This window comes from Danio aesculapii, chromosome 6 (genome assembly GCF_903798145.1).
Source record: "Danio aesculapii chromosome 6, fDanAes4.1, whole genome shotgun sequence".
In the NCBI taxonomy this organism is placed as follows: Eukaryota; Metazoa; Chordata; class Actinopteri; order Cypriniformes; family Danionidae; genus Danio; species Danio aesculapii.
This window is the reverse complement of record NC_079440.1, coordinates 52,276,783-52,337,730: the sequence shown is the minus strand read 5'-3', so window position 1 is coordinate 52,337,730 and position 60,948 is coordinate 52,276,783. Positions and strand designations below refer to the sequence as shown.

The window sequence follows — 60,948 nt, the reverse complement described above, 5'->3', positions numbered from 1 at the left end:
TAAACTACAAACATGGCGGACGCGCAAGACCAACCGTCAAGTAGAGAGGCTTCAGTAAAGATGTTTGTATGACTGTTAATTAATATCTAGCCCACTGGAACATGTCTTAATCGTGTTGTCTGTATTATATTTCATCTGCAACAACAATACTGAACTTATATAAAGACGTGTTTGGACATTAATGTCTGAATGCAGAATTATCCAAACACCTGAGGAGATTTCTATGCATTTAAGAATTGTGAATGGGAGATTAACCTGCTGCTGCTGCTGCTTCTCCAATAAGCTAGAAAATTAAATATGAAAGAAATGTGGATGATGTGTGGATGATTGACAGGGCTCTTAACTAAGCAACACAATGATCTGTTAACGAGGAAGTAGTATGTCCCAAAAGCTTGCATACTCTTCTGTTACACACCCAAAAGTGTGTACTTTTGCTTCACAAAAAAAGTACATACTTTTAGGGTGTAGTATAAGTATGCGAATTGGAACGCAGCATGTGTTTTTGTCCTGTTACTGTCATTCTGTTGCATCGTGGATACTTCTGTCATGAAAACAAATTTCTCGCATGTAAACACTCATGTCAATAAAGCTCTTTCTGATTCAACAGACCAAAAATATTGTGCACTCTGAGTTCATATATGGCTAAGTTATGTTGTGCTTGGCAATGATGATACAGTCATAAATCTCTCATACGCTCATGTTGCTTTAAGTGAGCATGACAACAGCTAATCTTTGCTTGGCCTCATGGTTGAGACAAATTTAGATAATGATGAGGCAGTTAATTAGTCAGCCAGTGGTATGTTAATCTTTCTATCAGCAGAGAGCCAGTTGATATCTCAATCTCTGTACTGGAGATGCATTCCTCAGCTGATACTAGATGTGTTTTACCGTTTCCTCAACACACAACAATCATGGTTTGGTAGCTGCTCTGAGATCAGACGGTGTGCACTGAAGTGTTGAGAGCGAGATGCTCAGCGTATCAAGTCACACTCATGTCACAAACTGAGAGAGAGAGTTGCTAATCTGCTCCAACTCTTGGCAACAAGTCTTATCTCTAACACTAGACAGCAAATGTTGGATGGAGAGAGCCAAAGAAGCACAAAAGAAGAGGTCGAGCTAGCAAACATGCCACGGGGGTTTGTATTTTTCCAGGCGTTTGCTCACAGATCTACAGAGATTAATGATAAAGTCAATGAGCTGGGGTTTTGCTGTTTTGCGCGTGTTCTCACTTGGGGAATGTCTTCCAGCCAAAAGCGAGGAAACTCCAGCATGACGAGAAATATGTTTTGAGTAGACCTTTCAAAAACATTTCCATTTTTCCACTCCGCTAATCCCACACTATTACAGAAATCCTTTGTTCTTGCAGAAACCACGTCCATCTCCACTAATGCCTCGAGATAATCTTCTTAATAATAATAATGTGCTATAATAACTTGTAACAATAATGAAAACATATGCTAGGAAAGACCTTCATAGGTTTTATTAAAAATGTCAGCTAATTCTTTGTAAATAGGAAATTAGACATTCTGGTCAACATTAATTAGATGTTACTATCAGTGTTGGGTAAGTTACTTCAAAATAGTGATTAATTACTAATTATCTCATTAAAATTGTATTTAAATGACATTTTTAATTACAATGTTTAAAAAACTCATTCATTCTTTCATTTTCCTTCTGCTTAGTCTGTTTCAGAGGTTGTCATTCCAGCATACAGGGTTCTTACACCTATTTTAACTTCAAATTCCAGCCTTTTAAGCACTTTCAAGGTGCATTTGTATGCTTTTCCAGCACCTAACAACCATGGTAAACTACATTTATATATGCTGTATGTACTTTTTTATATATAAATCCATTCTGCTATTTTAAAAAACACAATATAGCATTTCAACTTAAATCGTTGGATACTTTGGAGCATGGATTTATTGAGATAAACCACAAAAATGTTAAATAAATAAATAAATAAATAAATCAGATGTGCCATTATTTGTGACTTTAGGTGGTTTCTAAAACAAAATCTGTCAGTGTTCTTTACATTCTCTCGTACCCAGACCTTTACATTTTTGCGGCTGTAGCTCCTTATTCATTTCAAGGAAGGCATTGACTAAGTGATTGACAGCTGATATTAACCAATCAATTCGCGTTCAAGAGCAGTGGGCCAATCAGAAGAGCTTTAAGGCGGGGCAGGCATTGCGGGCTTTGTTTACTGCAGCAAGTTGACATGTCAACTGTTTTAAACTATTTCTGAGCGCTGCATTTGGCATTTTTAGTGCAAATATGCATTCTGCGTGAATGTCTCCTAAATACGCGCATGCCGTGCACATTTTGCAATAAAAACTGGTCGCACGGCAACAATTTTATGTACTCCCAAAAATATTTTGAGCTTGCATAAATAAAAATGCAGGCGCAAATGCAACCAAAACGATTTCAAATTCAAGCAGGTTCAAGCACTTTGTCCAAAATCCAAGCACTTTTTTAACCTTGAAAACACTATATTAAAATTCAAGCATTTTCCAGGATTTCCAGCACCCGTACGAACCCTGAGCATATGTATTACGCAGCCGATGCCCTTTCAGCCACAACCCGGTATTGGGAAAGATACATACACACTCATTCACACACACACACACACACACACACTCATACACTACGGCCAATTTCATTCATTCACTCGGCTTAGTCCTTCGGCTTAGTCCCTTTATTCATAAGAGGCCGCCACAGCGGAATGAACCGCCAACTTTTCCAGCATATGTTTTACACAGCGGATGCCCTTTCAGTGACAACCCCAGTATTGGGAAACATCCATACACTCTCATTCACACACATACACTATGGCCAACTTAGATTATTCAATTCACCTATACTGCATGTCTTTGGACTGTCGGGGAAACTGGAGTACCCGGAGGAAACGCACTCAAACACAGAGAGAACATGCAAACTCCACACAGAAATGCCAACTGACCCAGCCGGGACTCGAACCAACAACCTTCTTGCTGTGAGGCGATAGCTTTACTCACTGTGCCACCGCACCACCCTACCTCAGTTCATCAATAAGTTATTTAAATACTTGACTAAACTCTAAAAATGCAAAGTATAAATGCACTACATATAAATCTCAATCTATCACAATAGAATCTTTAATTCTTTAAATTGGAGCCAAACAGGACATTTTAGCTTTATTATAAAATGTAACACTTTAGGAATAAGAAATATTATATGTATCAAAACACAAGACATTTCAAAGCAATGACACAATCATTGATGCATATACTGACATGAATTTTGCTTCTCAAGCATGTTCAGTCTACTTGATCAATGAATTACTCTGCTTCTCTTAACTGATTGATCCAGAACTGTTGAATTTATATACAGTATTTAAGCAAGTACATGATAAGTAACTGTAATTAAATGACCTAAAAATGAAAAGTAATCCCTTACTTTACTTTTTATGTGAAAAGGTAATCTAATTATAGTACTTTGTAGCTAAATACATCCAACACTGGTTCCTAATTGACCAATAAAGTTAATATAAAGTTACTTTAAGTTAATATAAAATTCTACATAGTTTTATATATATTTTGACATATAAAATAAATATATAAAATATAAATAGCCTGAAAAAAAAGAATATTACTATTTATACTATTATTTATTATTAAAATTTACTTGAAAAACAAACTAAAAATATTAAAGAAAATAAAATGTTTTTGAAGTGTTTAAAATTCAGTCGAAAGCTTTTAATTTAAATTTAATAACAATTTTAAATTCAATTTTTAATACTAAATTTGAAATCACATTTTAATCAAATGTTATTTATATTTATATATGTAAAGAATTATGACAGTCAAGACAATTGAAAATATATTTATTTAGCTTTAACTTATTTTAATAACTCAATAAGGTTTCAAATAATGTTTTTAAGTTATGCAAAATTTTACTTGATTGATGTGAGTTGAGGTGAGTAGAAAAGTTTACTTGGTTCAGCTTAAAAAAATAGTGTTGCCTTTCATTTGCTTAAAAGTTGTCATTTCGAATGTTTTAAATCTCTAATATTGGACAATAAGCAATGTGGTATCCTGAAATATTATATATTCCTAATAAAATAAATCATGTTTTCTGAAGTGATTATATTTACATTAAATAACACCTAGATGTTACAAACAACTGCATAATAACCCTCTAAAAAGACTCAACACTGCAGTATTACAAACACTACTTTGGTCTTGTCTTTCAGGTTGGATCTGGGTCTGCATTAGAGGCCAGAGAGGTCTGCGTGGGGGGAATTCGTGAAATGTCTCAGCATCATTATTTGTTATTTATTCCAGTTTCTGGATCATTTGAAAGCTGCAGCTGTTGTCAGACTACAACCTTTGGAAGGATAAGCGAAGCCCTGCTGGCAGCACTAAAGTAATGACTCTCTGTGTGTGTGTGTGTGTGCGTGTCCAAATGCCTGTTACTTTGCATGTTTGTGCATACAAATGTTTATTTTTGTGCCTCACACACACACAAGGTCAGAGGTCATTTGGCTAATGCATCTTCCATGTGGCATCAGACCGGGAATTGAAATATTCCAGGCTGTGTCTGTGAGGAATTCTGGATGAAAGAATGGCAGCATTGCCGGGATGCTTCCCGAGTCGCTGTGCTCGGACTTGTTTGTGCTCTGATTATGCAAAAACAGATTTGCAGATAAACATCAGTGCTGATAGAGAAAGCGCCGTATCAGAAAGGCAAAGGCAAAATCTCCGCCGCCCCAGACCACCACTGAGGGAATCCGAAGCAGGAGGTCCACAAACCCACAAGGCAACTTCTGCCGCCTAGAAATAGACACTATTAAACGTAAATAGACAGAGCGGCAAAGCTGTTGATGCAAGAATTTCAATTAGCAACCAAAGAGCAAACAGGCTAAAGCTAAACGTTTTTAACCACAGTCACAGCTTGTTTGAATGTATATAAAAAACTCAACCGCAGGTTTAATGCATGGATATTTACGAGTCATTAAGCAGACTATATATATAGACTAAATGTCCAGTACGTGTTTTTACGGTGAGTTCTTGTGTAGGGTTGCCAGCTTTAGTTTCTTTCAGGAAAATAAAGATCTTTCTCACTGCAGTTTTGAAAAAAAAAAACATAGTCACTGCCAGTGTTGGGGGTAACAAGTAATGCGAGTGATGTAATAATAGCATTAAACACATTACTTTTAAAAATTAAGTAATATTATTTGAGTTACTTTTTTGAAAATGTAATGTGAGTTACTTTTTAGTTTAATTAATGAGGATTTAAAAATTAAACTGCTGAATTAAAATTAGTCACAATGGATTTCGCAGTCATGTTCATTACTTTGAATGCATTGAAGAAAAGGAAAATGGGATTATAGTCTCAATGGACAGTGATTTTAGTAGCAAACACATTGCTTTAAACTCAATAATCTGTATATCCGGCATTTATAGCTCTGGGGTCAGCCAGTTCTCAGATATCATTATCCTAAAATATACTTTTTTGATGTGTTTGTAAATGTAGGTGTGGGTTATACAGTGTGTTGTTAATTGCAGAACTTTCAAGTTTTGAAAGAGTTTAAGCCTCAGCCTGGTAATAAAAAGTAGCTCAAAAGTAACGTAACACATTACTTACAATAAAAAGAAACTAACGCATCTAGTTTTGTGGAGCAACTCAATATTGTTATGCATTACTTTCAAAAGTAACTTTCCCCAACACTGGTCACTGCTTGAATTAAGTTCTGACACACATTTGATCACTTTACAAATGTGTTAACTGCTTATGTTTTAATAAAATAAAAGAATAACAGCCTAATATTATATCAATTATAATAGCCTGAAATACTTAACTTACTGCATACACTAAAGAACTGTTCATGTAAATAAAATGAAGATGGAAAGAGCAGTGTTGTAACTATATAAATGTCTTTTAGTAACTAACGAAAGTAAATAAATAAACACATAAATAAATGTAATGTGTGTGTGTTTATATAGCGCATTCATCGTGTATGGCCATACACCCAAAGTGCTTTACAATCATGAGGGGGTCTCTCCACACCACCCCCAGTGTGCAACATCCACTTGGATGATGTGACGACAGCCACAGGACAATGGCGCCAGTGCGCTCACCACACACCAGCTATAGATGGAGTGGAGAGACAGTGATAGAGACAATTCAGTGGATGGGGATGATTGGGAGACCATGATGGGTAAGGGCTGATGGGATTTTTAATGACCAAAGAGACTCAGGACCTCAGTTTAATTCTCATCCGAAAAACAAAGACAAATAAGAGATGACAAGCTTTTAATCTGAATGAATAATAACTGAATCCAAAATAAATATCAATTGACTAAATCTGAATTGGGTGGCACGGTGGCGCAGTGGTTAGCACTGTCTCCTCACAACAAGAAGGTCGCTGGTTCGAGTCCCAGCTGGGCCAGTTGGCATTTCTGTGTGGAGTTTGCATGTTCTCTCCGTGTTTGTGTGGGTTTCCTTCGGATGCTCCGGTTTCCCCCACAGTCCAAAAACATGCGCTATAGGTGAAACATATGCTGGAAAAGTTGGCGGTTCATTCTGTTTGGGCGACCCCTGATGAATAAAGGGACTAAGCTGAAGGAAAATGAATGAATCTGAATTCAAAATAAAAATTAAAAAGGTTAAAAAGAGAAAAAATAGATATTATATGTTAAATAGTTAATAGGTGCAAATTATTTAATAGATACTATAACAAAATAATTAATCAATAATAATATAATAGCAAATAAATTCATTCATTCATTTTCTTCAGCTTAGTCACTTTATTCATCTGGGGTCGCCACAGCGGAATGAACCGCCAACTATTCCAGCATATGTTTTACACAGCGGATGCCCTTCCAGCTGCAACCCAGTACTGGGAACAATCCATACACTCTCATTCACACACATACACTACGGCCAATTTAGTTTATTCAATTCACCTTTCGCGCATGTGTTTGGACTGTGGGGTAAACAGGAGCACCCGGAGGGAACCCACGCAAACACGGGGAGAACATTCAAACTCCACACAGAAATGCCTACTGGCCCAGCTGGGACTCGAACCAGTGACCTTCTTGCTGTGAGGCTAACCACTGAGCCACCGTGTAGTATTAGCAAATAAATTATAAAATCAAACAAAAACAACACTTGAAAGGTTACAAGATCTTTTATTTTTGAGGGGGGAGGTTTTCGTTGGCTAGTTCTCACACATCTTTTGTTCTCACACATTTTTTGTTTGTTTGCTTCACTAAACACAAACTAGTTTTCAGTATATTTTGCAATTGTAGTAATGCACTTTGTCAATCATGATTCATTTACTCCACGTGCAAAAGCATCAAATATCAGGCCGATTACCAAGATAAAATAAGAAGCATTTGGTCATGTGACCTCAAGTTGATGACTCCCACGAGACAACCCATTGCAAAATGAAACAGATTTTGTTAGGCAACACATTTGACTCTTCATCTAGTGCAAATATGACTTTTAACACACTGCCTTTTTGTGTAAACCTCGGAATAAACACAGTATCGGAAAAAAACCCACTGTATATAAGGGACATCTGGCAACCCTATCAGCGTGCCTATGTAAGTTTGTTTGACTGTGCATCTGCAGTCACCCAGATGCCCGATAGCAAGCAGGGATGCGAATGTGTGATGATTAGAGCGTGGATCTTATCATATGCACAGGGGCATGATTTTGCTTTTCTGTCCCGCCGCCAGACCCCCTTCTCTCCCACCTGGACCTCCTGCAGTTTGGACGCCCGCCATGTGTAAGCCTTCACTGGTTTGGTTTCTCTGGTTTAAACGGAGGAAGTGAAGAGCGGAGGGAAAAATACTCTCTTTCATATCTTAAAGCACCAAGAGAGAATTACGCACACACACTAAAGCCACATCTCCACATGATCAAACAGATGACTGATTGCACAGGCCTCGGGGGGGAACGAGAAAAAGGGGGGAATCAAGAATGAAATGGGTGGTGGTTTTCCAAAAGAGGCTTTGCACCTCAATGACATCGAATCTGTACGCAAGAGTGTGTGACAAAGAAGGCAGTGAGACAGAAAGGTTTTGATTAGAGAGATGTTTGTGGTTTTGGGTGCATGGGTGTGTTGGGTTTTGAAGCTGTCGCCATTATATGGAGAGCAACATGAAGGGAAAAGAGAGCAAAAAGTGAGGGAATATGTTCATGTGTGTGTGTGTGTTGAAACTCATCAGGTCCTGTAGGGGGCGCTGTAATCTTGTCTTGGGAATATGATGTAACACTTTTCTTCTTCTTAGTTATGAGCTAAAAAAATGGCTGCGTTACATTATGGAGGGCTCATCCCTATGCACTAATCCCTTCAAAGGGTTTACCCCAAGAATGAAAGCTGTAATGGGATGAAGTAAGTAGGGGACCAAATTTTTTTCTTTGGAACATACTTTTGCATTATTCTTTGTCACAAATTGCTCAAAAGGGCCTTTAAAGTGACCAATTTGAGTTTGGAGGGATCCATAATTGTAAAAAGTTGTAATCCATAATTGTATAAGTAAGACTATAAAATGCCAATTGAAGTTGGATTTATTCAGTTTTAAATACAGTCGACAACACATTGTTTCTGATGTAATGAATGGTCATGTTATTTGGTGCCACTGGTGTTAACAAACGAAACTAAAACAAAAAATAATAATGATAGTCTTTAAATCGGTTTGTCCAACCCAGGCTCATTCTGAATATGTACCCCTATATACATTTCTGGAGAGCGCCAAATACGTCACAGGAGGTACTTTTTTGCAGTTTTTGTTTTCATGAATCCCCTAGAGGTCGCTGTGTATGCTTTTGGAGATCTCAAATTTCTCTGGCGAGTGCTATTCGCACATGCAGTTCTTGTGCAAATCCACTAGAGGCCGTTGTCGACTGACTGTCCAACTGAGCGATCAACCCACCCACCCCCTTCTCTACACCCAATCGACAGTGTTTTAAAAAGCACCGATTGACCAGCTACATTTCGGGGGCCTGAAACTTGACCAGCGCCCACTCACTTCCCTAAACCCAACCGACAGTGTTTTCAAAAGCAATCCAGAAATAGAAAAGCCCTCACAGCAGACTGATTTTACCATGTTTTCAGATTTTACCACATTCTTAACCTGTTATTTACGTGTTTGTTTAATTTTTTGGCTTTTGTTTTTATTTTACCTGCTTTCTGAAAACATTCTTCACTGGACACGAACCTCATTGTCACGGTCAACTCCACTCTGTGTCTCAAATCCTCCGATGTACACGACAACCCACTGGACAAACTGGTAACTGTGGGAAAGCCGTCCACATGTAGGTAAGCAGTCAGCTGGTGAGCATAAAAAGAAATGGTTTCATACCCCCCGTAGGGTTTGTTTTAAAGACGTAATGCAGCCATACTTACCTCTGGCTTCATTATTCACGATCTCCAGAAATGTATATAGGGCTACGTTTTCAGAATGAGCCTATCCTGGGTTTGTCAATTACAATAATTGGTAAACAAACAGGCCTGCCCAAAATTCAAGCATTTGGTTGAGTAAATGATGCTTCCTTAATGTTTATATGACGATGATTTATTAAATGGACATTTTTTATTTTATTTTGTATTTTTAGGAAGTTTTGTATATGTAATATAACCTTACATCTGTGAAAACAACTAAAACTGCTGTATATTGCATGCCAGGCCAGTAGTTGGCAATGTTGCTTTTTAAAGAAACACCTACACATGTACACAAATACAGTAGCACTAGTATTTAAATACTTGTGCATGCCTATAGACAATGGCTGCGTCCAAAATCGCCTACAACTCTGTAAGTACTTCAATTGAATTTTTGAATTTAAATGTACTACATGGCCATTAGAAAAGTACGTTAATACAGTATGAATGTGAGTAGTATGAATGGAACTCGGACATACTACATCTGCTATTTTGTCATGATCATGTGACCTACCCGCATCAGAAGCGTTGATTCACTCCCGTTCATGAATTCTCTCACGGTGAATCATGAGATAGCGTAGCGTCCATCCAATGCGCACTTCAGAATCTCGCTGGAAGTAGTGAGTCATGCAGGTACTTTTCGCCTACTGTTTTTCGAATTCTATGAATCTGGACATATTACTCAGCTCGCATACTGATTTTAGTGTACTATATAGTGTGGAAGTATGCGATTTCAGATGCAGCTAATCACATTTTTTTACTTTAAATGGTAGATTTTTCAAAAGCTTTCACTTTGAAACCTTATCAACCTCTTTTTGATTTTCAGGCCCCTGAAATATAGTTGTTATGTAAAATAATGGCTAAAAACTAATAAAACTGTTGAGGTTGTGCTTAAAAACTGTGCCGTATGCATATCTGTGTGTTTTAAAAACACCATAGGTTTTTAATATGATCTGGCATAATAAGCTAGAACAGAAAAACATATTTGATCAAATTTAACTATTCAGATTTGTTTGAGCTAAACACTGAAATAACAATAAACTGTGAGTTCATGCCATCTCTCATTACAAGCCAAACCACAGTGATCTTGATGGAACATGAACTGTACTGACCGTTACCTTCAGTTCTGAAAATTCAGCTGTTATTTCCTCAAATAAACTCTTCAAGAGTGAAGCAGTGAGTTTGTTCAGCTTGCCTGGCAATTAGACACTGGATTTTATCATCGCACCAAACCACAAGTGGTGAAACTCAGCAACATGGTCTGGCGTTCCTCAGGGTTACGTCTGTAGTCCAACTCTGTTCTCACTCATCACTTCTCAACTGCAACAAACACATTGCTAAATGAATGACTGATCGACGCAACAGTCACAAACAGTACTCAGGCTGCAGCCAAAAAATGATATCACAGAGGTTTAACGAGAATTCAGATTCAAAATATGGAGTTAATGAGATTTTGCATGCCAACATATGAAAAAAAAAGGGTTTGTGGCTTACAGATGCACATAAAAAGCTCTCATGAGAAAACGTAACTATTTACGTTTTGTCAGTTTAGTGGATAATTTGTACGAGTTCAGTCGTATGATTTTAAAAAGGAAGCGTGGCACCCAACCCGACCTCTAAACCCATCCGTCACTGGGGGATATGCAAATCTAAACTAAATCAAAAAGTGACGAATTACCGTGAGATTGTGTTGAAAACTACCATGCATTTCTGTATCTAAACACATAAGATAACACTTGAATTTGGTGAATCTAAATCACGGAGGTCCTTAACTTTACAATCCATACGAGCCGCAGCATTGAAATATGAAGAGCACCCTTTCAAAACGTTCTCCCAACACATTAAACATCATAAATGTCTGACTAAACTACTACTAAGAAACCTCACAAGCATTAATTGCATATAATTTCTTTTTATTGGAGACATTTCCTGTCATAATTCAAATACAAATTCAGTCGCACGAAAATGTACGATTTTAAAAAGGAGACGTGGCACGCAACCTCACCCCTAAACCCATCCGTCATTGGGGGATAAGCAAATTGTACTAAATTGTACAAATGAGATTGTTCAAGTTCATACGAATTAGCCACTAAATAAAAAAGTTACGAATTTCCATCAGATTGTGTTAAAACTACCATGCATTTCTATATCTAAATATATAATATAACGCTTGAATTTGTAAAATATAAATCACGCAGGTCATTAACTTTACAATCCATACTAGTCGCAGCCCTGAAATATGAAGCACCATATCAAAACGTTCTCCCAACACATTAAACACCATAAATGTCTGACTACACTACTTAGAAATAGGCTTGTGCCGGTATTTGGTAATGCGATAAATCACGGTAATGAATATGCACGATATTGTTATCGCGGGCACTTCAAAATACCGTGAAAAATAATAGATCTGAATTTATATTCTTAGAACGCGCCTTAGCTTATTTTCCATCAACCGCTTGAAGAAACACTGCCTATATGCATCCCCACATGTAGAAGCACTGTGTGCACGCAGTGCGTGCCGCCGCTGCCACGCACTATAATCCTCACACGAAGAAGAAGCATGGCGGAAGGAGGAACGCTGCCGACAATTTATCCCCCTTCAAAAAGGGTAAAGTCAGAGGTTTGGAAATATTTTGGGTTCCAAAAAAATGCAGAGGGATTGCTGATCGAAGACGGTTTCCCTTTGCACATTCACTTTGATATAATTGCTCAAGTTTACTTTTATATTGTGTATTGTTTTATTTATATTATTTGTATTTAAATGTTTGAAGTACTTTTAGTTAATTAAAAAGTTATTAAAGTGACTAAGTTGACGAAACTGAAGTTTTTTGTGTTTTTTTTTACCTGTTTCTCTAGTAAAATTACAATATCGTGATAATACCGTATACCGTGATAAAAGCTCAATCAATTAATCGCAGCATGAAAATGTGATACCGGCACATGCCTACTTAGAAACCTCACGAGCATTAAATCCATTTAATTCTTTATATTGGAGACATTTCCGGTCATAATTCGAATACAAATTCAGTCGTACGATTTTAAAAGGAGGCGTGGCACGCAACCCCACCCCTAAACCCAACCCTCATTGGGGGATAAGCAAATCGTATTAAACTGTATGAATGAAATTGTTCAAATTCATACGAATTAGCCACCAAACCAAAAGTTATGAATTGCTGTGAAATTGTGTTGAAACAACCATGCATTTCTGTATCCAAACATATAAGAATTTGTAGAATCTAAACCATGCAGATCATTAAATTTCAATCCATACTAGTCGTAGCATAGAAATATGAAGCAACGTTTCACAACGTTCTCCCAACACATTAAACATCATAAATGTCTGGCTAAACTACTACTTAGAAACCTCACAAGCATTAAATCCATTTAATTTCTTCATATAGGACATTTTTTGTAATTTAGAGCTGATGTTTTAATGCTATCTGGAGTCATATGTCATATATTAACCGATTTATTTCGGCTGTTATCTCTACTTTAAACCGGCAAAGTCGAGTTCGAATGTCAACATACATAAAATGGCAAATAAAAAAAACTTTATTCAAGGATGGCAAAGCGCCATTGCTTTTTAACACCTACTAAGCACATATTGCATGTTTGTATGAGGTAAATGGAGAAAGGATTTAAAGAATTACAAAGTTTATGCAGAAAACCGTGTGCTTACTTTGCATCTGTCAAACTGTGTTTATATATGCGTGCGTGTGTATTTGATTAACACATTGATGTTGAATCTAATGTTGTGGGCAGGTTTCCCAACTTGCTGGCTTTGATTGTGCCCTTTTGCACCTTACCCAGAGTGCTCCCCAGAGGGTTAATGCTGGGAGGTTACAAGTTCCCTCCTCTTTTCTCTCTCTCTCTCTCTTTCCCTCCCTCTCACAAGACTCTCACTCCTCTCAGCTGAGTAACCCAAAGACAGACTCTAACAAGCTCCACACAGGTTTAACATCCCCACAGAGAGCACACAATCAACAAGGGACGGACTTTCAAGCACCATCAAGAAAGGAGATCTTGGAAAGTCAGTCAAGGAGTTTTACCGTGAATGGGAAACTTCATGCTTGAAGATGAAACTGATCAAAAGTGGATTACACTGATCTGCACAAGTGGTAAAATCTCATCTGGAATGCTCTCATTGATGTGACCGTCCTGGAGAATATAGAGGAGATTTTTTTTTTGAATCCTAGATATATTTTTAAAGTGATCTGGAAAGTCCCTGATCATGGCTGGGGAGAGACTTATTCACCTGCTGAGGACAATCTGGATGGTATTTCTCATGCAAGGTAAATTGTTGTGTTGTATTTTAACCTTCTCTTTCTCTTTCTAAATAAAGCAAATGGTTTTCAAATTCTTCAGAGTGCTTCGGAAGATAGTAAGCAAATAACTATGTATACTTCATTAAAGAACTTTTGCTTTTTTAATCATAACGATTCCCATCAGTACCAAATGGTTTTACATTGTGATGCCACTAAATAAGCTTTCCACGTCATACAAAGAGCTTTTCATCCTCTGGTTCTTCAGAAAACAATCTGGTGCTTTAAAGCGGAGGTTTTCAATAATGGTCCTGGTCATTTTGACTGTCTCTCTTATCTGACACACCCAATTCAGCTCTTGGAGCCTCCAATAATGAGGTGATGATATAAATCAGGTGAGGTTAAATAAGTGCGACATTCAAAAATGTGCAAAAAAAAGTAAATCAATTTAAATATTCTGCTATGAAGCACCTATAATGGAACAAAACTATCTTGACTAATCTCGAAAAGACTTTCTTCAGCTGATCCTGAAGAAACTTTAAACTTTGCTATCGTTTTTTTAGCAGCTACATTTATCCAAACTCACAAAATCAGTGTTATAAAATCCATAACATACTTATTTTTGAGTCTAAATGAATGACTCTCGCGTATTATATCAATAAAATTGCAAATAATTACAAAAATGTATAAGTATATTGTTGAAGTATACAGTGCTTAGCATATATAAGTACACCCTCACAAATCTATATTTTAAATTAATATTTTCTATAGGAAGCTATGCAATATTATATTTGTGCATATACATTAGATTTGTCAGTACTGAAGCCAAATCTGGAGCTTATCCAACAAAATAACTTACGATAACGGTCCAAAAACTAGAACACCCAAATTTATATGCTATAGAAAATATTAAATACAAATTTTAAAAAGAGGAAAAAATCAAGAGAAGCAAAAAAAAAAGGAAAACTTTAGTTGAAATTTTGTAGGTTATTTTTTTGCAATATTTAGCTTGAATTTAATTGGATTATCTTTCAATTTCTAAATATCTTTGGTGACTAAAATATTATTTTAATAAATATATCTGTTTAATAAATCTGCTTTGTTTAAATGCACCAAAATACATTGCCTATATTCACTGAGAAATGGATAAAATATAAATTTTCAAAATGGAGTGTGCTCAATTATGCTGAGCGCTGTAGCTTCAGAGCTTGTTTGTGTGTTAAAGTATAAGAGCTGCCAAGCAACAACACCTTCATTATCAAGACCAACATGTCTGAACATTTTCGTATGTATCAAGAAGGGTTTTCATACAGCGTTCCCCCCACCACTTCTGAATTTTACAAGTGTAATTTAGGATCTAAAGGAAGACACACATCTCTCAAGATCAGGTTCGGTTACAGTTTTGTGGTTTATTAAATAATTCCAGCTTTAATGAATCTTAATATACCCCATGCTACAACTAAACATTGCTTGAATTGCCAATAGTTTATGGAGGTACTCAAAAAAGGTTTTCTGCCTTTTGATTTTATTTAGTTTTTTAATTTAATTGTTTTTTTTCTGGTGTGACAAGTAATACAAACACACTATTACAAATGATCAGTGGCAGGGCTACTAAATGAAAAGCCAGGATGTATGCAGTGGTTACTATGGACAAAAGTACAATATTATAAAGAAATCCTGGTGAGTAATTTTAAACTGACATCGTCAAATAAGACCAAAAGTCTATTTAAAATATAGGCTGTTTCTTGCAGTTGATATCATTACTGATGCTTGTAGGGTATTTGCGCAAGACATGCTGCCTGTTTAAGACATGCAACTGGGCATAAATGTCTGGAAAAAACTCTGTTTGCAATAAAGTGTTCATTACAGATTACAGTGCAGATTCAGAATTATTAGCCCCGCTTTGAATATTTTTATATATCTCCAAATGATGTTTAACAGAGCAAGGACATTTTCGGCTAGAATAAAAGCAGTTATTAATTTTTTTTAAAACATTTTACGGTCAGTATTATTAGCCCACTTTAAGCTATATATTTTTACAATGACTTGCCTAATTACCCTAACCTGCCTAGTTAACCTAGTTAAGCCTTTAAATGTCCCTTTAAGCTGAATAGAAGTGTCTTGAAAAATATCTAGTCAAATATTATTTACTGTCATCATGGCAAAGATCAAATAAATCAGTTATTAGAGATGAGTTATTAAAACTATTATGTTTAGAAATGTGTTGAAAAAAAAGTCTCTCCGTTAAACAGAAATTAGGGAAAAAAATAAACAGGAGGGGCTAAAAATTTAGGGGGTTTAATAATTCTGATTGCAACTGTATATTATGACAAGGTTTCTGCAGGTTGCATCAAGTCAAATGTAAGACTTTAAAAGACCCATTTAAGACTATTAAGAATGACATTTTAGACTTACACAGGGTTAAACACTAAGGATTTTTTAATGACCCGGTATAATCATTATATAATCATATAATTGCCTTTAGTTATCTTTCCCTGATTATGGAATTTAATGGGGAATTTGTTGTAATAATGTCTAACTGCTGTTGAAAATACAAAATCTCTTTGCAATAAAAAACTTAAATGTAAAAAATTAAGGTTTTGTTGAGATGAATTGTTAGTGATTGTATGGATGTTGGCCTGACTAAGTGGCTTTTACTTGGACAAAAGCAAAATTAAGACCTGTTTAAAAGGATTTAAGACCTACAACACAACATTTCAGTAAATTTAAAACTTTTTAAGGCCTAAAATTTAGTTTTTTAAATTTAGACTTTTTGACACCCTGAATATTCAATTTGAATGAACTACATTTTGACAAACTTATTTTTTTCAATACAATTTAATAACTTTTTAGCCATTTTGTTGCATTTCTTTACAATTGTTCATTTTTAAATGTTTTTATTTTTCATACATTTTTGTTTAGTGTTTAGTTTTAGTTGATTTTGTACAAAAAACAAAACTTGACTTAAGTTGATTGAACATAAAACAATTAAGTTGTCCCAAAAAACTCAAGAATTTTGATGTTTCAGCTCATTTTAAATAAGTTGCAAAAAATAATTTTTGTGTTGTATTGAAAAATTCAGTACTTTAGCAGCACCGTTTATCATTTATTTTTACTTGTGTTGGTGAAAAAAAGATTATGTCTCCTTTAAAGCACCACACAGATGGTTTCCCAAAGAAATGAAGAATAAAAGTCACTTCAAAGACTTTAAGTGACTTTAAAGGTTGGACGTTTTACTTTTAAGACTGCGCGAGTAACAGAACTTTGGCTTGTTTTGTAGGAAAATGAGTGTAAGTCAGTCAGGTAAGGTTTAAAGAGATCCTAATATAAATGGGGAAAAACTTTGGCTGGACATGGTGATCTTATTCTCACCTTTCCCCACGCACCGCTCTTTTCACCTGTCAGTCTCCTCCACGGGCCCCGGACCACTGTTTTTGTTCCAGGCTCTTTTTAAAGTTAGCAGGGGTGCAGAAGAGGCCATTGTTTCCTGTGAAAGCAGATCACAGGGGTGGAACTAATGCCACCATTAAAATAATGATTAGAGTAGCAGGCCAGAGGCATTAATGACCCCTTCTGTTCCTGTGCCATTTAGTGGCTGTTTTTCTTCTACGCTCTCGTTCCTTTCAGTCAGGGACGGTTAGGGTGATGAAGAAAGCAATAGGCTTCTGTTCTCACTATCAGGCAGAGAGAAAGACTGGCGTAATTACACCCGCCCATCGGGTGACTCATGGCAGTTACCCATGACCTCAGGGGTCAGTATGTGTGCGTCTACGTGCAGCCTGTACTTTCTCTTTTCTTAAAAAACATGCTCTTCTTCTATCAAACGGCTTCATTAGATCTGCGAAAATGATAAATGGCTTGCCAGTAGGCTTGAATATTCAAAACCGATATTAAATACAATGCTATCCACATAAAAAATACTATAGCAGTTATTAAATGTACAGTGCATCCGGAAAGTATTCATAGCGCTTCACTTTTTCCACATTTTTTTTATGTTAAAGCCTTATTCCAAAATGGATTAAATTAATTTATTTCCATTAAATTCTACACACAATAGCCCATATTGACAATGTGAAAAAAGAGTTTTTGAAATTGTTGCAAATTTATTAACAATAAAAAAGCAGAAAAATCACATGTCTATAAGTATTCACAGCCTTTGCTCAATACTTTGTTGATGCACCTTTGGCAGCAATTAGAGCCTCAAGTCTTTTTGAATATGATGCCACAAGCTTGGCACACCTGTCTTTGGGAATTTTTGCCCAATTAGGATTTAGTTCTGGGCTCTGGCTGGGCCACTCAAGGACATTCACCGAGTTGTTGTGAAGCCACTCCATTGATATTTTGGCGGTGTGGTTTGGGTAATTGTCCTGCTGGAACATGAACCGTCGCCCCAGTCTGAGGTCAAGAGCACTCTGAAGCAGGTTTTCATTCAGGACGTCTCTGTACATTGCTGCATTCATCTTTCCCTCTATCCTGACTAGCATCCTGTCATATCCTATCTAATACTATAATATTGAATAAAATTTCACCAGATGACTTGAATAGCCCTATTTGGAAAGAATTCAGAACTTTACATTGATTTACAGGATTTTGTGCATCTGCATGAAATATTACAAACAACTTACAAGTAAAGATAACTACACCAGAGCAAAGATATCAATGAAAAACATGATTGTGATTCATGTTTTCATAATTTATTTTTTTTAAATAAACTTTTAACTTTTTTAAAAAACTTTTAACTTTTAAAAGTTTGAAAAAGTGACTTTGATTAACATTTTTAATAGTTTAGAGTGATATATTGTCTGGTTTGTTGTATATATGCTACAAAAACTTTGTTATAAACTGCCAATACATGTTCTGTTATTGTACAGACTTGTTTACCTCTATATACATTATTTTATTTCAATAAAAGTCACTTTGTTAAACTGTAGAGTTGAATTTTCAACATCAAAAGTCGACAGAGCAGAGATCAACATACCATAATGCAATTCACAAGCGTAAATAAACGGAAAACACTTGTGAATGCCAAAAAAGTAGTATAATAGTGTTGTATTTCCTTCACTTTATAATGAACTGCCAGCGTTAATTATTAATTAAAAATATTGTAGTGTACTTTAGTATTTACCATAGTAAACTGTGGTGTATTGTAGTATAATATACTCTGTAGTTGTAGAAAACTTGGTATATCGGGTAATTTGTTTGTTTGATTGATGTTGTATTAGCAACTTAAGAATTACCACAAAATATTAATTTAAGCCGTTTACTATAGTATGGTTCAAAAACATTATATAGTATTTACTAACAATCATTCATACATTAATTTTCCTTCGGCTTAGTCTCTATTTCAGAGGTCGCCACAGCGGAATGAACCGCCAACTATTCCAGCATATTTTAAGCAGTTGATGCCTTTCCAGCCGCAACTCAGTATTGGGAAACACTCATACACACTCATTTACACACACAGACAATTTAGCTTACCCAATTCACCAAAGTGCATGTCTTTGGACTGTGGGGGAAACCGGAGCACCCAAAGAAAACCCAAGCCATCACGGGGAGAACATGCAAACTCCACACAGAAATGCCAACTGGCCAGAGACTTTCTTGCTGTGAGGCGAACGTGCTAACCTCTGAGCAACTGTTCCGCCCTTTACTAACAATCACTATAGCATTTTTTATGTGGATGTATTGTAGTTGGCTCTAACTCTTAACTCTACACTGATTTAACATGGAAAATTATTTAACAAAACCCTTAACATCGATAAAGCATGAATGCTTTCCAATATTGGCAGAATAATTTTTCCAGCTATTCGGTACTGTGTGTTCCTGCTGTCCATTCCACCATTAAAAAATATGTCTGCTTTGTGATGCATGAGTAATATTCATAAGCCAAGGCTGTCAGCTGTTTACAGATAAAAGGAGGCCCAGCGCTTGTCAGAGAGACTCCAACAGATGCACAACTATTCAGAACAATCAGTCAGAGACAGGAGTGAAAGATCAGGCCAGTTGTTAATCGACTGTCATGTCACCTGATGTGGTATGAGGTTAGCAAGTGGTTATTTTAGAGCTGGTTGACATGCAAAATGGCCAAAATATTAATTCATTCATTCATTTTTGGCTTAGTCCCTTTATTAATCAGGGGTTACCACAACGGAATGAACCGCCAACTTATCCAGCATTTGTTTTACACAGCGGATGCCCTTTCAACTGTAACCCACAACAGGGAAACATCCATACGCACTCATTCACACACATACACTACGGACAATTTAGCTTACCCAATTCACCTATGGTGGCATGTCTTTGGGACTTGTATCGGAAACCGGAGCACCTGGAGGAAACCCACGTTAACGCGGGGGAGAACATGCAAACTCCAAACAGAAATGCCAACTGACCAAGCCGAGGCTCGAACCAGTGACCTTCTTGCTGTGAGGCGATCATGCTACCCACTGTGCAACCGTGACACCCTTAAAATATTTATTTTATTCTATATTTAATATAAATCTATACTTTTTGTATGATAAATGACTTTAGCTGTTTGTTCAAACTGCTTATTTAAAATGAGTTGAAAGCACAATCCTTAAGGTTTTTTGGGGGGACAACTTAATTGTTTTATGTTCAATCCACTTAAATTTGAAAAAACAATTAAGTTAATTTAATCGATTTGTGCTGAGACAACATGAAGAATTCCTTCTTGTTGTCCAAACACAAATTGATTAAGTTAACTTAATTGTTTTTGCAAATTTAGGTAAATTTAGGTGAACATAAGACTCAAGAACTGCGTTGCTTCAGCTTATTTTAAATAAGTTTAAATACGTTTTTTGAGTAGGGCGACGCAGTGGCGCAGTAGGTAGTGCTGTCGCCTCACAGCAAGAAGGTTGCTGGCTCGAGCCTCGGCTGGGTCAGTTGGCGTTTCTGTGTGGAGTTTGCATGTTCTCCCTGCATTCGCGTGGGTTTCCTCCGGGTGCTCCGGTTTCCCCCACAGTCACAAGACATGCAGTACAGGTGAATTGGGTAGGCTAAATTGTCTGTAGTGTATGTGTGTGTGAATAAGTGTGTATGTGTTTCCCAGTGATGGGTTGCAGCTGGAAGGGCATCCGCTGCATAAAACAAATGCTGGATAAGTTGGCGGTTCATTCCGCTGTGGCGACCCCAGTTTAATAAAGGGACTAAGCCGAAAAGAAAATGAATAAAGTTTTTTTTGAGTGCACAGTACAAAATGTTGGGTTGTTGTAACCCAGTGTTGGGTCAAATGTAGACAAAACTTTGGTTGGGTTTAAGCCATTTTGTTGCATTTCTTTGTAATTTTGTATTTTAAATTGTTTTATTTTTCATATATTTTTGTTTTCAGCTTTTGTTCATTTTGTACATGAAACAAAACTTGACAAATTTAAGTGGATTGAACATAAAAATCAAAGAAATAAGCTTAAACCATAAGAATTAATCACAAAAAGTGTGTTGTTTCAGAGAGTGTGATAACATTACCATTAAAAAACGTATTAAACTATACATTTATCCAGCAGGAATGCATAGTCATTAAAAAGTTTTTTTTTTTTTATCTAATAAAAGATTTCTGTTTTTAAACAGATGCTTTTCTTTTGACCATTTCAGTGCTGAAAAATCATGAAAAAGAAGAATTAATATTAAAACGCACATTGTCTGCCTAAGCTTCAGGTATGGGAAGAGTTACTGCAATTAAACCCTTAACTCAAATCCCAAATTTCTAAAATCTATGGGTGCATTTTAAGCTTGGATGATTGTTCTCTTACTAAAATTAAAAAATCTTGGGTTAATGAATTGGGACTGTTTAGAGGAAGAACGGTGGCTTGGTGCACTGCAGAGAATACGTTCTAGTACAATATGTGTTCGCCTTAGCCTGATACAATTTAAAGTATTTCATCGAATCCATTTCTCAAAAATCAGGCTGAAACGTTTCCCAATATTGATGACAGATGTGACAGATGTCATGCACCACAGTGTAATTAAGGTCATATGTTCTTTATGTGCCCTAAGTTACAGAATTACTGGATTAATTATTTTACAATTATGTCTAAAATGTTGCAGGTAAATATAGACCCATCCCCTGAGGTTGCCATTTTTGGGATTCCAAAGATTTGGTCCCAGTTCAATTCTAAACAACTTGATATTTTGGCCTTTACCTCAGTATTAGCTAGGCGTCTACTTCACTGAAAATCAAATAAGCCTCCAACTACATCCCAATAGCTTGTGGATACCATGCATTTTCTAAAGTTGGAAAAGGTTAGATGCTCTGGGAAAACTAATTTCTTTAAAGTGGAAAATGTTTATAACTTTAACTATCTTAACATCTTGCCTTCCATTTAATTAATGCACTCTCTTTCCTTTTTAATTTATTTATTTCGAAGTAATTTAATTGTTTGTTTTTAACTATTATTATCTTCATTCATTCATTTTCTTTTTGACTTAGCCCCTTTATTAATCTGGGGTCGCCACAGCGGAATGAACCGCCAACTTATCAAGCACATGTTTTGTGCAGCAGATGCCCTTCCAGCTGCAACTCATCACCGGGAAACATCCATACACTCTCATTCACACACATACATGTACATGGACAATTTTAGCTTACCCAATTCACCTATATCACATGTCTTTAGACTTGTGGGGGAAACCGGAGCACTCGTTGGAAACCCACGTTAACACGGGGAGAACATGCAGACTCCACACAGAAACGCCAACTGACCCAGCCGAGGCTCGAAACAGTGACCTTCTTGCTGTGAGGCGACAGCACAACCCACTGCGCCACCGCATCGCCCTATTATTATCTTATAGCGTTTAATTGTAAACATTTACTTTCAATGTTGACAATGTTTTTGAACATTGGATTGTGATTGTTGAATGTCTGCATTCAGTTGGTTGTAATTTCTGTACACTTTTATTACTCTTGTTTCCATTTTTCCCCTTATTATTATTATTATCATTATTGTATTTTTAGTTTTTTTTCTTAGTATTATTTTTCTTTTTTTGTAAAAAACAACCAACCAACCAACCAAACAAACAAACAACAATAAAGATAATGATATGTAACTATTTGTACTGAAATAGTTTTTGTTTTTTCACAATAAAAATGTAACATAAAAAGCATTGAAAAACATTGTCTTCTAGAAATATTAATTTAATTTAATATTTAACAAGAAATGTGTCTTGAGGATCAAACAAAATGAAGCAATAATGCTAAAAATGTGAGTTTGCATCAAAGAAATAAATTGCATTTTAAAATATATCCAAATAATAATAAGAAACTCAAGAGTCCTGCTGGTTAGTCAGTATCAGAGTTACAGAGTTAACCTTAGGGGCAACCGTTAGTTTGGAGAAGAATCTTTCTCCTAATCCTTTATCTAAATAAAAACAACTGCTGGATTAGGCGGGTTTAGTGTTCATGAAAAGTCAACAACGTGTAAGGAAGTTGAACGATGAGATAGATTCTGGGGGGAAAAAACTTTAAATCACACACATTCACCTCTGAACCGCTTTGTTCACAAATCTTATTCACACATCAATAGACAAACATACATCCTTCTACTGCTTTCACAAACATAGGCACAAACGTTCACACACACCTTTGTTGCCTCTAGCGCTCATATGCATGCACACACACGCTGGCTTTACTCCCTGTAGGAAACTTTACCTTTCTGTAACTGTACTTCATCAGACAAAAAGAGTGTGACAGAGAGAGAGAGAGAGAGAGAGAGAGAGAGAGAGAGAGAGAGAGAGAGAGAGAGAGAGAGAGAAAGAGAGAGAGAGGGAGGAAGCAAGGAATCTGAGCTCTATCCAAAGTAAATGAGGTGTAAATACGAGTTTTTACATCAAAGCAGGGGTGTGTGGGAGAGAGAGACTCACAAAGACTGCTAAATTTTGAAAGCAGCCATTTCATTTATGTGGCAGTATATAGCAGTACAGAGATGATGATGATGATGGTGTCAGATAGTGATATTATGGTGCTTTGATATATACACTACCTGACAAAAGTCTTGTCGCCTATCCAAGTTTTAGGAACAACAAATAATATCTTGACTTGTAGTTGATCATTTGGTATCAGAAGTGGCTTATGTGGAAGGCAAAGGCCTCTAGATTACACTTATTTTACCATATTAAAAGATGATCATGGCTTGATTTTTAATTATTTAATTAGGACAGTAAGGTCTGACTTTGCTTAGACAAAAGTCTTGTCACTTAACAGAAATAATGTACAGTATAGAATATAAAGTCATACTGCAGTGGAAACAGAATTAATATTGTGTATGACTCCCATGAGCTTGGAGGACTGCATCCATACATCTCTGCAATAACTCAAATAACTTATTAATAAAGTCATCTGGAATGGCAAAGAAAACGTTCTTGCAGGACTCCCAGAGTTCATCAAGATTCTTTGGATTCATCTCATCTTACCCCAGACATGCTCAATAATATTCATGTCTGGTGACTAGGCTGGCCAATCCTGGAGAACTTTGACCTTCTTTGCTTTTAGGAACTTTGATGTGGAGGCAGAAGTAAGGAGCGCTATCCTGCTGAAGAATTTGCCCTCTCCTGTGGTTTGTAATGTAATGGGCAGCACAAATGTCTTGACACCTCAGGCTGTTGATGTTGCCATCCACTCTGCAGATCTCTCGCACGCCCCCATACTGAATGTAACCCCAAACCATGATTTTTCCTTCACCAAACTTGACTGATTGGGATGCAGTTCAACAGATGATTCACTGGAAAAATCTACCTTCAGCCACTTCAGCCATCCAAATGATCAACTAGAAGCCAAGTTATTATTTGTTGCTCTTAAAACTGAGATATAGTGTCTCTGGATCATTGTTTTTAAATCACTAAATGAAATAAGTTAGTTTAAAAGTTACTTTGAGTTAACGTAAAAGAGCTATGGTAACTCAAAAACTGATTATGTTAAGCAGAACTCAAACCGAATGAGTTATGAATGAATTAGTTCTCATTTTCTGTTAACTTAACGTTAATACTATAAACAATACCAAAATATCTGAGTAGCTATATAGTTATCTCATACCGTTTAGATGAAGATTTCAGTCCAAAGACATGCGGTATAGGTAAATATAATAAACTAAATTGGCTGTAGTGTATGTGTGTGTGTGAATAATTGTGTATGGATACTTTATATATATATATATAATATATGCTGGAATGGCATCCACTGTGTAAAACATATGCAGGATAAGTTGGCGGTTCATTCAGCTATGGCGACCCCTGATGAATAAATGGACTGAGCCGAAGGAAAATGAATGAATGAATACTCTGAAAGTTTGACGATGTCAACATAAATAATGTATGTATATATGACTCAATACACATATATAAGTTTCCATTAGTTTCAAAACTTAAATAGTTTGCTGCAATTGGTTTCCTCAAACAAACTGAGTTAACTTATCAGGTTTTACAGTGTACAATATACACTGTATATGTACATACAAGATATGTCTCCTATACAGCAACTTTGGCAACTGTCATTCATGATGCCTTCCTCATATTTTCTTTATCAAGGAAATACCTCATTCATTCATTCATTTTCTTTTCGGCTTAGTCCCTTTATTAATCTGGGGTTGCCACAGCGGAATAAACCGCTAACTTATTCAGCATATGTTCTACGCAGTGGATGCCCTTCCAGCCGCAACTCATCACTGGGAAACACCCATACACATTAATTCACACACATACACTATGGACAATTTAGCTTACCCAATTCACCTTTAGTGCATGTCTTTGGACTTTTGGGGGGAAACCGGAGCACCCGGAGGAAACCTATACGAACACGGAGAGAACATGCAAACTCCACACAGAAATGCCAACTGACTCAGCCGAGGCTCGAACCAGCGACCTTCTTGCTGTGAGGCGACAGCACTATACTGCGCCACCATGTCGCCCAAGGAAATACCTAAAAAATGTAAAAAACGCAAAAAAACGTATGTATGTGCGAACACTTGATATTGGTATCACATGTAATTGGCATGTTATGGAATTTAACTATGGCAAATAAGTGAGAGCTGGCTACACCTAACATAAGCCTAATAGGGTATATGCAGAGCAAGTGTTTCTTCCCATACTGATAAACTTCTGGTGAACGGTTAATGTGACTTTTTTCCATTTTATAAGGTTCCTTTTAAAGCATTGATGTTGTAATGCCATTAAAATACAATCAGTTAAATAGACTTTGGCATTCATTTAGTTGCTCAAGCGTAAAACAAGTCAAGAAGCCGTTTACTCGCAAGCTCCCGTTAGAATCGGCAGGCTAGCACAGAAGCTCCATTGAATATACTGGGGTAAAATAAATGTTAAAGACATGGCGGGGGAAAATGTAATTTAATGCAGTGCTTCTTGCACAATCTGAGACTCACTTTATATCGGATATCACTCAGCCAGTGGAGATCCCTGATTTTTAAAGAAAACAGACCTTAAATGCTCCGATTTTGCAATGGCATACAGTTCACCGGAAACGTTTAACCCAGGTTACTGACAAATTAAAAGTCCTTTAGCATACTTCTGTATATACCCTATTTGTGAATCTCATTGAAATATTTCTTGATCACATTTGACCCCTAAATCAAAAATAATGCAAAGAAGGTAGCTCCCGTAGTAAATGTTTTAATCAAAAAGCGCAATGCAGTAATTTAAAATGATTCTCAATGGTCATAGCATGTAGATGAGTAAAAGTATTTCTATAGTTACCCACACGGAAAGAACCTACATAAACATATATGTTTTAATATAGGTTTTGATATAGGATTTTAATATTTGTGACATATATAAAATTGGCTATTTTTTGTTATTACATATATGTACAGTTATTATTAGTTACATATTATTAGTTATTACATACATGTATACATATAATATTGGAAAACAGCCAATTTTATATATGTCACATATATTACAAATCTATATTAAAACCTATATTAAAACATATATGTTTATATAGGTTCTTTCCGTGTGGGTTGTGTTGTGCTACCCCAACACTGGTTATTACATTTTAAAAAGGAAAATAAGAAGCACTTTCACTGCTGCTCAGGAGTTTTGCATCCAGTTGTACAACTGCACTTGAATAAATACCACAGTACATGTGTAAATAATAAAACTTTCAAAATTTGACCTAAAGTGAATTTAAACTAAACTAATTTTATTTCTACTGTCAAGTCAAGTTTATACCAACTAAATTAACTAAAAACTTAACTAAAAAAGAAAAAATAAATGACCAAGAACACAATAATGTTGCTAAAAAGTCTAATAAAAACAGAAAACATACATAAATTTGTTTCAAATGATAAAAAAAAACTAAAATACTGTTTAAATGGTGGTGAAAAGTACTATTTGTAATACAAATTAAAATGAATGAATGGAAAAATATGTACAATCTATTAAATTCAGAGCTTTTTGTCCTCTGAAATTACTTGTTTTCAATGTTTTAAATGAATGAATGATCAAAACCGGACTTGTGTCACTCATAGCCTCATGTTCATTCACATCCTATTAAACAGCCAACAAATGGCAGGAGGAACAGCGGTGGAGAGGAAGGGGATATTTTAGTTCTGGCCACTTTTCAGTAATGACGCATTAGGGCTGAGAGAGAAGCTGTCCAAATTGAAATGACAAATAAAAACAAATACATGAAACCAGTCAGAGGTACTTTTGCTAGCCTCGCTTCTTCTATAAATCAATGTCTCCAGTGTGTGTGTGTGTGTGTCTAGGGGTGTTGAATGGTAGGAATATTAGGACAGGTAGTTTACTTTGGCTCACACTAAAGGGAATTGCCTATAAGCAAAGAGACCACACACATTCTACCACAGCGCCCTCTGCTGACAAATATCATGTACTGCGGGTTTGACTCACTGAGACTCGGTCAGTGGAATAGAAGGAACGAGATTATTTATCAGCTTTAGGATTTTACAATGAATTCCTCACAAAATATGTAAACACGCGTCTCTACAGTGAAAACCGAGGAGTCTCAAAAACAATTAAAACGATGTTTACAAGTAGAATCAGTAACTCCATGAAAAATGATCCAAAGACAGCAGATTTTAATAATAATAATAATAATAATAATAATGAAGAAACGTAGTTAGTTTTTTCGATATTAGCAGAAGCAACCGTTGACAAAAGGGAGCTTGGGAGTCTTATGCTAAAGCTAATGAATTTGCTTACTTTTGTTTTGGTTATTAAAATGTTGGAAAATGTAATATTTGCTGGTTATGTAGCTAATAACTGTTATACAGCTGGTGTGGTTACAAAAGTCCTGCGCAAATCACAAACTAAATAACGACATTTATATTATTATTTTAGTAAAATAGTGATATCCCTGCAGAAAAAAACAGCTTAGGCTGGTTGGCTGGTTTTAGCTGTGACCAGCCTGGTTTTACAGGGGTTTCCAGCCATTTCCAGCCTGTTCTTAGCTGGTCAGGCTGGAAAATGACCAGCTAAAACCAGCTTGACCAGCCTGGTTGAAGCTGGACATAGCTGGTTTTGGCTGGGCTCCCAGCCTTGCTAGGCTGGTTTTAGCTGGTCATCTCCCAGCCTGACCAGCTAAAAACAGGCTGGTTGACCAGCTAAAACCAGCCAACGAGCCAATGCTGATTTTTCAGCAAATATAGCTTATCAAACATAGCTTAATATCGTATATAACATACAAATTTAGTTTTAAATAAGGTTAGTGAGTATGTGGTGTGAAAAGACAGAAAGGATTAGAATTCAAGCAATATGGGCAACTACACTATAAAAATATATATATGTTCAATCAGTCATGACAGCATATGTTGTAACTTATTAAACCTAATTAATCATGTTCTAACTTAATTTTATAAGTTATGCAAGCTTTTTAAGTCAGTTTAGCATAATATAAGCTTAATGGACTCATAATGGTAATTTTATTCAGCTTAAAAATGTATGGCAACCAGGATTTTGACAGTGTAGGCTACTTAGACTGAAAGATGACACAAATGAACATGAAACATGCTTGCATTGCATTCAAGATAAACATGTAAAAAAGCCTCAGCTTGATTAGAGCAGATTAACTGTCAAAAAGACCTGTAAACAGGCAGCTGAGAAGCACATGCTAATTCTACCAAACACCCTCACATTATTATGATCTGCAACAAGTCTGCTTTCACACTGGCTCCACATTGAGTGAAAAACTCTCAGAGTCTGGATTCCTTTCAAAGAGTATGAGGAAATAATTCCCTTCTTTAGGGAGCAAACAACTAAAGCCCCAGCATGACATGCTCAATAAATGCTCTGTAATCAGACTTTTTTAGTGCCATGGTTAACAAATGGGAATAAATGCTTTTGGTTTTCTGAAAGCAGATAGGCGGTTACTTTGTTAAACATTCCATCTAACTAATTAATAAACTACTAGGTAAACATGAGGTAGATATATTTATTAAAAACCTACCTTTTAAGGGTAGTAAATTTAAAATAACTCACTTTTTATGGTAGCTGTTATGTGATTTTTAAATGTGATTTCAAATATAACTTTAATATAACGTTTTTTTATGGATATATCCTTGTATGTATCGATTAACTATAGTTTTAATATGTATGTAAAGCACATTGAGATGCTACTTTTAAAGGTGCTATATAACAAAGTTTGGGGCGACGCAGTGATCCAGTGGGTAGTGCTGTCACCTCACAGCAAAAAGGTTGCTGCTTCGAGCCCCAGCTGAGTCAGTTGGTATTTCTGTGTGGAGTTTGCGTGTTCTCCCCGTGTTTGTGTGGGTTTCCATGCTCCGGTTTCCCCCCAGTCCAAAGACATGTGCTGTAGGTGAATTGGGTAAGCTCAGTTGTCCGTAGTGTAAGTGTGTATGTCCCAGTCCTCCAAAAACTAGATTTTACAAAACATCAATATGGTGAGGCTAAATATCAACTTTGATATAAATAAATTTAGTATTGTCGGTACCAATAGCCTAGTGGTTAAATGTGCCGACATATAGTGCTCAGGACGACCTCAGTTCGATTCCTGGCTCGAGGTCCTATGCCCATCCTTCCCCTCTCTCTGCTCCCAATGCTTTCCTGCCTGTCTTCTATACTATCCTATCACAATAAAAGGTAAAAAAACCCTAAAAATTATTATTATAAAAAAAAGTTTATTATTATTATTTACAGACTTTATATTTTACCATTAATTAAAAAAGCTGGTTAAACTTTGTATTCTCACTAAGTAAAGTTTATTTATAAACTAAATTCGAGAGAATCACGTGCTTATGATTGCAATGCACCAATCAGACGATTCCTAAGCTACTATAAATATCCTAGGTTACGTATCACAGCCATCTTCGTTTTGAAGAATGCCCCCTTCCACCCCTACTCCTCCTCCTTCCTAAATGGGTGGCATGGTGGCCCAGTGCTCAGCACTGTTGCCTCACAGCAAGAATGTCTCTGGTTCTAGTCTTTCCCAAGCCAGCCAACGTTTCTGTGCGGGTTTACACGTTCTCCTCGTGCTCACGTGGGTTTCCCCCGGGTCCCCCGGTTTCCTCCCACCATTCAAAAACATGCAACTTAAGTTTGACTAATCCAAATCAACACCATAGACATGATCATACCAAGTTATCTCATTCAAAGAGCAATTACTATCTGCTCTTCAGCCACTATAACAGGGGAGTTCTCGAGATCTACCTGAGCTCAAACTCCACTCTCGCTTTGCAATGGGAGGGAACCCCGGGCTCGAGGATCTTATGAGCTCAGGGCTCTCTCCTGGCATGCCAAACAGCATGCCAAACTAGCTTTATTATCAATCATCAGCTTAGTGTGAAGTCTTGAAACATTATATGCTGTTCTTTGGGGTGAAATTCATCCTTGCTGTTTTTATTTGCAATGATTATCTGATATTTAATAAATGAAGTCCCAATGTTTTTTTCTCTCCCTTCCTTCCTCTTTAGAAGACATCTGATAGAAGTGTATGTTTTTTGTGCTCGTACAGTGAAGCACTTCTCAGCATGTAACTTCCCAAAGCTCTCCCTCTGCTAATCAGGTTTGCAACACCATATACCTACAATGTTCTTACTCAAGGACAGCCATTTGGTCAAGGAGATTAACCTATCATACAAAGATACCCAGTGCCATGTTGACAAATTTCACTCCTCATGAGTCGGAGCCATGTTTGCTTTTCTGTCAGTTTAAAAAAAATGTCAAAAAATTTTTGTTGTTGGCCAGCTCCTCATATCCTTTCCCATTCCCTTGAAGATGGTGTCTGATTGAAGTGACATGCCAAACCCCTGGCCTCCCGCCCTTCGCCACAAATCGTGGATTGGATCTATATATGGCTCTAATAGACCTCATCACGTTTCATTACACGGAAAATTACAGAAATGCAAAATCCTTCAACCACTTCCAGTTCAGCAGAATCCTGTTTATGGACCGTAAAAGACCATGAAGTGAAAATGCTGCTCTTAGAGAGTTTTTTTTTTTTATTTTATTGCTGGAGGTATCAAAGCCTTTTGAAGTGTCTGAGGTTTTTTACAGGCTTAATTTATACGGAAATGCAGCTGCAGAGTCATGAAAAGAGATCAGCACATTATTGTAGACCTTCTGGAACAATCCCGTTTAGACTTAGCAACAACAGTCCCCATAATCTCTTAATTGTATGTTTAGACCAGAAAATGCATTTAAGTTTGGGGAATTAAAATGCAATTTCAGCTATTTTTAATTAGGAAAACTGTTAGTTAACATGACATGAAAAAATGAACAATTCTCATTTTTAATGGGAAATTACAATACATTTAGGAGATTTTTTATGAACATGTTATTGTAATCTTTGATTTAAATCGCTTATACCTCTTCAATGATCTCTCTTTACTGAATACCTATTGGGATTAACTTGTCAATCACATGAAATCCATGAATAACCAACCACAACCATCCAATTTTTGATTCAGATTTTCTTTTTAAAGGGATAGATCATCCAAAAATGAACTCTTCCTCATCATTTACTCACACTCCAGTGGTTCCAAACTTCTTTTGTTGAACAAATGCAAGATATTCTGAAAAATGTTGCATAAAAAAAGCAATTAGCTATGTTTCCATCCACATGCACATTTGCACATTTTGGATATGTGTATAAATAAGCACATTTCTTCATAATTAAATGAAGAAAAGATTCACGCAGCTTCTCCTACCGCAGCAAACTCCACTTTTACTTTTGATATTTGGTGCCAGTTAATCAAGAAGTGACGATTTTGTTCTCTTTGACTCATTGGATGGAAACGATGCTTTATTCACGTCTTTTTTGCGTTATTCCTGTTTTGCGCATAAATTTAATTTGCATCTTTGGATGGAAACATAGCTACTGATGTCCATTGTAGGAACAAAAAAAATCTTTTTAAAGTCAATGGCTCTCCCCACCTAACTTTCTTCAGAATATATTCCTTTGTGTTCAACAGCAGAAATAAACACAAATAGGTTACGAACAAGTGGAGGACGAGTAAACGATGGTTGAAATTTCATTTTTGGTGGACAAAACCTTTAATATAATCTAAACTTGTTAATCTAAATTTTAAACATGATTGGAAATGATTATATTTTCCCTCTCTGTCCTCAGTTCTGTGTGTAAGGGGCAGTAAGCTTTGGGAAGTGCCCACTGCTCCTCTCGTACCCCACACCAACCTCAGCACCCGACTGTTCTGGGAGCCACAGTGCCAGGCTAAGCTTCGCCACCTACAGACCGAAGGGAGAATCACAGCCACAATACCACCAAAACTAGAGGGCCACTGGGTGTCAAGCAGGTAAGAGATATTATTTTGGCTGTATCCAAAATCGTTTACACACAGAAAAAAAATAGTTTTCATTCATTAATTTAAGTGGACTATATTAGTGGACTAATGTAGGGAATATTGAATGAGGGTTGGGGGGGAGGGGGATTTCGGATACAGCCATAATCAATTACCAGCCATGTTATAGGTAGACCTGTTCAACTGCTTGTTAATGACAATACCTAATGAGCCGATCACATGGCAGTAACTCAATGCATGTTGGCAAGCAGACGTGGTCAAGATGATCTGCAGAAGTTCAAACTGAGCATCGAAATTGGGGAAGAAAGGTTAAATCAAGGGGCCATTTTTGTGGTGCCAAACGGACTTTACTATACAAATATTTCAGAAACTGATCTTTTCACAAACAATCATCTTTTGGGTTCACAAAAAATGGTCCAAAAAGAAAGAACATTTCCAGTGAGCAGTAGTTCTGTGGCAGAAATGGTTTTGTTGATTGATTGATAATTTGATTCATTCATTCATTCACTTTCCTTCGGCTTAATCCCTGATTTGTAAGGGGTTGCCACAGCGGAATAAACCACCGAAAGTCAGAAAATTGTCTGATAGCTTTAAGCTGGCCTGAAAGCTTTAAGCTGATAGAAAGATAGTAACTTAACCACTCATTATAACTGACAACCCCTTTAAGATTGAAGCGGATGAGCTACAGCAACAGAAGATCAAACCAGTGCCACTACTGTCAAAAAGAACAGAAACCCAAGTTAAGGTACACAAAGGTCACCTAAATGGTTCATCAGAACAACAGAAAAAGGTTTTCTGCTCAGTTTAATTTTCTGCTATGACATTCAGATGGTGGGGTCAGAACAAACACAACAAAATGAAAGCATGAATCCATACTATCTTGTATCAACAGTTCAGACTATCAGTGAATTTGTGTTTTTTTTTTCTTAGCACACTTTGGGTCACTCAGAACCAACTGACAATCATTTAAACAACACAACCTGCCATGTCCAACCCTTTATGGCCACAGTGTACTCGTCTTTTGATGGCTATGTCAAACAGGATAGCACAACATATCACAAAGCTCAAATCATGTCAAATAGGTTTCTTCATTAGTTCAATTCACTCAAATGTCTTTTAAAGACATCAGATCTCAATCCAACTGAGCACCTTAGGAAAGTGCTGGAAAATTATATAATCATAATGGAGGTGCAGCCAACAAATCACTGTTTAAACCAGGGATTCTCAAACTCGTTCCTGCAGATTTATCTCCAACTTGCCTCAACACAACTGCAAATATGTTTCTAGAGAGCCTAAGAGCTTGATTAGCTAGCCTAGGTGTGTCTGAATGGGATTGGAACTAAACTTTGCAGGACACAGGCCCTCCAGGACCGAGTTTGAGAACCCATGGTTTAAAAACAATGCTCGAACCCTTAGAATCGCATCACATTATAGAAGAAAATGGTTTTCAATTGCCATGATGACAAATCCATTGACTTGAAACCTTTTGTTTTCATACTCAGATGTGAAGTGAGGCCTGGTCCAGAATTCCTCACTCGATCCTACACATTCTACCAAAGCCCCACACGTCTCTTCAGGGCCCTCCAACACTATTATTCTGACAGCGAGTGCCACGTCCCAACCTACTCTCTTGTGATCAGGGGTAAACTACGGCTCCGCCAGGCCTCGTGGATCACCCGTGGAGCCACCGAAGCAGAGCACCACCTCCATAAAGTAGGGATGGTCATTCACAGTCAGAAGGCCATCCATCATCTGGCGACCCGCCTGCCCTCCTCCTGCCTGGGACTCAAAGCTGAAGGACACCTGGTGCTTCATCGCTTCTATGAACTCTTCAGTGCCAAAGCAGAGAAAGACTGTCTGGGTGCTCTTGGGTTCTCCATGATGGAGCTGGAGTTGCTGCGGGTGGAGACGCATCATCATCCACACAGCAGACCGGCTCAGGAGCTGTTCTTAGGGGAAGTTCACACAGACTGGAATGAAAGGGTGCACTATAGGCCAAGTGGTTACCAGGAGCCATTGCAGAATGCAATGGTGAGAGTTAAGACTACTTTTTATTTGTTGCTTAAAAGTGGCTTTGGTATGCTTATATGATTGATATGATGATTATACAGACCCCATAGTTTTTCACAATTCTGCGATTGCTGAATCCAACGCAAAATCGACAAAAAGTCACAAATTTTTGCGATCCTGCAAAATTCTTAATTTAAATGCAAAATAATTGCAAAAAATGTCAATAATCTCATAAAACATCCAATTCAAAACCACATAATCAAATTATATTTATTTTAGTTTGCAATTAATTGTTTTACATGACATATAGATATATGCAGCGCACGTGATGTATGACGTGAAAAATGACGTCTCACCTGCACCCTTACATGAAGGGGGGATGTTTTGCAACCTATGCAGTAAACAGACGCTGATAAAGCAGTAATTTACATGTGAAGTCAATGCAAAGATGGAATTAGACATCCTATGGAGCGAATTGTGCGTTTGACGAGCTTTAGACTGCAAAGAAAGTGGGGAACAAAGATCTAACAAACGGAACAGTGGAACAGACAGAAAAGCAAGCAGCTTACAATGATGGAGATTAGTTCAAGGATGACGGCCGCTGAAAGTGACTGAATTGAAGGACATTACTTTTGCTTTATATGTATGGCTGGTTTAGTGCATCAAATCGATAAATGATTTTGTTATTTTGTTTTCTAATAGTTTTAATAACTAGTTATAATAATAATAGTTATAATAGTTAATAGTTACAATAGTTTTAATAACTCATTTCTAATAACTGATTTATTTTATCTTTGCCATGATGACAGTAAATAAAATTTTACTAGATATTTTTCAAGACACTTCTATACAGCTTAAAGAGACATTTAAAGGCTTAACTAGGTTAATTAGGTTAACTAAGCAGGTTAGTTTAATTAGGCAAGTTATTGTATAACGATGGTTTGTTCTGTGGACTATCAAAAAAATATATAGCTTAAAGGGGCTAATAATTTTGACCTTAAAATGGTTTTTAAAAAATAATTTAAAAAAAACTTTTATTCTAGCCAAAATAAAACAAATAAGAATTTCTCTAGAAGAAAAAATAGTATCGATCATATATATATATATATATATATATATATATATATATATATACAAATTTGACCTCAAATTTCTGGCAATTACCACCACAAAATCAGTCATTTTAAATCACAAAAATTCACACAAAAAATTGTGAAAAACTAGGGGGTCTGATTATATTCAGTGACCACGGAGATAACAGCAATATATGTAGACATTTTAAACTATTTAGTGACACCAGTGAGCATTGAAATTACTTATTGGTTGTTCATACTCATGCACATATAACGTACAAAAAACAGAATGTAGAGATTGATATACTTATGTCATGCCAAAGTTGTTGGCATGCAATGAATGCATGGAAATGCAACAATGTATACTATAGATAAGATTTTTATGAACCATTTTAAGTCTTGCCAAATTTATAAATTCATGGCAGCTTGCCTAAATAAAAGCACGTCCAGCTTTTATTTTTTTCAGCACTGGCACAAATAATTCAATATTTATTGTCTCTGAAAATGGAGGTTACTTTCTCATTGCACTAGAGCCAACAAAATATTCCTTGCCAATTTTAAAAACTATTTTCTACTAATATTAAAGCTTTTGACTAAGCTAGTTTAACTGCATAAATAAGTTTAGAAATAAGCTCTTTCCACTACACAGAAACAAATGAATGGTTGATGTATATATTATTACAAAATTTGGGGTTGGCATCTTTTTAATGTGTCAAGTCTCTTTATATCTGATGCTCAAAAAGACTACTACAATCAAGAAAAAACCCATAAGTGTTCAGTTCTACATTGATACTCCTTTACATATAATTCTAATGCTGATTTGGAGCTCAATAAATATTTTCTATCATTATTATTATTATTGCGTAATAATTATGAACAGCTGTGCTGGGATAACGGCACAGTGGCTCAGTGGTTAGCACTGTCGCCTCACAGCAAGAAGGCCGCTGGTTCGAGTCCAGGCTGGGTCAGTTGGCATTTCTGTGTGCAGTTTGCATTTTCTCCCCGTGTTGGCGTGGGTTTCCTCCAGGTGCTCCAGATTTCCCCACAGTCCAAAGACATGCGCTATGAGTGAATTGAATAAATTGAGTGTGAATGCAAGAGTGTATGCATGTTTCCCAGTACTGGGTTGCAGCTAGAAGGACATCCGCTGTGTAAAACATATGCCGGAATAGTTGGCGGTTCATTCTGCTGTGGTGACCTGAAATATAGACTAAGCCTAAGGAAAATGAATGAATGAATGAGTTCTACTGTGTAATTTAATTGTGGAAATTTTTTTTTCCAGTTCTTTGATGAACAGAAACTGGAAAAGAACAGCATTTATTTGAAATGTGAACTTTTCACAAACATTATAAATATCTTCAGTGTCACTTTCTATCAATTTAACGCATGCTTACTGATTAAAATGACCTTTTATCATTCCAAAAATGTACTACTTAATGCTATAATAATAATAATCAAAAAAACATTTTAATACAATCAATAAAAACACTGTTTTTCACTTTCAGCATCACATCCACCCATGCCCAGTGTGCAGCCTGGTATATCGAGCCTCAGAGCAGCATCCGCCCATTCTCCCTCCATCCCCTTCCATCCCTCTGAATCTAAATGGAAACTGGGTAAGCCAACGTTGCGAGTCCCGTCCCGCCGTCCTCTTCCTTACCCGCCTCTTTGCTTTCAACGAGGAGCAACGCACTTGGGAGGGCACATATCATCACTACTCTGACCCAACATGCCGCCAGCCTAGCTTTACACTATCAGCATCAGGTCATTACGTTAAAGTAGGACAATCCGTAAAAGTACGTGGAGCCACCGAACTCGTCTTCAAAGTGACAGGTGCAAAAGTGATCGTGTTCGACCGGGCGTTGTTACGAGAATTGAATTCAACGCAAAATGGAAGATGTGGACAAGCAGGTGGATGGGAAGCAGGCACTGAGCAAGACATAACCTGGACGAAGGGTTGCGATGCATTGGGGATACGACTTCCACACAAAGAGTATGAGCTGTTTAAGATGGAGGTGGATCGTAAAGGTCATCTGCTGTTATTCAATGGGGAAAGGCCTACGGATGGATCCAGCCCAGAACGACCTGCAAAAAGGCCAACGTCCTTTCAGCCACCAATGGTGCAATGCAGCACAAGCATCAGGGTGGAGCCGCGCCACAGTCCCTACAGTGATCATTCAAAAGCACCAAAGAAAAGCTCTGCTAATGCACTGCACTCTTCGGTGATCCTGCTAGTGCTTCTGAATACATGGATTATTCATCTTTTCTAAAACACGACAAGCCATATACAGTGTGCACATTGTTCAAATTCTGCCCTGTTTATGATGGACTTACAATCTGAAAAACTGGAGGATCCTTCACTTAGGTGCTTCGACAAAACGCTTGCTGCAAATGCTCTGAAATAAGACTTTAATCTGAAGAGAGTTTCATTTAGCAAAAATGTACATAGAAAATCTTTTTAATCATATACTATATCTGCATTAATTTTAATGTCTATCATGTGTTTGATATTTGAAGTAATAAAGATAAATGCCACATTTAAAACCCATTTGTTCTGTAGAATATACATTTACCGACATTCCAGCAGAGTTACCGAACAACAACAGTGAAAAGCAAACTATGCACCAATGGTATTGATATTAGGGCGGGGTTTTCTGTGTGACTGACCAATGGGAGACTTTAGAGTTGTGGGTATCTTTCAGAAATAACCATTATTTTTATAATTGGAGTGCGGAAAGGACACATTTCAGATTTAAAACCAAAGACATGGGGAATATGGATGGACAATCAGATGACTGCGAATGAAGAAATGAGAATTAATTTGAATTGAAGCGCACATATGGACTACATCGGATATAAACTACTCTGTATTCTCAAGCATTAGTCTGTTGTCTTCAAGACTTGTCTCATTCTTCCATCTAATAAATTTTATGTAGCATTAATCTGTTAATAACGGTGAGGGTGAACATATTTATTGCTACCATTAAAGTAATTTTGATAAGAAACTCCATGGATGTTTTATTTTAAACATTTGTTTGCATGTTTACACTCAGATAATTTATCGTGTGACCATTAGGTGAGCTCTTGCACAATGATTCAATTCTCTACATCCAATCTTGAATACATGTGCAAGACATTTGAAAAGAGCTGTCATATGGCTTCCACATTATGCTGGCGCTCGCCAATATCGAAGCGCGAGTTCTCAGAAATCTGCGCACAATTCTCTCCCACTGTTTATTTGGAAGAGCAGGAAGTGTTCAACTCATTCAGTCATTAGTTTAGCAGAGCGTGCAATTTTCTGTTTTTACAGAGTGGAGCGATTCCTTGTTCTGGAGGCAATCTTTGGAAGTAAAAAAAACATTTCCAAGACCTCCAAATGAATCTGTCAAACATAAAGGGTATTCATGATACTGATTGTTATAGTTTTGACATGACCCTTACACAAGTGAACAATGGTTGGCAAAATCCCAAAGCATTTACTACTACTGTTGAACCATATCGTGTATACCAATAAACAAAATGAGATCTTAATGAAATGTTCTCAAGCATCCCATATTGGTTACAGGGTTTATAGAGATAATAGCATAGTATAAAGATTTAAAATGTGTAATTTGGGCACTGTGATCTTTTAATATGTCATGCTTGTATTTTGAAAAGTAAATGAACAAAGTAGGGCTTTTCTATATTCTTATACTACCTGGCAAAATTCTTGTCGCCTTTCAAAGTTTTAGAAACAGCAAATAAAGAACAATTGTTTCTAGTTGATCATTTGGTATCAGAAGTGGCTTATATGAAAAGCAAAGGCCTCTAACCTACATATATTTTACAAAAATAAACATGATCATGGCCTTGATTTTTAATTATTTAATTAGGACAGTAAGGTCTGACTTTGCTTAGACAAAAGTCTTGTCACTTAACAGTAATAATGTACAGTATAGAATATAAAGTCATGGTACAGTGGAAACAGAATTAATATTGTGTATGACTGCCATGAGCTTGGAGGACTGCATCCATACATCTCTACAATGACTCAAATAACTTATTAATAAAGTCATCTGGAATGGCAAAGAAAGCATTCTTGCAGGACTCCCAGAGTTCATCAAGATTCTTTGGATTCATCTTCAATGCCTCCTCCTTCATCTTACTCCAGACATGCTCAATAATGTTCATGTCTGGTGACTGGGCTGGATCAATCCTGGAGCACCTTTGCTTTCAGGAACTTTGATGTGGAGGCTGAAGTATGAGAAGGAGGCTGTCCTGCTGAAGAATTTGCCCTCTCCTGTGGTTTGTAATGTAATGGGCAGAAAAAATGTCTTCATACCTCAGGATGTTGATGTTGCCATCCACTCTGCAGATCTCTCGCACACCCCCATACTGAATGTAACCCCTGAAACTATGATTTTTCCTTCACCAAACTTGACTGATTTCTATGATAATTTTGGGTCCATGTGGGTTCTAACGGTCTTCTGCAGTATTTGTGATGATTGGGATGCAGTTCAACGAATGATTCATCGGAAAAATCCACCTTTCTGCCACTTTTCCAAATGATCAACTAGAAGTCAAGTTATCATTTATTATTATTATTAATATATACAGTTAAAGTCAGAATGATTAGCCCCCCTTGAATCTTTTTTCTTTTTTAAATTATTTCCCAATGATGTTTAACAGAGCAAGGAAATTTTTACAGTATGTCTGATAATATTTTTTCTTCTGGAGAAAGTCTTATTTTTTTATTTCTGCTAGAATTAAGCAGTTCTTAAGTTTTATGGTCAAAATTATTAGCCCCTTTTAAGCTATAATTTTTTGATTGTCTATAACTTGCCTAATTACCCTAACCTGCCTGTTAACCTAATTAAACCTAGTTAAGCCTTTAAATGTCACTTTAAGCTGTATAGAAGTGCCTTGAAAAATATCTAGTACAATATAATTTTACTGTCATCATGGCAAAGATAAAATAAATCAGTTATTAGAAATGAGTAATTAAAACTATTATGTTTAGAAATGTGTTGAAAAAAACTTCTCTCCGTTAAACAGAATTTGAGGGAAAAAATAAACAGTAGGGCTAATAATTCAGGGGGGCTAATAATTCTGACATCAACTTTATATATATATATATATATATATATATATTATATATATATATATATATATATATATAAATAATGCTAATTTACATATTTTTATCCGATGTCCACAGATCGATGTTTGTTCTGTTTTAATGCTTTTAAATTTTAGAAATTATTATTATAAATCAAGTAAAGAACTGAAAATTAATAAAACAGATAATAAAACTCTTTACTTACGTTTCTTATAAATACTATTATTATTACTAGATTTGACCAAAATTGAGCATGAAAAATAATCTTTTTTCAAACTTTAATACGCAGTCATATGGCCAAAATATTCCCCAGACTTCTGCTTACTACTCTGTTTCCATTAACTTATCCTATCATAATAACCATCTGCAAGTTTATTCCTGTTGAACAACTCTTTTGGAAGTATGAACCATGGACTATGTGGTTTTCTGTTAAAAGTAATGAAATAATGTTTGCTGGCCGAGGGACGTAACGGAAGAGAGTTCAGAACGAGTCAGTGAGTCACATCCAGAAGGCAGCAGATTGTTCATATTAAATCTAGTCGACGACGGTGGCTCTGGGTGCCATGAGGTAATGCTTTCTGGTTGTAACAAGAGTTACGATGGCTGGGAATTTGCAATATTAAACGGAGAGAGGGAGAATAAGTCACATTTCCATGCTGACACTCAAAAGCAGCTGCATCTCTTACACGTTGGCCAATAACAACAGATGAATTGAAGCGAACGCTGCGAAACTGATTAAAAACAAGTGACAATTTCTTTCTGTGGTTACAGTTAAACTAATAAAAGCCAACTGTCAGTAGATCATATTGCACGAAAGCCTGAGGCTCGTAATCACGCTTCTTGCGTGTCAAAAGAATCTATAAAAAGATTATACAAGGCCTATTTTACTCTGTTCAGTGAAAAGTTATGAAGCGTAGAAGCATGACTGTGGCCTAGTTACGATGTCTTTGCGCGATGCTCCACTGCTCCAATTATTATTGCTAATGGGATGGGCGTCTTTGATCATTGGCTTTCTGATGCAAAACAACTCGCTACAGTGGCCGATGTAAATTAGTGGGCCCTGCCGACAAATAAAACCAGCTTATCAGCTTTTAAAATGGGAGGAGACACGTTTTTCAAGACTTTTGTTGTTGGCATCAAAGGCTGTCTGCATCAGTCACCAGTAGAAGCAGCATGACAATCTCAAAATACAAGAACAAAACTACAAAAGGTGAAGAAAAACACAACACTGACTACAGGATATTCACTTCCAAAGAGGATGAACATGGAAAGTGGATTGTGTGATCAATTACTGGCTTCTGGGAGCATTCATTCATTTTCCTTCGGGTTAGTGCCTTATTTATCAGGGGTCGCCACAGCGGAATGAACCGCCAACTATTCTGGCATATGTTTTATGCAACGGATGCCCTTCTAGCTGCAACCCAGTACTGGGAAACCCCCATACACACTCATAGACTATGGTCAATTTAGATCATCCAATTCACCTACTGCATGTATTTGGACTGTGGGGGAAACCGGAGCACCCGGACGAAGCCCACACCAACAAGGGGAGAACATGCAAACTCCACACAGAAATGCCAACTGACCCAGCCGGGACTCGAACCAGCGACCTTCTTGTTGTGAGGCTACAGTGCCCTTCTTTCGGCAACTATTCCAGCATAGGTTTTACGTGTTCTGAGTCGTTAAGGTGTTGCTAGGCGGTTGCTAAGGTGTTGCTAGGCGGTTGCTAAGTTGTTGCTAGGGTGTTCTGAGTAGTTGCTAAGGTGTTGCTAGGGTGTTTTATGTGGTTGCTAAGGCATTGCTAGGCGGTTGCTAGGCTGTTCAGAGTGGTAGCTAAGTCGTTGCTAGGGTGGTCTAGGGGTTGCTAAGGAATTTCTAAGGTATTATGAGTGGTTGTTAAGGTGTTCAAGGTTGTTGCTAGGCGGTTGCTAAGGCGTTGCAAGAATGTTCTAGGTGGTTGCAGAGTATTTGAGTGGCTGCTAAGGCATTGCTAGGCAGTTGCTAAGGTGTTCTGAGTGGTTGCTAGAGCGGTTGCTAGGGTGTTCTAGGTGGCTACTAAGATGTTGCTACGTGGTTGCTAAGGTGTGCTGATGGTTGCTAGGCAGTTGCTAAGGCATTGATAGGGTGTTCTAAGTGGTTGCTAGCACTTGCTAGGGAAGTTCTAGGTGGTTACTAAGAGTTGCTAGGTCATTGCTAAGGTGTTTTGAGTGGTGCTAAAGTGTTGCTAGTGGTTGCTAAAGTATTTGAGTGGTTGCTAAGGCGTTGCTAAGGTGTTCTGAGTGGTTGTTAGGCGGTTGCTAGGTGGTTGCTAAGGTGTTCTGAGTGGTTTTTAGGCAGTTGCTAACAAATTTACACGATTCTAGTATAAATTACCGCAATGCTATTATGTTTATAGTGGTGAATTAGCATGTTTGCTAGTATGTTTATAGTATGAATTAGCATGTTTGCTAGTATGTTTATGGCATGAATTAGCATTTTTGCTAGTATGTTTATAGTATGAATTAGCATGTTTGCTAATATGTTTATAGTATGAATTAGCATATTGCTAGTATGTTTATATGCACTGCTGATAGTCCAAACACTGAATCGATGCGCAGCTCTACAAGTCCCAAACCATGCAAAGCAGTGGCAACAGCGGCGAGGAAAAAAACTAAAACTAATCTAAACTGAACTGAACTTCAACATTTCATTCAAAACTACATTGTAAAAGTGCTATAGAAATAAAGACGAATTGAACTGAATATGTTTAAAGTATGAAATAGCATGTTTGCTAGTATGTTTATGGTGAGTATGAGTTAGTATGTCATTAGTATGTTTCCAGTATGGATTGGTATGTTGTTGATATGTTTCTAGTATGGATTAGTATATTTCTAGTATGAATTGGTATGTTGTTAGTATGTCCAATGTAATAGAATGTTTTATAATGGAAGTCTATGGGACAGTTGCTAGCGTGCCTTAAATGGTTGCTAGGGTGTGGCTAGTAAGTTGAAAGGTCATTAGTGATTGGCAGATTGGTAGTCTGAGTTAAATGAGCCCAATCTTAAGTCTGTATGACAGTCTGGTAGAAAGTTATGAGTTCACAAAGTTTGGTCCAATGTTAAGTCAATGAGCCTTTTCCAAATTTCGGGGACAGTTTTGGGAAACCGTAAGTTGGATCAGTTGGAAAAGATATTGCAACTTACTTCAGCATGGTTTGGAGGTTTTGAGTTAGTTTGGTGGTTGTAGTATGAATTATCGAGGAGGAGAAGCGTTCTTAAATAGTCTAGAAGAAGAAGAAGAAGAAGATGGAAGAGTAATAAGTTTATGTATAACAGTATGTTGGCTTTCTCAAGCCACCATAATTAAATGGATTGAAGGTGTTAAAATAATATACATTTCAACTACCTTGAACTGATATGAATAAGAGTGAATGTGTATATAAATGAAAAACAAATAAAGGATTAATTCAATATTTTCAATTAGAGATTTTACATGCTTTTATCCAAAGTGACATACAAATGACTTAAAATAGTGTAGCAATATATAGATGCAAGTAAGCGTAGTTTATTAAATTACATACCTGTACATGGAGAGAAAAGATTCTTCTACAGGTTGTTTGTCAAGCCCACTCACCTGTCAATACCATAAGGTTTCTGTTACAGCATTGATAATGTAATTTAATCTAAATATTGTCCGTTTTTATAGACGTATACGTTCATTTAATTGTTCAAGCATAAAATCAGATAAAAGGCCATTTAAAAGTACAGTATTGTAATGTGTAGTAGTGATGTTTTCTTGACTTGATTTCTAGAATGTTGCTTTAGGGTTACAAGTATGTAAATTCTTTTTAGGTAGTTGCGTCGTGAGCCTAACAAGTTAATGAAGATTTGGGAAAATTTGGCAATCTATTGTAATGTTGCAGCAACGTTTAAAGCAAGCAGCTTTCTGCTGGCCGGTGCTGGAAACCATGCTGCTAACTTAAATCCCGTTTGAAATCTAGGGAAATTTCTTTATCATTCAAAAATTCCTGTTGATTTGCCACATGGATTTCAAATTTCTGAGCAAAAAATTGTCCGAAATATGTAGCACGACACAAAAATGTCTTCTGTCAACTTTAACCTGTGGGCAAATCTTTTCTCTCATGCAGCATTTTCATTCACGTAGACACGGTTAAGTTGTTTTGTAGTCTTTATTTGGTGTTGTGCAAAAAACTGCACGGAAATAATGCTTTATTTGTCGAATAATATGTGTAAAGTAATTTAATGAGTAAGTACTGGTAAAGCAATGCATTACATAAAAAATTAAGTAATAATATTTTAGTTACTTTATTTTCAATGTAATGGGAGTTACTTTGTATTTTAATTAATTAGCTCCAAAAAAATGCTGAATTCAAAATCTGTAATCTGCATATACAGCATGTTTATAGCTCTGGGGTCAGGAAGTTCTCAGAAGGCTAACATTATGCTAATTAATATATTTTATTAGTAAATGAAGGTTATACAGTGTGACGTTAATTGCAGAGCTCTTCTATTAAATAAAGAAGAAAAAAAAACAAGTTCTGAAAGAGATCAAGCCAGAGCAAAGGTAAGACAAAGTAACTCTAAAAGTAATGTAGCGCATTACCTTATCACAAAAAGTAACTAAGTAATGCAACTACTGTAGTTACTTTTCTAGGGAGTAACTTAATATTGTACTACTGTGTACTACTTTTAAAAGTAACTTTTCCCAACACTGGGTCTGAACCACTCAACAAACATAAATTTCTGCCCTATAACAAAAGTATATTTACTGCCTTATTTACCAGAATGGCAAAGCACTTAGACAAGTTTTAAATCAACCAAACCATTCAAATTTTAAAATAATCAAAAAAACCTAACTACCTGGCATTAAAAATACTATAAATGCAACTAAAATGGGACAAAACATGGATAAAACAGGCCAAAAAGAGACTATTAACTACTGACTCTTCCCAGCAGGCAGAGGACGTCAACATGACGTCAGGTCGACGTTGTACTACAATCTCGTTGGGCATTGCATTTTGATTGGAAATGAAAATTGAGTTGACGTCAGAACCCAATATCAGGCCGACATTACTTTTCAACGCAACCTAAAAACAACAAAATATCAACGTCTAATGATGTTACAGCTTGATGTTGTGTGGACGTTACCAATATGACGTCTATCAGATGTTGGATTTTGGTTGCCAAACCTGACGAATAAATGTCAGCATTTGATATCATATGACGTTGGTTAAAGATGTTGGCCCGATGATGGATTTGGTCGCTTTTCAACACAACCTAAAACCATCAGGAGCAGCAGCTGAGCACATCCATTGATAAAACTGTGGTCAAATAAATGTTTGTATTTTAAAGGCATAGTGTGAAACAATGGAATTAATGCAGTGCTTCTTGTCCGATTTGAGACCCACTTTATATTGTTTCTCAATCAGGCAGCGTAGATCACTGATTTTAAACAAACAAGATCTTAAATGCGAAGAGTCCCACATTTACCGTCATCCCGGTCATTTTGACACAAGTGAGGGGACCTATTATTCCCTCTTTATAAGATATAAAATAAGTCTTTGAAGTCCCTAGAGTGTGTATGTGAAGTCTCAGCTCAAAACGTCACACAAATAATGTTTTATTACTCTCTGAAACTGCCCCTTTTAGACTTTAATCCAAATTGTGCTGTTTTGGTGACTGCCGCTTTAAATTCTAATGAGACTGTGCTCTTTTCAAAAGAAGGCGGAGCTACGAACAACTATACATCATCATAGTGGCAGATTCAAAACAGGACCAATGTTATCTTTGTGAAAAACTGAAAATGTGAAAAGAAGTGGCACAGAAGAAAGAGGTTGGAGACTACATTGTTCATTCGTGCATCCTAAAACATTTGTGCACCCTAAAAAAGTGCTTCTGTATGGAGTATGTTCTCCCCGTGTTGGCGTGGGTTTCCTCCGGGTGCTCTGGTTTCCCCACAGTCCAAAGGCATGAAGTATAGGTGAATTAGGGTAAGCTAAATGGATGTATGGATGTTTCTCAGAGATGGTTTGCAGCTGGAAGGGCATACGCTGGATAAGTTGGTGGTTCATTCCGCTGTGGCGACCCCAGATTAATTAAAGGACTAAGCCGAAAAGAAAATGAATGAATGAATGAATGAATTTTTTTTATATTTTCAATAATTATAACAATTTATTATTATTATTTTTATTATTTTACAACTATTATTCTAAAAAATAACATAAATCAATCTTAAATGTAACTGAAAAACAATGTAAAGACACAACTGGAGTAATTTCTAAGACTTTTGCATGAATATTAATTACGACAGTTCTATAGAATACAAAAATCTATGTTTTATAGAATTATCTGTTGTCTTAGACCCGACTCGCGGCCGAGAATTAATATTATGATGTTTTAATTACCTCCCTGACTCATTATTCCTCCTTTCTGCTTCATAGACATGCTTAGTCAAAGTATCATCATCATCATATATGTAAACTTTAGTTTTGTCGACTTGCATGTCGATGCATATTGGCGTGCATGTAAACAACCGGGATCAGGAGGAAGCGCATGTGAGGTGCGCGGGAATGGCCTTCTGTGCACTTGCGTCAGTTTGTTTTCACCAGCGTTGTTTCGGTTGCACATAAAGAATAACAAACTTGCGTGTGCAAAAGACACCAAACGTCTTTATTCTTGGATAACCGCTCTATACACTTGCATGAATTAAATCTTATCTCAAAGCTTTTACTGGGGAACTTTTTTGTCTCCTCGTGCTGCCCCCAGCAAGATGCCGCCCTGGGCGATCACCCATATTACCCAAGCCTAAATTCCCCACTGATGGTATGGAATATACACATTTCGGTAGACTAATTACCTCAGACAAACACAGAACACCCAAACACTGCAGTGCTTTTTCATACTTTGGATGTCAATGGTTTCAGGTATCCAGTTTTCTTCAAGTCTTCTTTTGTGTTCAAAAAAAAAAGACAAAAAAGTTTTGGGGCTAACTTTTACGTCTTTGAGTATATCAGGCTACTGTGATCAACCCCTTGTAAAGTTTTTCTGTAATATTTAATTACTGAAAGAGCTGCAGTTTATTTTGTATTTTTATAGGTATATTTTATATGTTTTAAAAGTAACTTCAAAGTAAATTAATTAGTAATCTGATTACTTTTCACATGAAGTAATTAATAATGTAATCAGATTACAATTTTTGAGTAGTAGTCAGTAATTTGTAATGGATTACTTTTTTAAAGGTAATGCAGAGGAGCATTAAAGCAGTAGTTTGTCCAAAAATGAACATTATCTCACTAAAATCATTGTCTATGATGATTACAGCCTTGTTTGTTACAAAATATTTGCGCTTATGTTTCCTGAACTGGACTGTTGGATTCAGCCCTATGCTTAACATTGAAAAACCTGAACCAAGAGATCAAATCAATGAGACTTGACATCCACACTTACCCTGGTGGAGTGGTTCATATATGGCGTGAAGTTCCCATTTTCTAATCAAGCAGGAGAACAAATTCCTGGCTGGCAAATAATAATAAAAGGCCTACAACAACACAATGCCAAAGTAAAAAAGTTTCCCTTCCCTTCAGCGAATTGATGCGTCCAAAACCTCAGAATCGTTGCGGGCTCGTCATAATAATTCCCTAGTAAGGAAACAATGTGAACCAACTTCTTAAACAGACTGATGAAATCCAGCCCTCCGATGTAAAAATGACAAAAGATAACATTCCATACTTAACAGCGGCAAAAAAAACCCCAAAATCTTCTCACTCGGCCAGACAACTGACAGTACTTTAGATGCTTAAAAAAGTGTTATTGTATCTCATTACAAAAGTATTCTTAACACATGGTAAGCATTTGCACTATTTAAAAGAGTCATTATTTGACCGTCTCCTTCCCAAACCATTATAAAACTGAGTTCATCCCACAAAATGATACAATACCTCTTGAGACCAGCAAGTGGCTTCGTAAAAGTCTTCCAGCGTACAGTAACAGCCTCACTATGCAAAATTCATGAATGCGCCACCATCTGAAAAGGCAAAGTCACATTGTTAAAAGAGTTCCATCAAGGCCATACTCTCGACTGCAGACCTTCATTTGCAAACTCCATTAGAAACATCCATTACAAGACCGTACAGTTGGGTATATATATGAGCTGCAGCTGTCTAATAAAATCTCAACATCGACTAGAACCTACAGGCTAAACCACTGACAAGAGGAAATATTAAAAGACATTACACTTCTATAAGGTCTCTTCTACGGTATCTGCTTTCAAAGTGCAAGTGTGAGGTCCTGCGCTGGATCAAATGACATCCATATGAAAACCAGGGGAAATTTCCCCAAGTTTGACCTCATTTCACGTATAGTCTTTCGTAATATTTTTCAGCTTAGCTTTTTAGGTTTACAGCACAACACACACAAAAAAGGTGTTTATTGTTGTTTGTAAAATACAGCAAATAACATGTATCTTCTTGGAAAGCAAGACAGACAGACCTGAACTATAATATTAATCATTGTTTATTTAATATTTTGTTAATTTAATTTTTAGTAATTCTGATTTCTGGTTTTGTATGTTTTCTTGTATTTTTGAGTATAGTTTTCATTAGGGCTGCACAATATATTGTTTCAGCATCGATATCGCAATGGGAACATTTGCAATAGTCACATCACGAGTACACCCAATGTTAAGTCTGGATCATAATGGATCATATCGTAAATGTTTTCTGAGGCCTGTGACTGTGTGAAGGATTTAAATGCTATATTGTACCATTTTTCATTTAATAGCAATTAATTTGATTGAATTGTTTATACAACGAAGACTAGGCAGTATTATTTTACATTTGATAATTTATTTACTGTATAGCTGAATACAGTTGGACTCCTCTGAGTATCATTTTCTTTATTGAACTTATCGAAGCTCTTAGATTGTTTATTATATTTTATGCACTCCTATACAGTATCATCCCAATCTATATAAAATTATAAATTCTTTCCAAATAGTTATTCAACTCATCTAGTGAACTTGTATTCATACCGCAATATATATCGCAGAATAAAAAATATTTTTCCAGTATCGTGCAGCCCTAGTTTTGATTACATTTATTTCACTTTCAGTTTTTAATTTCATTTAAATAAAGAAACTTTAATTTCAGTTATAACTAAATTATACAATTTAATATAATAAGCTTGGTTATAAACTTGCAATTTCATTCACAACAAATTTACAAAAAGGGAACATTTACGTAAATATAATAATTATTCTAAAATACCCAATCAGTTATGCATGTGATGGAATTATGTTTAACTTACATTGGACAGACCCTAAAGATATTATTAATCATTGTTTTATTAATATTTTTGTTAATTTATTTAATTTTAAGAGTTCACACTTAGCTGATGATTGATTATAAAGCATGTTTGGCATGCTGTCCTGGGAGAGAGCCCTGAGCTCATAACATCCTCGAGCCCTGGGCTCTCTCCCGTTAGCAGGGCGAGAGGGGAGTTTGAGCTCAGGTAGATCTGGATACACTCCCCCAACTTGTTGATTATAAGGATAGCTATACTGCTTACTAGAGCTCGTCTGAAGTGCCAATTTGGTATGGTCAAATTACTTATTTCGCGTTTTTGGACTGTGGTAAGAAACCAGGGAACCCGGGGGGAAACCCACACGAGCACAGGGAGAACAGCAAAATCTGCACAGAAATGTCGACTGGTCCCGTAAGGACTTTTGACTAGTGACGTTCTTGCTGTGAGGCAACATGGCTAATCACTGGACCCCCAGTCGCCCAATCTAGAAAAAGGAGAGGGAGTAGAGGTGATTCTTCAAGACAAAAAGTTCCAAATCGCATACCTAAGCACTATTCTACGCCATTTTGTAGTATAAACAGTGTAAGTACTGCACTTACACTGAAAACTCTAAAAAGAATAAGTGCACTTTAAATACCCGGATGATGCACTCATTCATCCGTTAATGTGAAGTGTGAAATGTTGGACACTTCACGCACTCAACGCCGCGTAAAGGGCGGAGCCTTTGGGCAGCTGAAGTTGGCAGGTTCTATTTGGTAGTGTGGTCATTTACATAGCGGATTTGGCAACCGTCAAACGTCATCTGGGAAACAGTTAAAATTTCCGCTTAATAATTAGTGTTCCATTTGGGACGACACTACATACATATACTATGCTGTTAAGTGTGTAAGTGCATAAGTACATAGTGCATAAGAGTATAGTGTGCCATTTGGGATGTAGCTAAAGATACTGAGGTAAATAAACTGGTTATTGATAGTGAGTTAGGGAGTGAGTTCTGATTGGTGAATCATGTGTTAGTTAACGCAGGACCAGCTGTGGACAATCATAAGCACGTGCTCCTCTAGAAATGAGTTAATAAATAAACGTCACTTATTTTTAATAACTCTGATTCTTGGTTTTGTGTGTTTCTTTTTTGTATTTTTGAATCTAGCTTTTGATTATATTTACTTCACTTTCAGTTGATTCAGTACATACAGTTTTAAGTTAATTTCAATGAAAAAAGCTTTAATTTCAGTCTCAGCTTTAATTATAACTAAATTGTACTATTTAACATAAGGTTGGTTCTAAACCTGCAATTTCACTTTATTCACGACCAATTCATCAAATATAAAGTAATTTTTACTTGAACATAATTATTACTAATCAGTTAAATCAGTTATGTATGTGATGGAATTATGTTTTAACCTTTGTCTTTATTTCATATGTTCTTGAATTTTAATAGGTGTATTTAATAAAAGAAATTGTTGATGTGATGCTAACAATAAATAGATTAAAAAAATTTATATTCTACAGAAAGAATATTTACACCACCAGCTAAAAATGAGGATTCATATTAAATATTGGGACTTTAAGAGTGCAGACCAAAACCTGCTCTGTACTTCTTCTAAAATTTGGAAGGAGTTTAATACATTTTTATAGCAAAGACCAAATCTGGATCCAAAACCCCTTCAAGGTCTAATGTATAAAATCCAAACAAGCGTATTATGCTAGCTGGAACAGACCTCCTAACTCTTTTTTTTTTTTGAAGCTATGTAAACATTTAACTGTGGTTCTGTCATTTTCTATACTTCAAAAGCAGTGCGGCAGATCCAGTGCAGGATTTATTAACATTAATATCAAGTCTAATGTGTTTACTAGTTTTAACCACAACTTTTAGGCATGTGTCTGCGAAATTCAAAACTATAACCACTATTAAAGTCACTTGACGTTACAAGAGTTGTACTCAAAATAAACTTTTTCCAGTTTTTATATTGTTGAACCTGAAGTCTCATGAATAAGATGGCAGGAACATGTGAACAAAACTGTATCAAACCTTCCTTTGTAGCCCTACTGAAAAAACAGCTTAACCCAGCCTAAGCAGGTTAGCTGGTCAACCAGCCTGGTGTTAGAAGGGGTTTTGTCATTTCAGCCTGGTCTTAGCTGGTCAGGCTGGGTGATGACCGTAAGCGGCGACGTTGCCTTTAAAAAAAATACAACGCTGTGCAGACATCGCTACGACGTACATGTGTTTGTTGGGTGACCAGCTAAAACCAGGCTGGAAACTGCTCAAACCAGGCCTGAAAATGGCCCAGAACCAGGCTTGTCAACCAGCTAAAACCAGCCAACCATCTAGGCAGGTTTAAGCTGGGTTTTTGTCAGCAGGGAGACCTCCATCCAATAAAATGCAGCAAGCTTTGTTCTTTATTAAATTTGATGTGAAACGAAGTCACAGCTGTCAAATTCTTCAATTTTATCACAATATTCAAGCATACTATACCGTTTTTGGCGCTCTTCAGTAACGTTATCCTGCCTGGTCAAAGATTGTTGAGGGTTGAGTTGAAGATCAGGCCAAAAGAAAACCTCTTCCGTTTTTCTATTTCTACCAAATACGGCTTCAAAATCAGAAGCTATGCTGGTAGAAAAAGCGAACTTATATATATATTTAAAAATTCTCATGTAAACGCTATGTTTAGGTTTCAGTTCCGAAAAGACTAATGAGAAAGCTTTACATGACGGCCATGTTTAAATGACACAATAATTACGTCAGCAGATAATCGTCCATAAACTCACGCTTAGCAACACAACAGCATTTTGCTAAAAACAAATTGCACTATATTAGCACAACTTATTATATTTTGACTATATTCTATGATGAAATAAATTATGGTATCCACCGTTTGAATGTTATTATGGGAGCAGAAACACTAATTAGACTATTTAAGTATGTAATACATGATTATATATAATTTGTTTTTTGTTTCTTTTCATTTTGTGCAATTTTAAAAATCACACGTTTAAACAGGACTTATCGATAGTCCTTTCTTGAGGGAAAAAAACAAAACAAAAAAACGACATACTATAATGCTCAAGGGCAGAGATGGCCAAATAAGGGCCTGCGGGCCAAAGTTGGTCCAAGGTAACCTTTGATTTGGCCTCCATCCCATCAGAGAAGACAGGAATTAGGATGATGGGGACTGTTCAGATATTGTGTTTTCAAATCTAATGTAATCCTTTGTTTGTTTTATTGTTAAAATCTCATTGAAATGTTTCAATTAAATTTGTAAACTAATCAGATTTAGTTTAAATGTACATACCTGATGGAGGACAATGCAGAGACTGGTGAACAAATCAAGGAAAAGGCAGATTCTGCTTGACTAGTGTATTCAGCATTGAACTCCACTGTTGTCTTTTTATTGCAATAAGTAATCATATTAAAAGTTATACTGCATTAGGTAATACAATAAATGTTTTTTTAATTTGAAATATTAAGAAATAAATTAGGAATATATGTAATATATTTCGTTATATTTACCTTCGGCTCACGGCTCATAATTATATTTGGATTTTGGCCCTTTATACGAAAAAATTTGGGCACCCCTGCTCAAGGGCCTAATGGTCACATTTGTTTCAGTGGGGTATATGCACACAGACTTTTAATTTTCAGCCAGCTAGCCGCAGTGCTTCCCATGAACTCTTTCCATTATAAAAATCGCCACGTTTAAAGGTCTGATTTCTTTAAAATCAGTGATCTTCGCTGCCTGATAGATGTACGATATAAAGTGGGTCTCAGACCGGACAAAAAACAGCATTAATTTCATTTCCCCCTGCCATTTCTTTAAAATATGACAATTTATTTTATTCCAGTATTTCAATGCAGTTTCTGCGCTGGTGCTTACACAATCTTTCATCTCATTTTACGCTTAAACAACTAAATGAATGCTTAAGTCTATTTAACTAAATGTATTGTAATTACATTACAACATTGATGCTTTAAAAGGAACTTTATGAAATTGAAAATAGTCACATTAAGCTTTCACTGGAAGTTAATCATTGTTAAACACTAGCTGAGCATATAGCCCATTCCCAGCCCAACTTCGGCTACTCTGACAAAAAATATCCTTCAAAACTAAAACAGGAATCCAAAGACATGCAAACTACTGAATCATATAAATAACAAACACACACACAAAAATAAGAAAAGGTACAACATACACAGGAAGGCACACCAAAAATGCTGACATCGAAAGAACAAACATGACAAAGGTTTTGGTCTGGGGCTTTATTGATTTAATTTATTAAGATGCTACATAGTCCAACAAAGTTGGGGGTTGTTTTATATACCATTATAGACTACTTGACTAGGAATATCAACCTTAATTTTCATCTTAGACTCATTATTTATTTATTTATTTATATACATACAAAATGGTCACCTTCATGTTTACATCATATGTGAAGGTTTGGGGCTCTAAAGGTTTAGGTATAATTATGAGCCAGCTGATTGGCTGATAGGCCCCCAAATCCCTCCCTCTCCATGGCAATCATAATCCTTGGTGAACTATACATAAACTGCAGTCCAAAAAAATTACTATACCCTGAACATCTCCTAAAGTTACTTACAAAGCAAAGTTTTGCCGTTTCACAATACCGTAAGCTCCTCTGTTCTTAAAAAAAAATCCAATATCAGCACTAAGATGATCAACCGAAATGAAAGCTTCTCAATAAGGGGGTGAATATCAATAATGAAGAGAAACATTAGCGAAAAAAGAAACCCCCCACAACACCAAACTATGACACAAATACATATCAGGTCACAAAAATGGTCCCCTGTAGGAAGAGTCTCTTTTCAGATGTCATTATTTCACAAAGATCAGAGCGCTGTGCATGGGAAGATGACATTCTTTATATGTAGTGCATTTGTAATATCAACAGTTCTGTGCAATAAAAGCTTTATTCATAACTTAAATCCAAACATAACAACTAAATTAACATCAGAGGACAGCAAAGAAACAGAGGGCTCAGGAAAAAAACAGTGCAGAAATGTCAGGAGTGTGTTGTTGTTGTTTTTAAAGCCTTACGCTGCGAGATAAACCAGTGTTGTGTACATTTCAGACCACCGACAAGGCATATCGAAGCCATGCATTAATCTGGAAATGAGGTGTAGGCTCGGCATGGCTAAATACAGGTTACAATACTCACACAGTGTCAGTTTTTAAAGGAATAGTTGGCTCGATAATGAACATTTTGCCACTGTGCACCACTTCTTAAATTAAAACCCAAAAGAAGAAGCTGGATGTTTGATCTGCTCTTTTCCATTAAAATGGATGGAGATTTAACCTGATTTAAAGAGATAATTCAACTAAAAATGAAAATATACTCGCTAATTACACACCCTCGAGTGATTCCAAACATTTATGAGTTTCATTCATCGGTTAAACAGATATTTTAAGAATGTTGAGACATCCATGTTAGGAAAAACAAAAACTATGCAAGTAAATGGTTACAGCTTTCCAAACGCCCCTCGAAATATCTTGTCAAACAGGTTTGGAACGGGTCAAGCATGGGTTAAACGATGACAGATATTTCACTTTTGGATGAACTATGGCCTTTAAGAAGCAAAAACACACCATAAATATGATCCAAACAGCTTAAACACTACAATCTGACGCCAATTAATCGATTAATGGTGTAAAAACAGACCCAAGGTAAACGGTTTTGACTTTCAAATCTAATTACCATCTAATTTAATACGCAAAATCTCATTACATCCATATCACATACATGCATATGCAAATTCCCATTTACTAATTCAGTCCACGTCTAACACAAGGGCTGCATGGCTTCAGACATCTGGGATGATAGTAGTGTGAAAGATGTTTGGACTAGTTCCATACAATTTCCACGATCTTTAGTTTTGATCCTTTCATAACATGCATGTTAATAAATCACCATCCATTTTATTTGCATGGAAAAAGCATCTCTTTCGAACTTCATAGTGTTTAAAGAAGCTGAACTAATCAAATGACCAAGGATGGTGTTGAACTATTTCTTATGTTCTTTTCTGCAGGGTAAAGTGAGAGGCGACGGGGTGGTGGGTCAGTATCGTTTACGGACCTGATGGTAAACTCTCCTCGTGGCATCTTCAGATAGAAAGTTCATAGGGAGAGAGACCTTCAACCAGTTGCATGTACATGGTGCTTCAGAGATTATACTTAGCAGCTGCACTATTACTGTATATAACGACTTGATCAATAAATTAACTCAGGTCTACAGGCAGCAAAACCAAAACAGAGGCCCAAAAAAAAAAGAGATTTCACCTATGGAGCAGCTTAATAAAATATATAAAGTATTTCTCGCTCACAACAGAGCCATGCATTCAAGCACATATATCCCTTACCAAAAAACAAAGCTTAAATCATAAAAGAAAAGTGAAAAATCTATTCTGAACTCGTTTTTTTTGTGTGTGTGTGTGTGTGTGCAAAGCTTCATTCGGAAGTGTTGGTTTTAGAGACGCCTTTCTGACATACAGCAGTTCACAGAGAAATATTATTTCATTTTAGAGCGTATGAATGGTTTCACCAACAGTAGTTTGAAACATCAGTCACTAACTCCTCGCTGTAACTTCCAAAAACAGTCTGAAATCCAACTTTTAATCGTCAAAGCCACCGGTTTTTCTTGAATGTCAATTGAAGGCTGATTGATTGCAAGTGAACACTGAATTTGCATGACAATTATCATATGCTAGCAGAACTGCACGATATTTGACTTATATGTTGAATCATAGTACCTGCTGGTACTCAAACATATCCGTCAGACCGAACGGAAAATAGAAACATGTCTTTTGAGTTACAAAGTGATTTAGAGTGATTGAAAATACACAAGCTAAACTTCCGTGAACTGCTGCTTTGATGCAGGGTGTTTTCGAGTAGGCATGAATTAAATGCACAAGTGACACTTCTTGTATACAATTTCAATTAGCTTCTGACCCACTTATAGATAGAGAGAGAGAAAAGGAAAAGAAATCAACAGTGATAAACAACATTCACTCTACCACAACTCAATCTCACGTCTGGTGTTAGAAAATCCCTACGACATTTCGTTTTTAGTGGTTAAAATCTGACATTTGTTATCCATTTTGCATCAGAAATGATTAAGGAAGAAGGGGCCAGAATGATTTCACAATTTTGAGGAGAGAGAGAGAGCTTGTATCAGATTATTATTATCATCATCATCATCTTTTTTTTTTTTGTGGTTGAATTTTTAGTTTGCACAAATTCCTTGATCTCTATTCAATTGTTTTACACACCTCGCTAAATCCAAAACTACCCAAAATGATATGGCGTTCGGATTAAACTCGTTCTGCATTTTGTTTTTAACCGCAATGCATGCTTGTAGAGCTCCCCTGTTGGATTTTTTTTCTTTTTACAAGGCCAACTTGCCTACAATGACACCCACGACAAAAAAAGCACGATTAGAGCGATCACCCTGCTGCTCAGGCCCTCTTCTTTCACTCGCATCACTAGAGATGAGTGCGGAGCGGACATTACTGTGCTCTTCCTCTTCCGCAGGCCATCGTCTTCCTGCTAACAGAAGATAAAGATGGTTAGATGACAGAATAATCTGGAGAGTTATGAAACATGCTTTTGGCCCAAGCGCTCGACCACTCAAACAAGCGGCTGTAATAGTTTGCAGCTGCAGATTCACTGTGCGCTGATGAGTAAAGACAGGTTATCTGCGCTTCCATCTCTGATATGCTTCACATCCTGTGACCGTTACTAATTTAAACAATATGGCCAAAGAGAGACGTAAAGCAGTGGTCAAAGGGTATGGTTTGTTCAATGGTATCAATAGAGAACAGGGTTGTGGACACACAGTGCTCAGAATGAACTGAAAATGAATATTTTTATTAATTTCTCAGTTCATTCATTCACTTTCCTTCAGCTTCGTCTCTATTTCAGAGGTTGCCATGGCGGAATGAACTGCCAACTATCCAAGGATATGTTCACACAGCGAATGCCCTTCCAGCCACAACAAGTGCGGGGAAACACCAATACACTCTCACATTCACTCATACACTACGGCTAATTTAGTTCATCCAATTGACTTATACCACATGTCTTTGGACTGTGGGGGAAACCGGAGCACCTGGAGGAAATCCACGCAAAACACGGGGAGAACATGCCAACTCCACACAGAAATGCCAACTGGCCAAGCTGGCGCTTGAACCAGCGACCTTCTTGCTGTGAGGTGAGCCACCGTGCCGCCTATTTCTCAGTTAATATAGTCATATAAATATATTTAGCTGCATTTACACAAATCTGTTTTATGAAACAGCAATATTCATTAAAATAAGAGTTTGGTCACCTAATGTCTTTAGGAATAGAAAGATGATGCATTTAAATTCTAACGAGTTAATGCAACAACAAATATATATTTATAAGTATATTTTAGCATGTTTCTCTTGATTTTTCCTGATTGTTAATATTTTATCTAAAAAATTTTTTTTCCAACATATTAACTTGGGTGTGCTAATTTTTGGACTGAGGTCTTAAGTTAAGATGATCTGATCAATCATCAGAAGGCAGAAGTCTTTATAGCATCACTGGTTGATCGTTAGAAAAATTTTGCATTCGATTTTTTTCACTGCCTTCTGATGATTGATAGACACCCTCTTATTAGCAAGTTGAGCTGAGGAAAAGTAAATACGGAATTTGTGGATTTACCCAAATAATTGTATTTATTTATTGCTTTATTCAGGATTTTGTGGGTTTAATTATTGATTTAATTATTTGCGTATTGATTGATTATTTACTGTTTTGCAGGTTTTGTACTCCATAGGCTTTGGTACGGACTAATCTAATGTATATACACAAATATATTATTCTAAAGCATCTTATAGGAAATATAAAGACAGATCTGTGAGGGGTGTACTCACATATGCTGAACATTGTAAACAATGCTATTTTAAATGCAAAGAGGGTATTTTTTTAACCTTTACGTTTATCTATTTAGATACAAAACTTGCAGCACTGTCCAAAGAAATGTTTAATGAAGACACAAGATTTGTCCTAAGGATATTATTACTGGTTGCAAAAAAAAAAAAAATGATAACAGTACACTGGATGAAAGAAAGTTCTCCAAAGGTGGCTCAGTGGATTCAGAGACTTAAACAGGTCTATATAATGAAAAAAATGACTGCATGTCTACAAATGAAGACTGATATTTTTCTGAAGAGGTGGACAAGTATTATGACATATTTAGAAGTTGCTTAACCCATTGTCACTGTAATTTGATGTAACTACAATGCAACACAATGTAACTTGATGTACAAGTGTATCCCCCGTAAAGTAATTATGAAGGCAATACCTTTTATTTATTTATCTATTTATTCTTTATTTATTTTATTTTATATATTTTTATTTCTATTTTAATTATTTATTTTTTATTTATTTTTTTATTATTATAATTTCATTACTGTTTTTATATTTTTATCTATTTCTTTATTATATGTATCACCACATGTGTAAGGGGTTAAATTGTTGGGGATGTTCTGTAAAAAATATATTGAAAAAAATCCTAAATAAAAAGTTTCCCAAAAAAAAAAAAAAAAAAAAAGATACAAAACTTGCAATTTTTTTGGACTTTGTAAGTTCTTTAAGACCTTAAACTTAAAAAACTCGTAAACTGCTGTAATTATTCATCCATAATATGCATGTATAATTCATTTAATTTACTAAACACTTCAGAGTAATAACTGTATTTATGTATATTAATAAACAGATGTAGATGTTAAAGTTTTATATTATGTTTTTGAGCAATGATGATTTAAAATTCATTATATTCAGCCCAAAAGGGTTAATACAGGTATTTTCTCAGATTATATAATTTATAATATATGACTCTTACAATTAAAACTCGTTTGAATTTTGAGTTTAAAGGAAAATTAACCTCGTTTTGAATTAATTAACTTACTTAAATAGTTTTTTTTGTTATCATTTAAATATAAAGTATTATGAATCTTATAATTGTTTTTTTTTTGTTTTGTGCTCATAAAAAACTGCTATAAATAAAATGTACGTTTAAAAAAAATGAACCAGTATATAGGCTTTTAATAATAGCTCTTTAATATTTGGATGGACACACATAACAAACCCACTCACCCTGATCTGTTTGTTCTCCTCTCGTAGCCGCTGCACCTCCGTCTGCAGTCTTTTACACTCCTCCATGATCTTCTTCACCTCTCCGTCATCCATACTAGAGGCCATGGACTTCATAGACAATGTGGACGATTCAGACTTCGACAGACTGGAAATCTTATTGCTTTCCATTTCATGCTGCGGCGCCACAAATCAAACAAACAGAGAAACATAAGCAAATACAAATCCATAAAATACCTAAGAATCTGCTTTGTGTATCAGTTTTAGTAGAGATCATCATGAATGTAGTGAAGCTTGCTGCTATCATTTTTTACAGCAGGAGGAAGAACGTGAAAACCCCATGCAACTCACTGTTTTCTCATTTTCAGCGGGCATGTCAAAGACACATCTCAGCTTGGAGTCCATCAGATCTTCAGGCTTGGCGTCCTTCCACTGAATGAGAGACAAAACACACACATGCATATGATTACACACTAAAATAAACACCTCTTGTGCTGTTTACAAACCCTAGCGGGACACTTGCATACACAGCATTTTTGAGACTTCATACGCTCATTCCTGACTTGGAATACTTCCAAAAAGCAATGCTGATTATATTGTACTTGCTTGCTTGTTCGCATGCTTGCTTGCTTATTTGCCTACTTTACATTTACATGCTTCCAGAAAGCAGTTGATAAAAAAATTACTTACTTGCTTCCTTGTTTACATGCTCGCTTGCCTACTTTCTTGCCTGCCTGTTTACATGCTTCCAGAAAGCAACGTTGATTGTAAAATTACTTGCTTACTAGTTTACATCCTTGCTTGGTTTCTTGCCTACTTACTTGCTTGCCTACTACTTGCTTGCTTGGAATGCTTCCAGAAAGCAATGTTGATTATAAA

General features: G+C 36.3%; 2 protein-coding genes across 2 annotated transcripts in view; one reads left to right on the top strand and one right to left on the bottom strand.

Annotated features, from left to right (window-relative positions):
- The first annotated feature begins 13,341 nt into the window (after positions 1-13,341).
- Positions 13,342-38,541, top strand: apcdd1l (adenomatosis polyposis coli down-regulated 1-like). The gene is made up of 4 exons (XM_056460489.1): positions 13,342-13,725; positions 32,264-32,447; positions 33,956-34,484; positions 37,042-38,541. Exons 1-4 carry the CDS (start codon positions 13,665-13,667, stop codon positions 37,804-37,806), a joined length of 1,539 nt encoding a protein of 512 aa, XP_056316464.1. The 5' UTR covers positions 13,342-13,664; the 3' UTR covers positions 37,807-38,541.
- An 18,334-nt stretch (positions 38,542-56,875) lies between these two features.
- The window catches only part of LOC130231089 (vesicle-associated membrane protein-associated protein B/C-like), a 10,307-nt gene continuing 6,234 nt past the window's right edge, over positions 56,876-60,948 (bottom strand). Inside the window, exons 2-4 of the mRNA XM_056460488.1 lie at positions 60,421-60,501; positions 60,073-60,246; positions 56,876-57,495 (exon numbers count right to left, since the gene is read on the bottom strand). Coding sequence (XP_056316463.1) covers positions 57,352-57,495; positions 60,073-60,246; positions 60,421-60,501 — 399 coding nt within the window. The 3' untranslated portion in view covers positions 56,876-57,351. The remainder of the gene's footprint in view (positions 57,496-60,072; positions 60,247-60,420; positions 60,502-60,948) is intronic.

Bases quoted from the DNA above. Each gene is read 5' to 3' on its own strand.
- apcdd1l (XM_056460489.1), top strand. From the start codon at position 13,665: ATGGCTGGGGAGAGACTTATTCACCTGCTGAGGACAATCTGGATGGTA. The intron at 13,726-32,263 runs GTAAATTGTTGT...CTCTGTCCTCAG, and splicing joins GATGGTATTTCTCATGCAAG to TTCTGTGTGTAAGGGGCAGT. The intron at 34,485-37,041 runs GTGAGAGTTAAG...TTTCACTTTCAG, and splicing joins AGCCATTGCAGAATGCAATG to CATCACATCCACCCATGCCC.